This window comes from Miscanthus floridulus, chromosome 8, assembly GCF_019320115.1.
Source record: "Miscanthus floridulus cultivar M001 chromosome 8, ASM1932011v1, whole genome shotgun sequence".
NCBI classification, from domain to species: domain Eukaryota; kingdom Viridiplantae; phylum Streptophyta; class Magnoliopsida; order Poales; family Poaceae; genus Miscanthus; species Miscanthus floridulus.
Window position 1 is genome coordinate 225,637,656 of NC_089587.1, and position 72,089 is coordinate 225,709,744.

The 72,089-nt window shown below is 47.3% G+C and overlaps 3 protein-coding genes, 1 long non-coding RNA gene and 1 pseudogene across 4 annotated transcripts; 4 read left to right on the forward strand and 1 right to left on the reverse strand.

Moving 5' to 3' along the window:
• Positions 1-14,742: 14,742 nt before the first annotated feature.
• On the forward strand, positions 14,743-15,711 carry LOC136475196 (uncharacterized). Its single transcript, XM_066472747.1, has one exon. The coding sequence runs from the start codon at positions 14,882-14,884 to the stop codon at positions 15,446-15,448; it is 567 nt and encodes a 188-aa protein (XP_066328844.1). The 5' UTR covers positions 14,743-14,881; the 3' UTR covers positions 15,449-15,711.
• A 584-nt stretch (positions 15,712-16,295) lies between these two features.
• On the forward strand, positions 16,296-17,184 carry LOC136470735 (uncharacterized; the record flags this gene model as incomplete). Its single annotated transcript, XM_066468475.1, has 1 exon — positions 16,296-17,184. A coding segment is annotated over one exon (756 nt), but the record flags the coding sequence as incomplete, so codon positions are not given.
• Positions 17,185-21,887: 4,703 nt separating this feature from the next.
• LOC136475198 (heavy metal-associated isoprenylated plant protein 3-like) lies at positions 21,888-24,485 on the forward strand. The gene is made up of 5 exons (XM_066472750.1): positions 21,888-22,146; positions 22,272-22,602; positions 22,761-23,143; positions 23,552-23,648; positions 23,767-24,485. The coding sequence occupies exons 1-5, from the start codon at positions 22,138-22,140 to the stop codon at positions 24,102-24,104; spliced, it is 1,158 nt and encodes a 385-aa protein (XP_066328847.1). The 5' UTR covers positions 21,888-22,137; the 3' UTR covers positions 24,105-24,485.
• Positions 24,486-36,777: 12,292 nt separating this feature from the next.
• Positions 36,778-38,419, forward strand: LOC136470736 (zinc finger BED domain-containing protein RICESLEEPER 2-like; annotated as a pseudogene).
• An 18,575-nt stretch (positions 38,420-56,994) lies between these two features.
• LOC136475199 (uncharacterized) lies at positions 56,995-58,983 on the reverse strand. Its single transcript, XR_010763119.1, has 4 exons — positions 58,608-58,983; positions 58,197-58,244; positions 57,429-57,548; positions 56,995-57,131 (listed from the first exon to the last, which is right to left on the reverse strand). It is a non-coding gene; the product is annotated as an uncharacterized lncRNA (long non-coding RNA).
• Positions 58,984-72,089: the final 13,106 nt, after the last annotated feature.

A 72,089-nucleotide genomic window follows, 5' to 3' on the forward strand; every position in this document is an offset into this window, starting at 1 on the left:
GCCCATCGCCGTTCGAATCTGGCCGCGGATGTCGTGCGGCGCACGAGGGAGACGCCGCCGCACGCGGGGAAGGCGGAAGAGGCGCACGGGAAGCGGCGGCCGCCGCCGGTGCACTCGCCCTGGTGGGGAGGGGGCTGCGATGCAGGCAAAATAAGAGCGGCTGGCAACCTATCTAGGGTTTGCGCGGCGGCTAGCGGGGCAAGTCGAGTAATGTGGTGGCTTCGACTTGTTGTTTGGGAACGGTGGATGGGATAGCGGCGGAAAACAAAATCACAGCAACGGGCGATTGAACTACGACCACGAACACAATCCTAAACCAGCAACAAGACTCGACCACGGACACAAACTCAACAACACGAATCTGAAACGAAATTGCAAAGGCACAAAGGGCGATAGGACAGCGGAAATTGAAATATTTTTGGGCTTTTTGTGGACTCTAGGTAATGAACAAATATGAATCTAAGGCAAACGAGATTATACCTCGCGGTAAACCTGAAATATCTGATACCAATTGATGAGTACAGGCCCGATCTTCCGAGAGGTAGCCGGTAAGTTCGATTTGTGGAGATCTCGACGTTGGCGATCCGGCTTCAAATCAGACACGATTCGAACCCTGCAACCGTTACACCACTGCTCCGTTGGTTATCAACCAAGCACAACTTGATTGACCTCGCCAAGAAGGCTTTTCCTGCAAGCGAATCGAAGAGCACAAGCAAGAAGGTAAAACACGTAATCTGAAATTGCAAATATGAATGGCGCGAATATCAATAAAGGATTCAAGAACTCGGTTCCAAAGGACTAATCGACACAGTGGAGGAGATCAAGAACGGGGGCCCTGGATCACTGTAAAAGGATTTGTCACCACAGTTACAATGAACGATTCAGTTCCTCGATGGAAAACTAAACTCTAAACAAAACCCAATTGTGTAGCAGCGGCGGCGGCTGTGTTTATAGTCTAAGACTCGACCTAGGGTTGGGGACGGCCAGGGGTTGGGCGCCCACAACTTGGGCTTAAGGCCCGACACGATACATGGCCAAGTTGGCCCAAATAGGTGACGTAGCACCTTGTCGTGGTCACACAGAATGATCTACGGACCTTCTGGAGCTGGGACCAGATCCAAAACGACGGCGTCGTCGTCCCCTTTCCAACGCATCCAAGAACGGCCCGTTTCGATGTCGTATGAGGAAGTTATGATCGAAACAGTGACAACGTGTCTGCTGAATCCGAGGGTGACATGGCAGCTGAGTTGGGAACGAATTGGAACTTGGGGAAGACCATGGCGTCGGTGTGTCCAGCGTGGCGATGTCCTCATCATCCTCCCCTTCTCGAATTGGAGTCGTCCTCGACTCCATCTTGGCGATGTCCTCATCATCCCCTCCTTGTAGAATTGGAGTCGTCCTCGACTCCATCCCATCATCAGCGAACTTCTGCAAAAGGTTAGTGACAGCAGGCAATGCACCAGACATAAAAGGTTGACAAAACATAGTATAACATGGTGCATCAGGATTATCACATAACTCAGCAGTAGCAGGAGTTGTAGCAAGAAAAGCACCTCCTTTTAACTTAATCCCATTATTTGTAGCAATGTCTGTTGGAGGTTTATTTTTGATCTCATTAGCATGTTTAATAATATCCGTAGGAGACAAAGGCAGCAATGTAATTTTCTTGTCCTTATGTATGATAGTGTATGTATTAGTTCTACCATGGTGTAAAGCATCATTATCAAATTCCCATGGGCGACCTAACAAAATGGAACAAGCTTGCATAGGGACAACATCAAAATCAGCAGTATCATGATAAGAGCCTGTGAAAAAGCTAATGCGTGCTGATTTAGTTACCTTAGTCTTACCACTATTATTGAACCATTGAAGTTTATATGGATATGAATGTTGTCGTGTGGTCAAGCCAAGCTTGTCAACCAAATCTGAACTCACCAAGTTGTTGCAACTCCCGCTATCAATGATAGTGAGAACACGACAACCCTACACAATGAGATACATGTGGAACAAATTGTGGCGTTGGATCTTCATCTCTTCTTCATGACCCACACGTGTACTCAACACACGCTGCACAAGAAGGCTAGGGTAGTCCGCGGCAGCAGCCACGGAGTCAATGGTGATGGCCTCCTTGTCTTGATCGCCCTCGGTGGGATCTGCATCAATGTTAGCAGCAAGGGCTAAATCATCTTCAACATCACTAGCACTTACATATCCATCCTCGGTAGCAATGAAAGCGCGACGACTGGGGCATTCCTTCATGACATGTCCCATGCCTTTGCATCGGTGGCAAATGATTTTAGAGCTGGACGAGGAGGAGCTGATAGAAGCACCCGGAGTGCCACCTTTCTTCAGCTATGGAAACTGCACATTAGACAATTTACTTACCCCGGAAGAAAATGGAGGTGTAGATGGCAGTGGTGCAACAGGAAGCTTGGGCGTCTCCGGCTCGGAACGCTGCTGAAAATTCCTCCCATTGTTAGACCTGAAAGGCTGGTGTTGTTTGCGTCCCTGTACTTCTTGTTCGGCCTTAATAGCAAGATGATACAATTGGGAAAAATTGCGCCATTCTTTGTAATCAAGTATGTTCTGTATATCATGGTTTAAACCACCAAAAAATCTAGCACTAGCATCATGATCATCTTCATTTATACCACAACGTGCTAAACCAATAAGCAATTCTTGATAGTATGCTTCTACTCCTTTATCACCTTGTTTTAAAGTTTGTAGTTTCAAACGTAAATCACGTTGGTAATAAGGAGGAACAAAACGAGATGTCATACGTTGCTTTAAAACATTCCAAGTTTGAGGCACAGCAGCAGCATTATTGGCATTGCAAAGATTACTCCACTAGAACAAAGCAAAATTAGTAAACTCACTAGTAGCAAGTCTAACTCTATGCTCAGCAGGAACATTATGAGAATCAAATTTTTGTTGAACAGCAAGCTCCCAATCTAAATATGCCTCTGGATCAACATTACCAGCAAAAGGAGGTAGACTAAATTTAATTTTAGCAAAAGGATCATTATTACCATGGTTAATCAAGTGATTGCTATAGTATAGGTGCTTACCTAGATGGATAGGTCATAATAAAGATGATGCAAAGTACTTAAAATGGTTTCTTCATGATAGTTTATGCTTTTCACAAACAAGTCAGCTAGCGCAATAAAGAAAGCCATACATAATCCTTGGTGTCGCTTTATTTTGGTTTAAGACGGGTAAGTCTGGCTGAGTACATTCGAGTACTCAGGGTTTATCCCACCTTGTTGCAGGTGATGTTCTCAACCTGTTGAAGATGGTGGCTAACCGTCGGTGGGCTCAGTGATTCTATACTTACTTCTCATCTATATGCTTTTGTCGGATGATGTCACTTATGCTAGCAATATATTTGGAACTTATATTAATGTAATCATTTGAAAGCTACGTTGTTTTCACTAAGCGGTTTTGAAACCCAAACTGGTACTTTTATTTGTGAACCCATTTGTAATATTATTTCCGCTGCAACCCTGTGTATGTGATGTGTATTTGCTTAATCACGCGATCTTGGTTGTGATGTTGATTCACCGAGGTCTTTCGGGACACTCGGCGGACTACCGGGTTTATATGAGTGAAAGTATGGGTGTGTCAACGTGTTAGCGGGGACAATCGTACTTGATCTTGTATAAATTGGGCAGTTCTGTTATAGACTGAATCGAGCAGAGGCACCGGCCGCTTAACTTGGCAGCGGACACAAACTCAAGCGCCCTGCGAGTCTCCACCGTGGCACCAAAAAGCCAAAACCGCGTGCGCTCCAGTGCAAGCGCTCGCGCTGTAGAGGCGTTATTGGCAACTCGATGTCTAGAGCCGCCCAAAATATCAGATGCCTCCATCCTTCGCACGAAGGCCGCGTCGTACGTGAAAAGAAACTCGCATCGTCTATTTTTGTAGGTCGCACCGCGTGGACATTTCGCCTGACCACCGCGCCCACACGCAGGAACTCACGTGCCTAGTCACCCGACCCCACCTGTGGATGCTGCGCCACGGATGCGTCTACCGGCCTCAGGCGCCCGCACGGTGACCATGGTAGTGCCCCAGCAACTGCAGTAGGCGGCTACGATAGGTGGGTCCCATTGCAACATGTGCAATATCCGATCTACTTTTGTAACATCTAGATAAACACACTTGCAACATACGTCTGAAACACTTGCAAAAACACCAAATTTTCTTAAAAACACGTGTGTAGCCATTGCGAACATATGCAAACATTGAGATGAAACACTTCCAACATACCTGAAACATTTGTATATATATGCAACATCCAGATCTATTTTTGCAACATCCAAATGAAACACTTGCAACATACGTCAGAAACAGATAAAACATTTGGAACATACACTTGAAACATACGTGTATAGCCATTGAAACATATGCAACATCCCAATCCACTTCCGCGACATCGATATAAAACACTTGCAACATATCTCTGAAACATCTGAAACACTTGAAACATACGCTTACAACATGCGCTTTCAGCACAATATTACCTTGCTGCTTGGACAAATTGAGCGAGGCTAGTCGTCTCGCAAAGCTCGATACCGGTGCAGAGATCGATGCCGGTGCAGAGTGGGGGAGGGTGCAGCGGGTAGGGCGGGTGCAATGCCCGCGGCGAGCAACCCCCACTCTGGAGATGGCTGCGGCGAGGCGACCCTGCACTGGAGAAAGGCTGCAGAGGAAGGGGATTAGGCGTCGCCGGCGGGAGCAAGCATCGTGGGCGGGGCGTTGCGTCGTGGGCGTAGACGGGAGCAAGCGTCGTGGTTGGGGCGCGTGACGAGCAGGAGCGAGCGCGCGTGGACTGGGAAGCGTTTGGATCCTAGAACTAAAAGTCAGTCCTAGATTTTAAATGCCAAATAGGACATCTTATAACATGGACTAATTAGGAATGAATGAACTAATAAGACTAATTGGTAGCTAAAAATCTATAAGTATTGTATATTTAACCTATTATCACACAATGGAGTCTGGAGATCGATCCAAACGCGTCTAGCAGCCTGTTCGGTTGGCTGGTTCGTATCGTTGCTGGTTCGTGAAGAAGTACTGCTGGTTGGTTTGTGTGAGAGAAAAATACTGTTCCGGCTGGAAATTTACTGTCGTTTACGACAAGCCACAGCCAAAAAACAGGCTGTAGATTGGTTATGTTTTGCTTCTCTATCCGCGTGTAACTAACTAAACTAGTACTACTTGAGTGATATACTAGTGGCATTTGGTAATGTGAGAGGGTGGCTTAGGGGGTGTTTGGCATAGCTCCTCTCGAGGGGCTCCTCCACAGAGGCCAGAGCTGTTTTGGAGGACGTGGCTTCTCCAAAACAGGTTCGGCTCCAACTCCACTGGTTTTTATTAAAAACGGCTTCTCTAAAAAAATATTTAGCAGGACTCCTCTGCGGGAGCCAGAGCCTAAGCCGAACAAAAGGCATGCCAAACAACCTAACGATCGGGGCAACAACAACGCGCAGTCCATTGGACTGGCGCCAAGAAAAGAATGGTACTGATACTAGTGTACTATACTAGTGCAAAGTGGGGAGAAGCCGTTAAGGGTGAAGTGACACGAAAGCTGGGTGTAGCGCGTAACCATGCAACGCAAAGGGGAAAAACGCCAAGCAAAGAGGCCAGCTTGTGTAGTCTTGAGTCTTCGGCAGTTGCCTACTGCCTGGTCCCCGATCTGGTGTCGTCTTGGTCTTGCATTGCTGGCAGTTGCTGGTGGTTGGAGTTTCGACCTCAGTGTCTTCCAAAAAAAAGAGGGCTCACTTCTAAAAAGAATGTACTTTTAGATCGACCTATTTAAATTTTGACTAAGGGGTGTTTGGTTTCTCCTCCTAAAATTTAGTCGTTGTCTCATCGGATGTTTGGACACATGCATGGAGTATTAAATATAGACTAATTACGAAACTAATTGTACAGCTTACGACTAATTTACGAGACAAATCTTTTAAGCCTAGTTAGTCCATGATTTGACAATATAGTACTACAATAAATATGTGCTAATGATGGATTAATTAGGCTTAATAAATTCGTCTCGTGGAGTACTGACGGATTCTGTAATTTATTTTTTTTATTAGTATCCGAACACCCCATGTGACACCCTCACATGACACCTCCTAAATTTTAGTCACCGGATCCAAACACCCCATAAGTTTATAAAAAATAATGTCAACCACTACATAGGACTCTAAATACGTACACAATAAATAAGTATTCTAAGATGAACCTACTTAATGATAATTAGTCGATGATATCACACATATAGATAATTTTCTGTAAATATGCAATCAAATTGAAGAACTATTTGACTGCACTGGATGTGTCGGGCAAGCCCAGTGAGCCTGCCACAGCCCTGCGCCACCACACAAGCCATCTAAGGTCGTGTCCACGTGTTACCGCCCGAGATGGTCTTGGGTCCACACCTCTGCGTTGTTGGGCTATCGTCGATGTCTCTAATAGAGAGATTTTTTTAATTTAAACACTTTTTGATAACTAATTTTAAATCTAATACTGCAAATTTTTGTTAAACTAACACTTTTGGCCGCGCCTATTGTCCTAGCGCGGCCAAATGCCTGTGGCGCGCCATGCATGGTGACGCGGCAGAGGTCTAACGTGACGACGACTGGTTTCGGTGACAGGTGACGTGGCAGCTCTTGCCGCGCCACCACCCTTGGCGCGGCAGTGACGCGCCCTGATTCGTGGCGCGGCAGTGCCACGCCCTGACCCGTGGTGCGGCAGAGCCAAATAAATACCGCGTCCAATCCCGCCTGCCCGAGCAGCAATCCCGCCTGGCCGCCGCGCCCGCCGCCCGGCCGGTGGTACCTGAACAGTTAATCTGAACGTGTCGCGCCGATAGTGGGAGTTATTCTAAGTATTGCTTGACGTAAAATCAATAGTAGATTTGTTTATGTCTTTTGTTGAATTTTTTTCACGGCCGACGGGTGAATTTGATTAGCTAATGATTTGTTTTTCGTCTTTCATAATACGGTTAACCACCAATTTAACTAATCGATTATGAAAAATTGCCACCGGCGTCGAGATATGTAGGGACTACCGGTTCCCGAAGTAGTTGGTACATAATCTCGCCGGTAGTGCTGCCACGACGTAAAGAAACGAATATAAAACAGATAAATGAAGTCCGTGCGCAAGTTGACAAGCCGGCACATAACATTTTCATTGTTTTGACATAAGTTTGACATAACATAACCAAATAACCCTACAAGTTTCGGACGCCAATATTCGCTTGACCTAACAAACTAAGACCTAGGAGTGTAAGGATCCCTCGGACGCCTCTGTCTCTTCGGATTTGTTGGAAACACATTGGGAGTGTAGCCAACGTCGGTATGGTCGCGTCGACGGTGTGTATGGCTCGTACCCTGCAAGTATATGATACGTACGATTACTTATAATTTTTTATGATCGTTAGTTCATGGAGCCTACATATTTAAATAAACTATCTTTGATAGTACCTATGAGGCTCCTTGGGTACTAAGCGGGGCACCACCTAGCTGAGACATGCCGATCTCGTACTACGGCCAATCGTCCCACTGATCGTGCTGTCTGCGGAAGCCCGGGGGGTCGTCATCATCGTCGTCCCCGTCGTCCTCGGTTGCAGGGTCCTTCCCAGCGCTATGATGTGGTGGTGTATGCACCGCGGAAGTGGCACCTATCATCTGCTGAGAAGAGCCGGCTGGTGTCCTCAAAGAGGCTGAAGACGTGTCACCCGACCGCGTCGGGAGTGGCGGTTCCTCATAAGGAGTGTCCATGCAGCTCAGCTTCTGAGCTAGCTTCCTGCAGCTCTTTTTTACCTTCTGCATAAATAGACGTTAAAGTTAGTGCATTACCCAAATGCATATACACTAAAGAAATATTTTCAGAACGGACAAGTTTATGTTACCTCCACAAAAGCCATGAGAACGCCTGGCTGCTGACCTCTAGACTCGTGAAGCCGAAACGCTGCTTCGTTGGGCAGCCTTGATAATTGTGTCACCTAGGTACAGAAATGTGGTTGGACAATTTTGGTACACATACTTAATACTAAAAGGATAACAAATTGTACCATTTAAGTATATTACCATGTATCTTTGAAGTGGGACTCTCTCCAGCTATGTGTCCTCCCTAGTGATAACGTCGTACACATCTTCGATGATATCTTCCTTCGAGTCCTCGTCAATCACCACGTCAGTGTACAGGGGCTTGATATGTGTCCTCGTAGACATGTGAAGTCACCGCAGGTACTCATCGAAGGTGTGCTGGTCGTGTGGAGGACCCACATGGACCGGATATCGTACCCTGTTCTACCACAAATGTATGCGTGAGCTATGTGTCATGTGCCAATCCTTGGTCTTGTACCTCTTCCTGCGGTCATACCTGCAACAAAACGATGTTAGTTGTACCACACACCTCTAGATTGTAGCATTGTTATTAATTGATAACGCACCCGTGCAATTCTTGGTTGGTGGAGTAAAGCGGTGGTGGGTAGCCTGTCATTCTTCCAAACTGTCTGTAGACCCGGATGAGCAAGTGAATCTCGACCACATGGAAGAAAATAAGAGAGATGTCGCAGCGATACTCGTCTGACTCGTCTCTAGTGACAGAACTGAGATAGTACTGGAGCTCCGGAGCATCCCAAGGATACCAATGCACCTGAATTTTGTAATTGAGTTAGGTTGTGATATAGTGTACATCGAACAAGACACAAGTATGATAGTAAAGAAAGCGTAACCTGGTACTATGTCAGGACGTCGAGACCGTCCGTGTACTCCCTGTACTTGCGCCTCGCATTCCCTCTAACTAACTATGCTTCCGTCCAGATATACAGAGCTATAGGGAGTGTATCCTGCCCGTTCCATTGCTGCATTGAACACGATAATGAATTAGCCATTAATAATGAATTCATATGTAACTGCCTCTAAAAATATAGTGAACTGAAGTATTTACTGGTAAACCATTATTAAGGGGCCTCCCAACGGGCCATCGTTCCCAACACCACACCAGTAGTAGGTATGAGCAACCCCTAAGGTTCGCATATCCTGAGGTGCGACGACAGGCAACGCATAGCTGTCGATACGTCCATGCCAGGACTGCGCTGCCCCAGTTGTACGCCGCTATATTCTCCCACGGCTATCGTAGTATGTCAAGGAACATCTAGCTGATCGTGTTGCCCGAGGCGTCTAGGAAGAGGAAAGCATCAAGAAAGTGCCAGAGCCACACATGAGCGAACCTGTCGATCAGAGCCTCCTCAGCCTGTGGGTCCAAGTAATCAAAGGGCTTCATGATCCAGGACGACAAAACCCCAGAACTTTTCCTAAAATTGACCAAAGAAAATGAGACCCCATGGCTGCAGGAAAGCAATGCAAGTATTAAATAGGCTTGAATTACTCACTTATTTTTCTTGGAAGCATCGTCGTCCGGTGGAAGAAAGCCAGTAAACTAAGCCACCAGCTCCCTTCAGTGATCGTTGTCAACTATCCCTGTCACTGGAAGTCCCCCCAACCAAAGCCCTAAAATAGCCTTCACGTCCTGCAACGTCAAGGTCATCTCGCCACAAGATAGGTGGAACGTGTGGGTCTCAGGGCTCCACCTGTTATAAGAATAGAACGACTGTTAGTTGCCTCAAATTTGTTAGAAGAAAGTTTACGTACAAAGAATGCACTCGCACCTGTCTACAGCTGCAGTAAATAGTGCTAGGTCAAGGGTGGAAGACCGTGGTTGACAACACGGACAAGCTCGAGGAAGCCAGCACGCCGTATGTACGGCGCATAACGCTCGTCCCACTGGTGCACCCTGGTATGCGTGCGGGGCCTCAAAGGAGGCAACGACACCTCTACGTCATTGTCACTCAAGATGTGTGCTTGGTACTGGTTGTCGTACTCCACCTTAAGAATGGGATACAACGGGTGCTGCGTGGGAGGAGCCATCCTGTTACGAATTGATAAACAAAGCGTTAGAGTATTCAAATTAACAAAATTTAAAATAACATTAGTAAGTTCACAAACAAATCTCTAACCTAACTATCCGAAATCCCTAAACCCAAAATCCTAACTATACTAGATAATAAATACATAATCAATCCCTAAAATACCTAAACCCTTTTGGGTTTAGAGTAAACTAGTATCTATACCCAAAATCCCTAACTAAATAACTAACTATAAACTAAATAATAAATACATAAACAATCCCTAAACCCAAAATCCTAACTAAACTAGAACACACAACCTCAAACCTACGTAAATCACAAACAAATTCACTAACCTAACTATCCTAAATCACTAACTATCATAAATCAATACCAATCATAAAACACTAACTATCCCAAATCACTAATTATCCTAAATCAATAATAATAAAAAAATATGAAATCAACCCTAACTATCCTAAATTACTAACTATCCTAAATCACTAACTATCCTAAATCAATAATAATAATAATAAATATGAAATCAACCCTAACTATCCTAAATTACTAACTATCCTAAATTACTAATTATCCTAAATCAATAATAAGCAAAAAAAATATGAAATTGAGAGGAGGTACCTTATGAGCGTGCGGCCTTGACGTGCCGGCGTTCGTGGCGCGGCCGGCGCGGGCGCTGCGCGGCGGCTGGCGGCGTTGGCGGTGGGCGAGCAGGTGCGTGTGGGCGGGCGAGCGGGCGAGCGGTATTTATTTGGCTCTGCCGCGCCATGGATCAGGGCGCGGCACTGCCGTGTCAAGATTGGTGGCGCGACAAGAGCTGCCACGTCACCGGTCACCGAAACTGGTCGCCGCCACGTCAGACCTGTGACGCACCACCATGCATAGCGCGGCACAGGCATTTGGCCGCGCCAGGGCAATAGGCGCGGCCAAAAGTGTTAGTTAAAAAAAAACTTGCAGTATTAGATTTAAAATTAGTTATCAAAAAGTGTTAAAATTAAAAAAATAGGATGGGAAAAAAGGGCCGTGAAGAGGAAAGGAAGAAGAGGGAATTGAAGTTGAGGATGGAGGGGAGCAGGCGGTGGAACAGATAGTGGATGGAATCAATGGCTTTAGTGAAAATAAAGGCACTTTATATATGGGGTGGACATGGCATAGATGAGCTCTTAGTATACCTCCTAGTGATCGGTCTGGGCCAGGGGGGCTGACCCATACATGACCCGAGCAAAAGGTGGCCTAAACATGTAAGGTGTCGAGCCGACCAGTATGTACTGGACTGGACCAGAACACCGGGTCGTGGACTAACCCGTGGACCTTGGGATGTCTGACCATCTATACCTGACACTCGGACAGTACCAATAGGATAATGAGTCCCAGTTTGGTAGCTTCTCAAGCAATTTCAGGGCTTGTTTTGTACCAAATAGGTATTTTGTCAAACAACTTCACAAACATGCTCTCAAAAAGAGATTGGTGTGGTTTGAAGTCGAGAATAGTTGCTTCTCCTAGCTTCAACTTGGTTTGGTGGGCCCCTGCTGGATTTGCAAGAGCATGTTTCAAAAGAGATTCACATGTAGACCTATTTTTGCCAAATGGTTCACCAAAACAAATTCAGCTCCCCCGATAAAGCTGCTTGTGGAGCTAAAGTAAAAAAAAACTTCATTGGTCTCCTTTGGAACATAGGATATAGAAAACACATGAATTGAGGCGACATGTTTATCCTATCCAGCCCTGTAGTAATAGAAAACCCAGGGATTGAGATGAGATGGTCTTTGGTAGCACTATAGGAAAGGAAAAGAAGAAGAAGAGGATTATGATTATCTCGACTTTTGATTTTGGATGACTTGCTTGCATAATGGTCAGTTTTCCCACCAAACGCAACACACAAGGGCAGCACAGATGAGAGAGCCAACAACCCGTGCGCGAGGAGTCAGCTTTCCCGCAAGAAAAATTTCCAAGAGGTCTGACCTGTTGCTTGGCTTACTTTCCTATGAAATATTATATGTCTTGTGAACTAAAAAGAGGTGTGTAGCAAAAATTTCTTAGGAATCTGAATTCTTTATTATAACTCCTTTGCCAATAATCCTTGGTTTAAGGGGTATTTACTATTAGTACTCCATCTGTTCTAAATTATAAGTCGCTTTGATTTTTTTTATATATGTTTCGATATACATGTAGATATAGTTGATAATAGCAAAATGAATGAATAAAAAAAGTCAAAGCGGTTTATAATTTAGAACCGAGGGAGTAAATAAAAGGGAAGTCGTGTCAAACAAGTTGTGAATGTGTTCGCTGGATCTCGCAGTTGTCCCAAAGAAAACCGCGTAGGAGGGAGTAAATAAAGGGAGAATTCTGTATTTTGCACTGAAATAAATCACTCTTTCGTATTTGGCACTGAAAATTTTGAACTTTCTTATCTAGCATCAACTTCAAAATTCCTTCCGTATATGACACTTCCGTCCATTTGATGCACTAACGGTGTCAAGTGCCACCTAAAATAATATATATGCCCTTCTATGTACCAGCAACATGTAGTGCAAGATAGGAAAAAATAAATGGACATAATGTCAAATAAGAAAAGCACAAATATCACAAATATACTTGTGAATGAAACATAGCATTTTGATAATTGAAGAGTGGCAATAATAATCAATAAATTTGATGCACAAACTTTATAAATCTGACCATATTGTTAGCGTACTTAAAAAAAAAATGTAAACACCTGTGTCCCCACAAATCTTGACGGGAACATCTGCGGCTCGTTCCTGAACATCCCAGAAAACCTCACAATATGAGCAGAGCTTATAGGTTACCAAAGTCACTGCGGGTGACATTGACCCACTCCTTCAACATTGTGTCAGCAGAAAAGAGAATTCCATGCCTCCATCTGGATTGATTCAAGAGATCACCTAGCTTTCTGTAGGAAGGTCAACACCAGAGATTAATAGGTTAGTACTTTGTAACCAATAGCAGTGTCACCAAATGGTTCGTCAGTTCAGTTACGTAAATTGTACATGAACACATTATTGGTTTTTTTTAAAGGTAAACAATAGTGGATCTGGCTCTATACTTTTCTCTATAACAGTAGTTTTTGCAGCAGATAAAAAAGAATTGTAGCTCACCTCCGGGTATGCTACTACTTACAATTGTCCGACATATATAATGGAAAGAAATATCCGGCTTCGCCCTCTGGAACAAAGAATCAGACCACCTTATCATAAAAATCACACGACATTGACCCAATCGAGTTTACCAAAGAAATTGAAATTTTCAGAATTGCCTAAGCACATATTGAAGGAGTAGCTCAAATATGTTAGTGGTCAGTTAAACAACCAATCTGCTGAATTTCGCAAGCACCGTAATAGCAGCAGGAATTCGTGTGTTTACATTTTTTTTTGTTTTTTTAAGTATGCTGACAATGTGGTCAGATTTGTGAAGCTTGTGCATCAAATTTATTGATTATTATTGCCACTCTTCAATTATCAAAATGCTATGTTTCATTTACAAGTATATTTGTGATATTTGTGCTTTCCTTATTTGACATTATGTCTATTTTTTTATCTGATACTACATATTACTGGTACATAGAATGACATATATGTTATTTTAGGTGGCACTTGACACCGTTGGTACATCAAATAGATGAAAGTGCCATATTCAGAATGAATTTTTAAGTTGATGCTAGATAAGGAAGTTTAAAATTTTCAGTGCCAAATACAAAAAAATAATTTGTTTCAGTGTCAAATACAGAATTCTGTCGTAAATAAACGGGTCGTCGTCGTCCTTGCGCGCACAGTCCGTTTCATCTCCTCTCTTCTGAAAAAAAACCCCCCGCGTGATTCGCTCACATTCGGTGCGGACATGCATGCGGGTTTGGTTTGGTGGCCATTTTCGATCGTAGAAAACTACGACAGTAGAAAAGAAGAAATGGCATGTGCATGTGCATGTGCGTATACGGTAGTAAAGTATAGTACACCCGAGGTAGACGACGTGATACGGATCGGTTGAGGTCTTGTCTTGAGGACCAAAACGCATCGGATCGACGCCCTGCCTTGCTCTTTCTCTCGTCTACTCCAACAAGCCAAACCAAAGGAAGCTAGCAGTATTGGTGCTGCCTTCCTCCTCGAAAGAATGCAATTTCAGCATAGTATTACGTTTTAGTATATTAAGTTTGATCAATTATAGAAAAAAGTATCTATATTTATTATATTAAATAAATATAATTAGATTAATTACGAAATATATTTTTATAATAAATTAATTTAAAGATATAATTATGAATATTGTTTAAATCACAGTGTCAAACATGAATCACTTTGCAGCTCGTAACCCATGGTTGCATTATTTTTCGGACAGGTAGTACTAGAGTATCACTGCAACAGCAGACAGCAGCGATAGTAAGGAGGAGTAGATGACAGCAGACAGCAGCTCGTAACCCATGGTTACGTACTGTACGTGGCTTCCTCCTCTTTCTCTTTCTTCCTTGTTTGGCAAACTAGCCGTCTGCTCCTCTCCTACTACCCCCGAATGGTCAGGTCAAGTCGTCGCCATTGCAACGGAGCGGACCCATCACGCTCTCATGCACATCAATCACCTCGCCGGCCCGGCATCCGTAGTCCATGTCCGTCCAGTGTCCAGCCCGGCCCGTAGGCGCCGTTGACTGACCAAGCACACACGGTCAAGGTCTCTCCGTTCCCACGACGCGGCCGCTTGCGCGCGAGAACGCCGAATCTTCCTCGGGTCGCCATCCAGCTCGCCTCCCGTCGCCGTCCGGCCGCCCTCCCCTGATGAGTCCCCTCCCTCTCTATAAAACAGACCACACGGCCTTCGCTGTCCCGCACCGCCGCACCACTACACTCTCTTACTCTCTCTCTCTCACACACACACACTCGTTCACAGCACGCGCACGCTAGCCACAGCCAGAGCCCGCGACCCAGGCCGACGCCGATCCCGACCGCGATGGGCAAGAAGAGCGGCCGCAGCAACAACGGCGGGGACGCCGCTGACGCGCCCAAGGCGACGGCGTTCGTGCTGAAGGTGCCGATGCACTGCCGCTGCGACGGGTGCGGCGACAAGATCCGCGCCGCGGTCAAGGACCTGACGCTCCGGTGCCACGGCATCGTGTCGCTGGACCAGTCGGCGCTGGGCACCAAGGGCGAGCTGTCGGTCATCGCCACGGCGGACCCGGAGAGGCTCCGCCGCCGCCTGCGCAAGGCCACCGGCAAGGACGTCGGCCTCGTCTTCCCCAAGCCCGCCGCCGCGGCCGCCGACGGCAAGGACGCCGCCGCCGTGCAGGCGCTGCTCGCCGGCCTGCAGCAGCAGCAGCCGGTGCACGCCCACCACGGGCACCCGCTGCCCGCCGGCACCTGGAACGCGCTCCAACACGGCGGGTACGGGCAGGCGGCGTACCCGTGGGTGCTGCAGGCGCCGCCTGAGCCGTACTTCGGCTCCTACCCCGGCACCGCCTACCCGCACGACGGCCTTGGTGGCGCCTACGGCGGCGGCGGTGGTTGGTTCGGGTACTGACTGACCGACCGGCGCGGGCGGAGGACCCACTGCCGGATCAGAGCCGGACGGCGGGGAGCAGGTGATAGAGCTTTGACGTTGCAGGGAAGTAGTAGTGCTCGGTAAGTACGTTGTGTGAATAATGTGTCAGCGGTGGTGTCTGCGTAGTACTTATACTAGGATTAGTAGTAAGTACTTGTTAGCAAGAAGCTGATCTTTATCAGTAGATCACTGATTTCCTGCTGTTGCTACTTTCAGTTTCGGTAATAGTTGTGGTTGCATTTTGTGTGTTTTGTTGGAAGATGTCACGATGATGAGTTCATTTTGTTAGCTCAGCTCAGCTCAGCTCAGCTGGGCTGGGCTCTCATCTCATCTCATGCATGCTGCTCTGTAACCGTAACTGCAATATAAGCTCTGTCATATCTTTGACCATCCATTTTCACCAGATCCTTAAAGTTTCATAAAATGTACTGTAGATTAGATAAAACACGGATGTATCTAACTCTCTCTCTTTATTTTGAAACCGATGATCGAAGATACTATACCGTAGGTTTGGTAAAACCAAAACGGACATCCTAGGAGTTCATTTTGTGCTGTATAAGATATAGGCGCGACAAGAGGAAATGAAAAATGAAACGGTGGTTTGTTGTGTTCTGTCCGCCTCGCCTCTCCCTCCACTCTGCTCCTATGCAGCTGCAGCTCGGCTGTGCTCCTCTGCCTCTGAACTCGTAGGGTGTGTTTGGTTGAGTGGCCAGGCTTTCTGGAGCTAATTTTGATCTGTTTAGTTGCCTGGAAGTGGGCTAGAGCATGACTAGGGCTGGCCATCCGTGCCCCTCGAGCCTGGCCAGGTTGAACGCCCAAATCGGCCGTTCTTGTGGAGCCTGGCCCGAGCCAGCTCTCAGTACTCATTCGGGTCACCTCCCGATGCCGTGCGCTCGAGCGGGTAGGACGATGCGGTCCCGCCGGCCACCACGCGTGCGGTGAAGATCGACGCCGCCGCGCTCGCCTCGAGGCGCGCCTCACGGACGCGTACAAGCCGCCGCCGGAGTCGCCGCAATGCGGCGCGGGCAGCGAGGAGCGCGGCCGGTGGTTCCGGCTGTGGAGGAACGCCACGGCCATAGACGACCCCGCCGTCGCGCCGTGCATCACCAACCAGATCCGCGTCCTCTACGAGCAGCTTCAGGCGGAGGAGCGGCGGGTGCTGCAGGAGGTGCGCGCGCTCGAGGCCGCCGAGAAGCGCTGCTGCGAGTACGAGTACGACAAGAGCGCGCTCCTGCAGGCGGAGCGGGGGAGGAAGAAGATGAAGCCCGTGCCTTCCTCCTCCGTGTCCGTCCCGGCGGCGCCCGTGGAGGTCCTGGAGCTGCGCGTGTCAGAGGTGGGCGACCGCGTGCTGGTGGTGAACGTGACGGCGCGGCGGCGGCATCAGCTTCTTGGACGTCTGCATTTGGTGCGGCAGGATTGTTCGCAATCGAAGGGCAGGCGAGGGAGCACCGGTTTCGACAGCCTTTGCAGAGGTTGCTCGATGAACTCATGTCCTTCTTGTTGCTGGGATTCGGCCGGTTGTAGTAGCTTCAGTATCTTCAGATGCTGGATGCTGCCTGTGTTATTTTTTCAGCATGTATGACTTAGGCTTGTGTACTACCTCTCCTTAGAGTTTAAAGTCAGTCCCTGTCAAATCGGAGGGATGGACTCGTGCATAGAGTATTAAATATAGACTAAAAAATAATTAATTATACAGATTGCGACTAAGACCTTGTTTAGTTTCTCCTCCTAAAATTTACTCCCCGTCCCATCGAATGTTTAGAAATATATGCATGGAGTATTAAATATAAACTAAAAAATAGCTAATTATACAGTTTATGACTAATTTGTGAGACGAATCTTTTAAGTCTAAATTGTCCATGATTTGATAATGTGGTATTACAGTAACACATGCGCTAATGATGGATTAATTGGGCTTAATAAATTCGTCTCGCCGATTATTAACGGATTTTGTAATTTGTTTTTTTTATCAGTATCCGAACACCTCATGCGATACCTTCATATAAAACTCGATGTGACACCCCAAAAATTTACACCCTGGATTTAAAGAAGGCATAATTTGCGAGACGAATTTTTTAAGCCTAATTAACCCATGGTTTGACAATGCCGTGATACAGTAAAGCTACAGTAATATATGCGTTAACGTCGGATTAATTAGACTTAATAAATTCATCTCACGGAGTGCCAAAGACTTCTATAATTTATTTTATTATTACTATCCGAATACTCTCATGTGACACCCGAGGTGACATCTCTAAATTTTAGCCCCTGAATTTAAACACCACCTTGAACTTTTCAATATGTAATGCCAGCATTAAAAGTAGTTGCTTGACTGCGTTGTAGTGTTCAGTAAAACTATCTTGCCGCATTATGTATGCCAGTAATTATCTTGTTTGTTTCATGCCAAGCTTTTTTTGCTCCATGTTATTACCCGCATAGCAACTTTTTCAACAAAATACCTCAAAGGGATAACCTTATCAATTTAGGCCCCGTTCGGTTTGCTGAATCTTGGTTGAAACTGGCTAAAAATACTGTTCTGGCTGAATTGTTGTGAGAGAAAAACACTGTTTCGACTGAAAAAACAAGCCGACCAAACTGAATATGGAGTAAGCCGAACGATGCCTTAGAGAAGAGGTGATTGTATCAAAACAAACCAAGCAACCAAATAAATCATAGGTCTAACCAGACTTACAAAGTACAGACCACCAAACAATTAGGGGCATGTTCGGCTGGTATTAAAGCCGGCTGATAAATTAGCTGAAATTGTTTCGTTGTGAAAGAAAAATACTGACTGATAAGCCGACTGATAAGTTCAAGGGGAACAAGACCTAGAAATTGGCTTGCCCAGGAGCAGTTTAAAGCTGCACATATTAGGATTCTGGATGGGCTAGAAATTGGCCAGGTCAAACACACCCGTAGCACGCGTCTCCGATCGTCCTCTGTCCTTTTCCAGGGTCAGGCCAGGCAGTCTCCTTCGAACGGTCGTTCCAGTACCTCCCTCCTCAGTCCTACTAGGCTCCAAACCCAGCTCGGCTGTGCTCCTCTGATTCTCTGAACTTTTTTTTCGCCTTTCATATTTGTACAATTGTAGTATCTGTTCGTGAACAAACACACACCATACTTATTCACACCATAAGTACACAGACAGATCCTACAACTACACCTAGATTCTAAGATCGTGTCCTTTATGAGATCACCGGGTCCATGGATCCGTAGATGATGAGGTACGTCGCATTCCCTTTGCGGTTCCACGCGCGAGAGGCAACAGAATTATTTGGGGGCGAACCTGGTGACACACCAGAAAATTGCAGCCACCGAGGTCGATCCCTGGCCGGCAAGGTTCCAGCCACTAAGGGCGTGTTTGCTCACCTGTCTCTGCCCGGCTGGCCTGGTCGTGGCCAGCCTAGGCCCGGCTGACATGGTGCAAGCACTCTTGTTTGCTCCATTGAATCAAATGAGCCAGGCCAAATAGGGATTGTGTTTGTTTCCCTGTACCACGTGTTATGCTCACCTTGCATCCAAGAAGTGGTAGCATTACCACACAATCCTTCCCTTCTCTATCCTTGTAGTCATTTCATCGAACACACTGCGGGTCTGCTTGACGAGGCAGAGCGGCGGCCACGAGCTCCGACACCCAGGTCCTCCTTGCTGGCCGCGCACTCAGGTCCTCCTTACCGGCCTCGCGGTTGAGGACGACGAGCAGCACCGCGTCGTGGAGCCGCTCGAATTGGTTCGCGTCCTTGGCCCCATCGCATGGCATCCCACCACCTCCTCCAGCTGCTGCTGCTGCCGCGGCGCCGCCAAGGAGTCTGCGTCGAGGTACTCCGGGGAGGCCGTGAGGACGGCGGCACAGAAGAGGTGTGTGGTGGGGCGGTGGGCACGTCACCGGCAGGCGAAAGGAGGAAGCCGCGCGACGGTGAAGGAGAAGCGAACGGAGAAGAGAGGAGGTGAGGCCGGAAGGTGACGAGCTCGCGCACCGTGTGCTCCGTCTCGCTCCGCCGAGCCGGGCCGCCAAGAAACGAACCCCCTGGTCGTTTCCTGGGAGCCAGGCTGCAGGCTGCTTTGAGCAGCGTGCGAGCCAGGCCAGGGAGCGGGCCACGGACGGCAAACACGGGCCGCTGCAGCTGGGGAGCGCGAGCCACCGTCCGGGCCAGGGTCGCAAACGCGCCCTGAGCCTTGCCACCCGAGCTATCGCTCGGTTCTCCTGATTCTCTGAACTTGTATGCGTCTCCGATCGTCCTCTCTTTGCCATTGCCCATTGATCGGTCCGGTCGTCGAAACGAAGCGATGCTGGTCTGGTGTTGCCGTGCAGGTAACCTGTACCTGTACTAGTACATCCTCCAGCTCCAGTGCAGTGCCTGCTATTGCTGCTAGCTGATAAAGCTGGTGGCCCCTGTGAAGAGGCAGAGCAAAAGTTTTGTTTGCATCCGTATCCGTCCGCGGGCACGGAGTGGAGTACTCTACTCGTAGTGAGAGTGCGAGCGAAGCCAAGGAGCTGACAAGTGCGGTGCGGCTGCCGGCGGGCGTCTGCAAAGCGCTCTGCCTGCCTGCCATTGACCGGCCTTGGACTCGGTCGTGGTGTGGTGAACTGGTGGTCGTTGGGAACGGACTCAGAGAGCAAGCACACACGCTGCCATGCCGCCGTGCACCAGGCCACTTCTCTGGCCTCCCTGCATGCACTCCGGGCTCTGCAAAAGGCTCAACTCAACCGAAACAAATAAAGGCAGGCTCTCCTCGCTTTTCTTCTTCGTCTCCGTCGTTCTGGCTGGCGCACACGCCGTGCCATGGCCATGGCCATGCAACGCAAATACAGTGCCGGCGGTGGTGGGCGACCGTTCGAAGGAGACACTCGACTGCGGCGCCCCTCCCCTCCCGATCGAGCGCGGCGCGCCTCTCCCTCCCCTCCCGATGGAGCACAGCGCCCATCCCTCTCCTCAACTCCCTCCGGCGGTGGTGGGCGCGCGGCCCCGGCGGCGCGGACGGAGGCGGCGAGGACGTGCGAGCGCCCCTCCCCCTCCTCTCTTCCCTCCGTCGGTGGTGGGTGCGCGGCCCCGTCGGCGAGGACGCGCGTCTCGGTGGTGGCGCGGAGAGGAGCAGGCGGCGCATCTCCAACGAGCTCGCAATCGCGACGAGATCCGGATCCGACGGCTTGGTGAGATCCGGCACGAGGAGGTGGAGGCCGACGAGATCCACGCGCGAGGAGGCTTCTGGTGCTCCCCGACGGCGTATCCAGGGGCGGGCGCGCTCACCGGTGGAGGATCCAAGGCGTGGCCGTACTTCGGCGGCGGATTGAGGTGGTGGCATCCCCCGGCGGCGGATCTAGGGCGTGCCCTGTCCTCCGGCGACGGATCGAGGGCGGGCGCGACCGGATACAGGGACGACGACGGCGACGACGCGCAGATCGAGCTAGCGGCGGCGGCAGCGCGTGGATGGGCTCGGCGGGCCTGTCTGCGGGTTTTTCTTTTTCTTTTTCGTGTTTGATTTGCGGAGGCGAACAAAGCAACCGCCTCCGTATGTCACGGGTTAACTGTGACCTTTATTGGAGGTGGTTATAATGCCTGCCTCTAGAAATAAAAACGCTCTCCTCCGTATTTCTGAAGGGGTGCCAGCCACTCTCCTCCATTCCATTCCGCTCTAATCTAGCGGCCGTCCGGTCCTTGAACTCTGCTCTCGTTGCTTTTGTGTAATTTCTTCGTTGCTTTGGTACCCAATTTCGGACTTCTCGGGCGTGTGGGAAAAAAATACTGGTAGTTACAAGCAAGAGACGATAAATAACTAGTTTAAGCCGTAAAACAAGACGACAAAGCTTCATGGATTGAAGTGAAAATTGCTTCTCGTTGCATAACGAGAGCTCACACTATAATCCGACGAAGCCATGGCCTCCTCGCCTGCACCAGGGAATTCTAACTGCCAACAACGACCTACTACTACTAGTACAAAGCAAGGGACGGCGGCACCGTGTCTGCACCAAGTTTTAAAGAACGAGTGGACGGAGGTGAATTTCACGACGTTTTTCTGTTACCGATCCATCGAGTTGCACGGTGAGAGAATCGCGGCCAAGCCTGCCTGTGCTCACACAGTCACACATGCATGCACTACTAGTGGACGGCTAACTAATTAGATGCATGTTGGGCTCCTTAATTAGCTGCATCATATCCAACCATCGCAAAAGGAAAACGGAACATTATCAACGAACAAATTTGAATGAAATCTGAAAAATAAAAGAAGAAAGAAGGGAAAACGGCGGACCCCACAGCACAGGAGTACGTCTGTACGTGCGAGCCACGGCCGAGTCCCTGCCGGTGGGCCCAGCAGCGCCAGGCGAGGTCCGCGAGGACGAGGCGGGGCGGGTGCGCAGACGTCCAACTCCTGCAGTCCAGACTCCAGAGCGCGAGTGAGCCAGGCAAAGCTTCTTTTTGCCAGGGCCAGGCGACGTCGCCCACCCCGGGCGCCGCCTTCCGGCTCCGGTGCTCTCTCTTCGCCCCACTCGCCTAAAACCCCACGCGCTCGCTCGCAATCGCTCGCGTCGCGCCGTCCCTTCCCTTACCTTCCCTCGCGCAGCAACACAAGGCAGCCAGGGAAAGCAAGGCGGCGCCTTGCTCCTTGGACGAGGTGACGCGAGCACTTCGGCCAGGGAGGACCACGCGACCAGCCAGCCACGCGCCGCCATGGGCAAGGTCAGCCGCGCCGCCTACCGTGCCCTCAGTTGCCTGTCTTTTAATCTCTGTTTTTGTTCTTGACCCCATGGCGCCCGCCCGGCCTGTGTATGGTGTAATGGACTAACGGTGTTGATTGATCGCAGAAGAAGCGCGGCGGCAGCAGCGGCGGTGGAGGGGGTGGTGGCGGCGGCAACGGCGGCGGAGGGCAGCAGCAGAAGCCGGCGGATGATGGCGAGGAGCAGGCCCCCGCCGCGCCCAACGCCGGCGACGCGTCCCCGGCGGAGGGCAACAAGGACAAGGAGCACGAGAAGGGGAAGGACAGTGACAAGGAGAAGGACCAGCAGGAGAAGGGGGCGAAGGGGAAGGACAAGGACGGGAAGAAGCAGCCGCCCATGGTGACCGCGGTGCTCAAGGTGGACATGCACTGCGACGGCTGCGCCAAGCGCATCCACGGCTCCGTCCACCGCTACCCAGGTAAGAAACGCAACGCCATTACGCAAGCCGCGACCTTTCCTGTCTGTCTTGTCGCCGGCGCCACGCCATCTTGTGATGTGATGTCCGCCACCAGGCAGGAGGCTCTGGTACGTGGTGGAACGGAACGTACGCTAACTGATCGCCGATTGGCATTGCAGGCGTGGAGGGCGTGGCGATGGAGGTGGAGAAGGGGAGCATGACGGTGGTGGGCCGGTTCGACGCCAAGAAGCTGCGCGACCGCGTCGCCGACAAGACCCGGAAGCACGTCGACCTCGTCGGCGGCGGCAGCGGCAACAACAAGGGAGGAGGAGGCGCCGGCGGCGGCGGGAACGGCAAGCAGGGAGGAGAAAGCGGCGGCGGCAACCAGCACAAGGGCGCCACCGAAGTGGACGGCAAGCAGGCGGACAAGGGCGGCGAGCAGGAAGGCAAGGAGAATACCAAGGCCGATCGCCAGCAGGAGGTGAAGGGGAAGGATGACAAGCAGGGCGGCGGTGGAGGGAAGGGGAAGGGCGGCGGCAAAGACAACAAGAAACCCGTCGTGGTGCGTTCTACTTATACACTCCCCATCTTAATCGTTCCACTCCCTGCACGAATTCTGTTCTTTTCCTCGTTGATCGTTCGCATGATTCGGTCGGCATGCCAAATTTGCGCCTAAACGAAATTTGCGCCTAGCTGCCACATGTTTTTTTCCCCGTTGCTGTTCTTTGATTCCTCCAGCTGCTGTTACTGTTAGTAGTACCTGTACTGTACCATATGCATGAGAAAGTTGAGAACGGCGCAGATGCTGTGCTGCTCGTTATTCCTTCATATTGTTTGTCTCGTTCTTGGTTCAGTATTACTAGTAGCAGCACCAGCATTGTTGTTGCTGAGGCGGGCCAATCGAGGGAGGGAAAAGGATTTGCTCTGAAATCTGAATCTGATGGAATTTGGTTGTGCCATGACAATGCAGCCGGTGGTTGCGACGGTGGTGCTCAAGATCGGCTCCACGGGGCTTCACTGCGACGGCTGCATGAACCGCATCCGCAGCAAACTCTTCAAGATCAAAGGTACACACTTGCACTTGTGATGGAGGGGACTGAAGGAATTTGGCTCCGCTCACTACGCATGCATGATTTAATTTGCCAACCGTGTCTGCACTTGATGTATGGATCATGGACGGTGCAGGGGTGGAGCAGGTGCGCATGGACATGGGCAAGAATCAGGTGACGGTGACGGGGACCATGGACGCCAAGGCGCTGCCGGAGAAGCTGCGCAAGAAGCTGCGGCGCCCCGTGGACGTGGTGGCGCCTGGCAAGGACAAGGACGGCAAGGAGAAGGACGGGAAGGAGGGCGCCGGCAAGGACGGGAAGGACGGCGGCGGCAAGGACGGGAAGGACGCGGCGACCAAGGCCCTGAAGGCGGAGCTGGAGGCGTGGAAGGCCGCCTTCTACGACCAGCAGTCGCTGATCAACGCTGAGTTCATGCTCAGCGACGAGAACCCCAACGCCTGCGCCGTCATGTGATCGTGATCGTGATGTGATGCCAGCCAACGTTCGTTCGTGTGTGTTGCCGGTGGGCGTGTGTTCGATGGAACTTCCATGGATTTGCTTAGCTGTGTGGGTTACAGTAGCTAGGATCTGAGAAGAGACAGTGCCGGGGTGTTCAGTGTTCGCTCACTGTCATTGACAGCCACAGTGATCGAGCCACAAGATGGGGAACACGCGACCAGAGATAGAAGTAGAACTGGGAGTAGTAGTTACACTACACAGTCAAGACAGATATGCAGAGTGCAAGTTTCTGGGAACTGCCGCTGCAATGCAGTAGTAGCAGTGCACAACAGCATAGTAACAAATTTGAGATTTTGGTAATGTTTATCACACTGAATGGTAATGTTTATCAGATTGCAATTACTGATGCTTCCCAGCTTCACCCTCAGGCAAAGGTGATTGATTGGGTGCCTGAAGATGCCCAAGGCATTTGTTTTTTTTTCTTCAGGATGCGTTGGGAGAAGACTGCTTGGAACATCGAGAGACTGCTCTAGCATTTCCCTTGATAAACTCTGTTCCTGAAACCCCAACAGAAGTTGTCACGAACCATTGTATATGTCAATATGTGTTACTTGCCATTCATCAATCTGAGTATTTGCTGAAAATATAAAGTAGGGGTGTTAGGCCAAGTTTTGAAAGGAAACAAAGGATTAATCTCTGTTTTCCTGGAGCAGCTGCTAACCTAGTTTTGTCTTCAATTCGCTGCAAGGATTACGATTAATCAGGCACTTGTGCCAACTGATCTTATAACTTGTGGGAATGAGATGCAGAACAGAGAAAGGCTGGTGAAAGAGCTATAAGCTCTGGGATGTGGACGTTTTGAGATGCTCTTTTAGAAGAACAGGAACAGTAGATGAGTCTATGCGGCAGACGACCCGAAAGCCTCCTACGCGAGACTCGTTTTGAGTCTATGCATCTTGCATCTGTACTGTTTGTTTCAGCATCTCCTCTTAATGAAACACACGTCAACGGACGTGTTCTCGAAAAAGTCTATGCGGCCGATGTGGATGGAAATAGTTCAGCTAGCCTCAACCATTAAATTTTCAGCTGAAGAGGACACTATGATTTGGCAATTTACTTCTAATGGAATGTACTCGTCTCAATCTTTATATAGGAGTATTAACTTCAGGGGTATAATTCCAGTTTACAGGTTAGATTTATGGCCGTTGAGATCCCTCCTATAGTTCATTTCTTTCTTTGGTTTGCTTTCAAAATAAAGTTTTGACTAGAGATAACTTCGCTAAAAGAAGAAAGATAGATGATGTTTCTTGTCTCTTTTGTTCTTGGAGAAACCACCCATCACCTGTTTTGCGAGTGTAGTAGCCAAACAGATGTGGGTTTGTATTTCTCAGGCGGTGGCTACTGTTTGTGGTTCTGATTATGTTTCTGTTGGTAAATTTATGGCTTAGTAGTTTCGCAAAAAAAAAAAAAAAATTATGGCTTAGTAAAAATAAGTTGTTTAGTAACAAATATGCTTATTTGTGCTGCCCTTTGGGGTATTTGGAAACTAATGAATATATTATGCTTCCAGAATGTGGCTTGGAGGGATATGGCGAGGTGCTTTCAGAATGTACAGTAGCTTAGAGAAACCACCCATCACCTGTGTCTGTGTGGGCCGGTTGTCACAGAGCTGCTGAGTTGCAGTAGTGTGTGTGCAGATGCAGCATTGCAAAAAAACTTGCAACTTTCTCTGGTGCACGTGAGTTTGCACAGTGAGGACTAGGACTGAGGAGGCGTTGGGATTGGGCCATCCATTGGAAAGAAAGAAGGCAAAGGAAAGGAGCCGCTCTTTTGGTTTTGGGCAGGCACAGGGGGCAGGAGCAGGAGCAGGCCAGAGCCGCTGCTGGGCTGAAGGCTGAAGGCTGGGGGGAAGCAAACAAAACTACAAAAGAGAGAGGCGCAGCGCAGGCAGAGATGCTGCTGCTGCGTTGCATCGCATGCTGCTCCAGGGATCCGATCCGTATCGTCATCAGCAGCAGCAGGCCAGTGGAACTGTCACTGTGGTCTGTGGAAGAAGGCTGGCATTGGCATGCCAAGACGACTAGAGACGAGAGACTGCTTTCTCGCCGCAGCGCAGCGAAACCCCATACGGCCGTGTCCCTTTGTTTGGATGGATGGAGTGGCTATTATTTTGGTTGGTTCTTCTCCACCAAAAGGCCAGTCAAGACTTTGAGAATCTTTCATACCAACTCTTGCATGTCAAGAACGAGTCGTAGAATGGCACGCTCCCCCGCTCCTCCGCCCCTGCCTCCGCCCCTGCCCCCGCCCCCCCACCCCCATACGCCGCTCCCCAGCCCAGATCCGCCGCCGCCGGCCACGGCCCTCGGTCCCCGCGCGCGTCTGCGGGCTCCCCATCCCGCGCTCGTCCTCCCCATCCCTCTCGCAAGGCGTGCGGTGGCCCCCAGCCCCAGATCTGCCCACCCCATGCGTCGCCTCTCCGCCGCCCACCCCCCAAATCGGCCGACGTGGAGCTCCGCGCGCCCGCTGCTGCGCCTTCGGGCTCCCCACCCCGCACCCGTCCTCCCCAGCCCGCACGCATGGCGTGCGATTGCACCCCGCCGCAGATCGAGATCGTCCCCCACCGCTCGCCACCCCATGCCTCGCCCACCCGCCGCACAGCCCCCAGTTTGGCCGCCGTGGATCTCCGCGCGCCCGCTGTTATTCCCGCCGCCGCTCACGGCTCGGCCCCTGTTCCCGGACTCCGCCTCGATGCAATCAATGCTGCTTCCGCTACTGCCGCCGGGGGATTTGACATGGCACGGAGCACGTCGGGCAAGCGCGTCAAGTTCACCTCCCCCCTCTGCATCTCCCCGGTGAGAGGCTACTACTCCAACGCCGCTACGCCAACCAAATCCTGCCTCAGATCCGCTGCAGTGAGGAGTACCGCTGGCGCCCATGCCACCGGGCATTCAACTCCCCACCTTCAGTCCGCGGCATCCGGCTTTGATGGAGGTTTTCCTTCCCGGGGGGGAGGGCTCGGGGCTGTCACCGGCACATGGCGGTTGGCCGGGGAGGCGCATTCACGCGCACGTCTGGTGTCAGAAGAGGAAGATGGCTGGTCAATGGTACGCCCGAGACGCTGGTGGCGTCTCCCGGAGTTCAAAAGCACGGTGCATTCAACTCCCTCAACCACCCAGGTCAAATCGACGCACCACCGCCACAGCGTTGATCTGCAGCGGCGTATGCGAGGTAAATGCTTCCGTTGTCTCTCCCCTGGGCACGCTGCGGCGGACTGCAGGGACCCGGTACGGTGTTTCACTTGTGGCCGCTGGGGACATAAAAGCTATCTGTGCAGAGGCGGTCCATCGTCCTCCAGGAAGCAGGTTTCGTCCTCCAGGAAGCAAGCTCCCACGCCGAACACTGCTCCTCCACCACTCGACACCACCAACTTCCCTCCTCTGGTTGCGGCTGCGATGGCCAGGCCCGGGGACCCCGCCGTCCGTTTGCTGGACACCTGCGCCGTGGCTTTCTCCGTCGACAACATGGACCAGGAGCTCGACTGCCTTTCCATGCATGGCATGGTGGCCTGGCTGGGGGGGAACCGGCCGGTAGTGGAGCCGGAGGTCATCAAGAGGGCCATCTGCAACCAGTTCCCTGTTCGTCCGGAGGATGTCACCGTCGTCAGGCACGCCCCAGAAGACTTCTTCGTCGATTTCAAGCACCGGCACCACCACGACGAGGCTGTGGCGCAGGGGTCCTTCCCCTATCGCAACCTCGACATCCACACAAGGCCGTGGCAGCTGGTCATGCACGGCGACATCTGCGAGCTCAAGTACCGTGTTCGCCTGTGCCTGGAGGGCATCCCCCTTCACGCCTGGAATGAGAGCATCGCAAAGAGGGCTGTCGCCAGGGCCTGTGACCTCGACTACGTCGAGAAGGCGTCACTGGACCGCGCCGACACCAGGGTGCTCTGTGTCTGGGCCTGGACACACAATCCGTTCGACATTCCGAAGGTAACCTGGCTAACATTGTCCTGCAGGAAGGTAGAGCTCCACAGCTCGCAGCCCGCATGTGGCCGCCGGGGGCTCACCTTCAGGGTGCTAGTGCACCTTGATCTAGTGGAGGACCCTCCGGGTAGAGATGGACGGGCTGCCGCTCCCCGCGTTTACACGTGGGACTACGGGGTCGTCGATGGAGAAAGGATGCCGCGCGACCGACACGACCCTCCACCAGCTGACATCCACGGCAGCCGTCACGACGATGACGACCGTCATGGACGTCGAGAGCGCCAGGGCGACAACTGGTACTCGTGACTCACCCGCAGCCTGTCGCGGGCGCCCAAGGATCGCTAGCGGGAGTGGTCGGCGTCGAGGCACGGCGGCCATCGGCACCGGAGCCCCGAACACGGGGGTCGTCGTCGCCCTCTACACGGCGTCGACGTCGCTGCTCGCCATTTGGCTCCAAGCGACACTGCTGGCCATGGCGCACGCCTTTTTGCCCCAAGCGACGCTGCTGGTCATGATGCAAGCACAGGGGCTCCGCAGCTGCTCACCAAGCCCGCTGAACCCCGCCGCCCGGGGGAGGTTCAGCGTAGAACCAGGGGGCGCAGCAGGGAATGGACAACACACTGGAGGCCGCACAGGCACGCGCGCTCGGAGCCAAGGAACGCTACGCCGCGCTCCAAATCACCGTCACCGCGCCTTCGCTACAAGCCGCCGGACTTCAACGATGCAAACGGCGGCAACAATCATCCATCACCAAGCCCCCCCAAGGTTCGTGCTAGTCAGAGTCCATACAATGATCAGCCTCTTACTCCTCCGCTCCCTGCTTCCCCTTCCTAGAAGCCGAACTCCGTACCTGAGGAAGCAACGCGGTGCAAGACCGTTCCACTGAGCGTCTCATCTTCGGAGCCGCTGATGCCTACTGTGATTCTTTCTTGCCGGAATGAACTATAGGCCCCCCGTCAGCGACCACGACAACGCGAAAAAGCAGCGATCTCACAACCTCGCTGCTGAACGTCGCTTCTGTGCGGGATGAGTCTACTACAGGCGGCCTGCTGTCCCCACCCCACAGCGCAAACAGGTGCAACCTACGCAACCAGCGGGACGCACCCAGGTGCTGCGGTTCCGCCCCGGGCTCGTCTACTCCAGACGCTGCGCCCACGAAACGGTCACCAACTGCCCGCGCCGTCGTCGCGCGGCAGATGGACTCCAGCAGCATCAACCAGGCCACACCAGCGTCTGTCACACCGGCACTCTGGAGGTACAGGAGGTCGCTGGCCAGAACACAACGACCGCCGCAGCGGGGGTGTCGCAGTTCCTAGAGGGGATCTCACTACCTTTGCCTCAACCCATCTTGTAGGGTCCAGTGCGCCAGCCCAGCCCTCCACAGCGACGCAAGAGGGGAATGGTCCCGGCACGCAGGAGCGTGCGCATTGCGGCCAAGAACTGGTCGAGGGGGGACACTTAGGCGAAGGCCAGGCAGGTCCTAACGAAAAAGCTTGGCATCCTCAACGTCCAAGGTCTCAGCCATGACAAGGCGTTGCTGCGCTACTTCAACCTGTTCAAGGGGCTGCTCACCGATGACGCCACCAAGGCGCTAATGGCCTTGTGTGGCCTCAACACGGCGACACCGCTCACCGCCATGATCACCTAAATAGCTGCTGAAGCTCAGGGGTAGATCTTTTGGATTATGTTAGTAATCTTTCAATGCTACGGATGCTCGTGGAGCTCCACATCTTTTGTGACTGTCCAGCAATGGTGCTTGGACGGGGCGACAGCCAGAGGCCTACAGTCGTCTCCCCAACACAATGCTTGCACCCTTCACCTCGTAGTTAGCTGTAGCATCAACTCTGAGACCAGCAATCTTTTGCTTTCTAGCGCTCTACCGATAGCCAATGGCTTTCAGATGTACCGACAACGCCAAGTTGCAGCTCTAAAGAACGCATGCCTCAGTGTCATTATCTTGCTGATTATTGCCTGTATCACACCCAAAGAGGGCGTCCTGCTTGCCTCCCTCCTCAGTTCATTATTAAAAAGGGCCCATTTGGTTTTTTATGGCATAGTTGAATTGCCAGATACTGAACTGGAACGTCAGGGGCTTGAATGACGGAGCGCGACAAGACTCCGTATATGAGTTAGTGAGAACCACAACTACCACCATCGTATGTCTACAAGAAACAAAGATGCAAGTGATGGATCATAGTGTGGTGCGCCGAACAGTCAGAACGAAATTTGTAAACTCCTATACTGTGCTACCAGCGGACCATACGCGAGGAGGCGTCTTCCTTGCGGTGAATGAAGACTACTTCGACCTCTCCGACATTCTACTTCCCTCGAACACCATAACCGCGCAGATCATTATGAGGGCCGATGGAACAAGATGGTAGATTACGGTGGTATACGGCCCACAGGGAGAGGCAACCAAACTTTAGTTCCTCCAAGAATTGAAGAACATTCCCCCACCGGACCACAATAGATGGCTCATCCTAGGAGATTTCAATCTCATCTACCAGGCGGAAGACAAGAACAACTCCAACCTGAACCAGCGCCTCATGGGGGCATTTAGAGCGGCGATCAATCATTTGAGGCTCAAAGAAATAAAGCTAAATGGACACCGCTTCACTTGGAGCAATCAACAAGAAAACCCAACACTCACTAGAATTGACAGACTACTATGCACCCCCGAATGGGACCTGCTCTTCCCCACGTGTTTCTTACACTCCCTCCCATCGCTCATGTCAGACCATACCCCGCTGCTACTTCAGGGAGAGCTTAACCACCATCAGAGCATGTCCTTCCGCTTCGAGAATTACTGGACAAAGATGGAAGGCTTTCATGATCTTGTCCATAATTCTTGGAATAGGACGGTCACCTCGGCTATTCCTATGAAGCGATTGCACATCAAAATGGCGCATGTGGCAAAAGCGCTCAAGCGCTGGAAGAAAGACAAGATAGGGGATACAAGGATACAGCTCGCCATAGTAAAAGAAGTATTGTTACAATTAGAAGCAGCCCAAGAGCATAGGTTGCTCACTGCCATGGAGCTTCACCTATGTCGCCGCCTCAAATCCCGTAGCATTGGCCTCGCTACTATTGAAAAATCAAGAATCAGACAGAGATCGAGGCTAACTTACATCCGATGTGGAGATGCTAACACTAAATTTTTCCACAGTAGAGCCAATGCACGACGGAGAAAGAACTACATACATTGTCTACATACGGATGGGGGAATCGTGGTGGCGCAGCAAGATAAAGAAAAGGTGATACAAGATTATTTTACAAACCACATCGGCTCCGCGGTCCCGAGAGTTGCCACCATAAACTGGCAATCCCTTGGCTACAATCAACATGATCTCTCTGACCTGGAGGTGCCTTTCTCCCAGGAAGAGATAAAAAACACTATATATTCAATGCCTTCTGACAAAGCGTCAGGACCAGATGGCTTCACGGGTGCCTTCTTCAAAGCTTGCTGGGAAACCATTAAAGAAGATGTGATGGCGGCAATGAACAGTTTATTCAATTTGAATGCCCAGGGCTTCGAATGGCTAAACTCGGCATCCATTATCCTTCTACCCAAAAAACCCGATGCAACAAGAGTTACTGATTTTAGACCCATCAGCTTAGTCCATGGCATTGCAAAGATCTTCTCCAAAGTGTTAGCTAACAGGCTTGCCCCTCGACTCAACTCCCTTGTTTCCAACTGCCAGAGCGCTTTTATAAAAAACAGAAGCATCCATGATAATTTTCTGTACGTCCAGGGCGCGGTAAAAAGACTACACAAGCATAAGCTTCCGGCTTTGTTCATGAAACTAGACATCCACAAAGCCTTTGATATGGTGCATTGGGGGTACTTGATCGAGACTCTTCAGGCTCTGGGCTTTGGACAGCGATGGCGTGAGTGGATCTCCATCCTCCTACGTACATCCACTTCGACACCCATCCTGAACGGGCGACTGGGGGCCACTTTTAGCCATGCCAGAGGCGTCCGCCAAGGGGATCCGCTTTCCCCATGCTATTCATCCTAGCCATGGACCCGCTTCAACGGTTGCTTGACCTGGCAACCCAACAAGGGATACTCACCCCATTACCAATCACGGCGGCAAAATGGAGAACCTCAATGTATGCAGACGATGCGGCCATTTTCGTCAACCCCACAAAAGACGATGTGGACGCCGTCAAAATCATCCTGCAGGCTTTTGGCACATTCTCGGGACTTCATATTAACCTACAAAAGAGCTCAGTACATCCAATCGGTTGTGCAAACGTTGACCTAGACCAAGTCCTGGCACCTTTCACCGGTACTAGAGGGGGCTTCCCATGCAAATACTTGGGCCTTCAACTACACATTAGAACACTACAAAGGATCCACGTGCAACCTCATAGACCGTATTGGGCACAGGTTACCCAAATGGAAAGGAAGATTGCTAAACAGAGCGGGACGCCTCACTCTTGTAACCTCTGTCCTCTCCTCCATGCCAACATACCACCTAATAGTGTTTCCTCTAGCCGCTTGGGCTAAGAAAAAGATAGACAAAATCAGGAGATCTTTCTTGTGAAAGGAGGACGAGAATGCAAATGGCGGCCACTGTCTAGTTAACTGGCAAATGGTTACCAGGTCGAAAGACATGGGTGGGTTAGGCGTCCCTGACCTCGAAAGATTTGAGCGAGCCCTCCGGTTGCGATGGCTATGGCAAGAATAGGTGGACGAGTCCAAATATTGGAGCGGCTCGGAGCTTCCATGTTCTGATGATGACCGTCTCCTCTTCAACTCCTCAATCATTATATCTTTGGGGGATGGTGCAAAGACAAAGTTTTGGCACCACGGTTGGCTCGATGGTCAAGCTCCTAAGTACCTAGCCCCCAACTTGTTCCGCCTGCTCCCAAGGACAAAACGAACGGTGTAGCAAGAGCTCCGGAACAACAATTGGATGCATAAACTTGGAAGGAAAATCACCTCGGCCATCCACATAGAGGAGTTTGTGTCCCTCTGGATACGTATACAGGATGTGCACCTGCAACAGGGCGTCCAGGACACCATCACCTGGCATTGGACCAACGATGGGAATTACTCCACCCGATCGGCCTACAGAATACAATTCAGAGGTTCGCTCCTCCCCTTCGGTACGGACTTGATTTGGAAAGCGCATGTGGAGAACAGATGCAAGATCTTCGCATGGATCTTAGTACAAGACAAAATTCTAACGGCACAAAACCTACAAAAGAGAGGATGGCCACACCAACAACAGTGCGTGATGTGCAATGGACCCTTAGAGACAAGCCTCCACCTATGCCTTTGTTGCCTTTTTGCAAAGGCGGTTTGGGATCAAATCCTCACGTGGAAAAACTTCACTCAAATCCAACAACAGCAACATGCAAACCCCACCCATATCAAGTCATGGTGGGAAGACGCGGCAGCAAAAGTGCCAAGATCTGAGCGTGGGAGGCTTAACGGGGTAGCTATCTACACCTTCTAGAATATATGGAAAGAGAGAAATAGGAGAATTTTCGACAATATGAGTGAAACGGTGTCGCAGGTAGCCGCAAGGATAAAGGAAGACATCGAGCAAAGAAAGAGAGCATTCGATTACGTTTAGCTCACATGTTTAGGGGGGGAACCATAACCTCGTTTGCCTTTGCTTGTACATAAACTTTCTTACCCTATCTTAATTGAAAGGCAGAGCTCCTGCCAGTACGTTCAAAAAAAAAGTTACACTGCACTGCAACAGCGTAGTGCTGTGCTACACTGCTACTACGGTGTACGTACGGTGCATTATGCTCTGAACTCTGACAGGACAAATACAGTGATCACTTCATCAGCTGCACTTGTTTTCTTGGGCTGCTGCCTACTGTCAGAATACTACTACTAATACATGGAAATGCAGCAAGCTTCTTCTTTTTGCTGCTATGGAATCAATCAAAGTTTACATTGCAGTACTACTATACTTAGAGTCGAGAGCTTTTGTTTTGTGCACCAGCCAAAACATGCCGGCCGGCCCACTGAAAGCGAGACATCAAACTCATCTATAAAATGGGCACACCTCTGCTGATGCCTGCCTGAGGTGCTGCTGGCCCTGAAAGGCTGAAACATGCATGCAGCTTCCCTTTCGCTCTTTGGGAGTTGGGGCTCGTCACAAGTTCAGAACGGTTGCAGCATAAGAGCACTTGGTTGATGCTGTTGTTCTCAATATAATACAAACATTCTGCACTGCATAATAATCTAACCCTGTTCTCAGCAAAACATATATAGCTATGTTTCAAAGTAGTTCAGATATATATGATATGTGATGGTTTATTTGTTGTAAATTTCTAGCAACTAGAGATGATATACAATAGGGTTGTTGGCTTGTGCTTGACGATTAAGTTGTAAAACCAAGGGCAATCTGTTATATGTATATTAGACAACACGTAACAATGGCAGCCAAGGGCTATATGTCCAGGTTACCATCCGAGTCAACCGTCTAACTTTCACTGAACTTACAGAAAATAATACCATAATTTATGACTTCAAATAGTTTGACCATGAAAATATAATACACATGATCAATATAATTTAATATGACAAATATGAATGTTTTTAGACAAAATTTGGTCAAACTCATAAGAGATTGACTGAAAACTATTCTGGAATTGTATTTTTTTTTCTACGACGGAGGCGGTACTAGCGTACGTGCTTCAGTGCATCTTGTCTGCTGAGCACATAATTAATAACCAAATTTATGTTGTTGAAAAATAAAATGAAGGGGGGAATTGGGCCCTTGCGGCTTGTTTTTAGCTGTGCATGTGCTGGGTTGGTTGGACTTGGACAGGCCGCTTTTGTTCCTCGGTTGTTTGTACATTTTGGCCTGTTGGGGTTTCGTGTATAGTTTTATTTTTCCAAAGCACTAGGATTTCATCAACAAGCTAATTTACAAAAACAGACCCCACTTGATAATGTTAACATGGCGGTCTGAAATATTTTATTCAGTCAGAACTAGATTCAGTTAATGCAACATGGAAGCATTGTCCATATTCTGAATGCATGGATGTTGCACTAAGTTTCCTTGCATGCTAATTTGTGATCTAGTGTTGTATCCTGATGACTTAAGGCAGCGAGACGAATCTTACTTGACCAATGGGTCTATGTCCAAGGAAGATATTGAGTTCCTGCTGTTTGTCATTAATATATTCCATTGAAGGGATTACTCAAATCTGTTAAACATTCATGGACCATGCCACTCCATAAATAACTCCAAGCTAAGTTTCAGCAGTGCATACATAAATATTCATGGGCCAACCACCAGTCAAGACTGAATTTTACAACCTAATATGAATACAGTCACATTGCACTAAAATCAGGATAACCACCCTCAAAGCCAGAGATGGGATGCAATATTTCAGGTGCACAAAAAAGCAATAAGTAGATCTCTTCCTCTTCTTTGCCCCCTTGCTTCGGCGCTCATCAGCATCTTCGCCATATAGGCCACCTACAAAAATGCAAAAAAAAAGGATGAAATAAGCACTGAGTATTAGTTAGTACTAATAAACTAATCAAAACATAATTTTCCCAACCTCGTATCTAATAGCATGTTCATAAATAACTACTAACCATTAATTTTTCATGTGCTAACATTGTCCTATGGAAGTCACCCAATGTCTTTTCAAACTAGCAAATCTTCTAAATCCATCTGTTATTAACAAAGTTGGAATTATTTCATGTACTCACAAAAAAAAGACATAGGTACAATGGAGACATGAATAAATCACAGTACTTTACAAACTATATTAACATCAACAAGTTCATGTAATTAAGAATTCGTAGTAGTTGAGTAACTAACAAGGTAGTAGTTGAGTAACTAACAAGATAACTGATGCATCTTGCATAAAAGGGATTCCATGAAGGTTACAGATGAGTCAGAGCTAACGGATAGAATGTCAAATTGGAAATATGAAATGTTGAGTAGGAGATATAGTACGGTACAATTGACGGACTCATTTCTTAGTTCATTGGAGGATCAGACAATGCATGCATGCTCTGCTACCTCTACAACTAAAGCTAGATGGAAAACTCGAAGCTCGTTAGCTCGCTTGACTCGCGGCTGGCTCGGCTCGGCTCGTTAGGATAACGAGCGGAGCCGAGCCTAGATTTTAGCTCGTTAGTATAACGAACAGAGCCGAGCTAGCTCGCAAGCTGCTCGCGAGCTCAACGAGCTGCGTTTCAAGGAAAGGAAGTCTGCAGACCGCAGCCACCTGTCAGGCCGTCACCCGTATTGCTGCAGTCCACAGCCCACAGGCCCCCAGCCCATGCGCACATCGGCAGCGGCACATAGCAGAACAAAACCCTAAGCCTCCTCAGGGGCTCACACACAGCCTCCTGGCCGCCGCAAGCTCGCGACTGCAGCAGGGCTAGCATGCGACCGCGGCGACGACGGGGCGAGCGAGACGCCCGATGCCGCGACCGCGAGTTAGGCAGCCGCGACCAGCGCCTCTCCGTCCACGAGCAGGTCTGGTTCTGGCCCTTACTCGGTCACTCCTCTCTCCTTTTTCCTCTAGATCTTCCTCTGCCGATTGCCGAACTGCTACTGACCTGCTGACTGCTGTGCTCCAGGCCCTCAGCCGCGGCTATGGAGGGCGAGAATAGTGCATCGCCACGTCCTCTAAGTTTGGAGTCGAGGAGTAAGCTTTGTGGACGAGGAACTAGCACTCGGTCTTCATCGAATCCCACTCTGTCCATGGACGTGGTGGTATGTTATCTAATTTCCAAATACTAATTCGTACAGTACAGACTTGAATGTTGAATTTGCTTCTTTCATTGATTGGTCCGTAGTTATAGGAATCATTGCTATCCAGATTATTTAATTATTGCTATCTAGATAATGAATTTATCCCCAAAAATAAAGAATATCATACTTTATTTTTAATGCAATAGCAATGATTTAGCTACACATTAATACATGCATGTTTCTTTGTGCAGCCATTAGAGAAAGTTTCAGAAGATGAGGAGGACGATGATAACAACTTCAACCATAGGGATGATATGTCTGAAAGCCTACCTACAGTTGATGGTGGAAGTGGAAGCCAGAGGGGTGATGAGGTTGATGATGGCACATCAAAGGCTAAGAAGGCAAAGCTAGGAGGGAAAAAAGCTGGTGTTACATTGTCTCCCAAGTGCAAGATAGCAAGAGGCAAAAGGGCTAATTGCTGGAAATATTTTAAGGTTGTCAATGTCCCATCCAAGAAGGAGAGGGGTGTCATGGAGACAAAGGCAAAGTGTAAGTTCTGCCATAGGAGTTATGTGTACCATCCAGGTGGTGCTACAACAACTTTGAACCGGCACCTGGCTAATTGCACACAATATCAGAACAAGTTGGCAAAGGCTAAAGCTCAAGGTACACTAAACTTTGGTCTAGATGATGGCAATTCTCTTGTTGTTAATCCTACTGAATATGATCATGAGCACACTAGAGAATTGATTGCCAAGATGATAATTGCTCATGAGTATTCATTTAGGATGGTAGAGCATAAATGGTTTAATATCTTGATGAAATGGATGAATGGTAACTATGAATTTATTGGTAGGAAGTCTATAAAAAATGAATGCTTGAGGGTTTATGAATTTGAAAAAACCAACTCAAGAGGAGTCTAAAAGAGGCAAAATCAATAAGTTTAACCACTGATTTATCGGTGTCTAATCAAAACCTTCAGTACATGTGTTTGGTGGCACATTATATAGATGAGAATTGGGTTTTGCAATGCCATGTCTTAAACTTTATCGAGGTGGATCCTCCCCACACTGGTATTGTCATAGCTCAGGTTATTTTTGAGTGTATGGTAGAATGGAAAATAGAAGACAAGGTCACAACAATAACTCTTGATAATGCTACAAACAATGATACGGCTGTTACAAATTTGAAGGCAAAGCTTCTTGCTAGAAAGAATTCAATATTTGATCCTAATTACTTTCATATTCGTTGTGCTGCTCACATAGTTAATTTGGTTGTTAATGATGGCCTCCAACCAATAGATAATTTGATAACTTGCTTGAGGAACACAGTGAAATACTTTAAGAGGTCTCCATCTCGCATGTATAAGTTTGTGGAAGTATGCAACAATTATTCTGTCAAAGTGGGAAGAGGTTTAGCTTTGGATGTTAAAACAAGGTGGAATTCAACTTATAAAATGCTAGATACATGCCTTGACTATAAGGATGCATTTGGTTATTACAAAGAAGTAGACACCACCTATGTTTGGAAACCTTCAGATTCAGATTGGGTATTGTTTGGAAAAATTAGGCCAATATTAGGAACAATGGCAGAGGCCACTACTACATTTTCTGGGTCACTCTATCCAACTGCCAATTGTTTCTATCCTTAGTGAAAGTTAAGAGAGCATTGATAGGGGCGCAGCAATCTAGAGATAATTTGCATGGATGATAGTTGATGGATGAATATGTGATGGAGACATGGACGATGGACCTAATTTGTACTCTATTGCATGTGTATGCATATGATGCTTGCTGCTAGCATGTATGATGGATAAATATGTGGTGTATCATGTATGACTCATTGAAATATATGGTAGTCTTCATTTTACATTTTTTGTCCCTGGCTCACGAGCCAAACGAGCTAGCTCGAGCTTTTTCCCGAGCCGAGCCGAGCCGAGCTAGCTTTTTAGCTCGTTAGGTATAACGAGCTGAGCCAAGCCAGCTCGTTATCCTACCAAGCCAGATCAAGCTGAGCCGAGCCAGTTTGATATCCAGCTCTATCTACAACCCAAGAAATTAGCATAGTATACACCAAATACAAATACACCTGCATGAGCTTTAGCAATGCGCTAATTTCAAAATTGACTAGAGTTCTTATGAACCAGGGGACTAAGGTGCTAATTTCTATACAAATCGACCTCATGATTGCCATGGGAATTCTGTGGAGGTTTCCTGTGGAAAGGGACAAGAGAAGACCAATGGAGGTGTCGCAGGGTCCATACCACAGCAAGCATGTTGTTCGAGTCGGTGTCAGAGCACGAGGTCTCTGGTGGCTTGGGTGGACTCAGGAACACAAGAATCACGCAGAGAAGATGCAATGATTTATCCTGGTTTGAGCCAATTCGGTCCCTACGTCTAGCAGCTGATGATCCTTATACTCAAGAGCACCCAAAATCTAGGGGGTTACAACAGAGTGTAAAGGAAGCAGATTTGGTAGGGGGTTAGCTCGGTGCTAATCCTAAGGTTGCCTCGCCGCCGGTGGAGTCTCCCCCTCATCGGAGAGGAAGGAGACAATGGGATGCGGTGGAGGAGGGGCTCTCGGTGCCCCTCTCTGTAGGGTCGAGATGGCAAACTAGAGGGGGCAGGGGTTGAATAGTCCTTTCTAAAAAATTAAACACACCAGCTAACCGATATAAGTGCGTAATTAAAACTATCGGTCCAGTCAAGACTACACCCCTCTATCTATTTTCTCTAGCACCTTACAAAGATCCTAATTATGCAACTAAGGTGCCACCTAACCAATTCTAAAAGCAAGGTCACACAAACCTATGCAACTAGTACTTTGCCAACCGGGGGGAGCTCCTACACAATCTAGTAAGCAAAAGCACAAAGCCACGTAAGCTCACTAGCAATGCTCAATAACAAGGCTACGTAAGCCAAATTATAGAGCGCAAATTACTTAGCTACACAAACTAAGCAATGTGACTAACAAGGTTACTAAAACCAAATTAGCCACGTAAGGGAGCTACTTCTATGCTACACAAGCAAGAAGGTAACTAGCAAGCTACACAAGCAAACTAATTACAAGAGCAACTACACAAGCACAATGTATATGAAAGTAAATACAAGCTTGTGTTGCGCGGAATGCAAACCATTGAGAAGATGAAGAAGACAATGTTGACAGGGTGATATTCTCTCGAGGTTCACATGGTTGCCACCAAGCTACGTCCCGCTGTGTCGATCGCTCACTTGATGGTTCAGTAGCTAATTGGCATCACCCACCAAGCCCGCACGTTGGGCACTGCAAGAACCTACCCCGAAAGTGAGGGTAGCTCAATGACACACTCAATTAGAGTTGCTCTTCACAATTCCCACGGGGTGAGCACAATCCCCCTCACAAATCCTCCTCCGGAGCACCGCACAATCTTCTCACATGCTTCAATAGAGTCACAAGCCACTAAGCCATCTAGGAGGTGGCAACCTCCAAGAGTAACAAGCACCACTGGCTTGCAACTCGATCACCTAGTGCCACATGATGCAACCTCACAATGCAATCGCACTAGAATCGCTCACTCACTCGATTGGATGACCACGATCAAGCACAAGTGAGTTAGAGGGCTCCCAAGCACTCCCCAAGCATGGACACTCAGTCCCAAGGGTGCTCAACTAGTCAAATGCCCAAGCTCCACCTCTATTTATAGCCCTAAGCCAAATAGAGCCATTGGAACAAAGCTGCATTTTCTGCGAGGGCACCGGACACAACGGTGGTGGCACCGCCCTAGGGGTGGCGGTGCCCCCCAACGGTCACCCCAATGGCTAGTTTGACTAGCGTAGGGGCACCGAACATGGTGGTGGTGGCACCGCCCTAGGGGGGCGATGACCACCCAGTCAGCCACCCAAAACACCCTCTCTGGATTTTTAGGGTGGTGCACCGCCATCACCATGGCGGTGACTAGCCCTGCCTTCCCTTGCTTTCTACCAAAAAGAGAAGGTGGCACCGGACCATACTTGGTGGTGCACCTCCCTCACCATGGTGGTGTGCACCGCCATTTCTGGTGACCACCCTAGCTCCTGCTATGCTCGGCCATGTCTAGGTGGGCACCGCCCTAGGGTGGCGGTGCCACCGTATAAGGCACGGTGGTGCCACCCCCAACACGCTACTCTCGGCCTCGACCTACCAGTCACCGCCACTGGGGTGGTGGTGCACCGGACAACTAGGGGCGGTGCCCCTAGGGCAGCACTCCGAGCCCAGCTTCGCCTCCTTTCTTCACCTTTCAACTTCTCCTTTGCAAATGTGCCAACACCATCAAGTGAACAACACCTTGTGCACATGTGTTAGCATTTCACAAACATTTTTCCAAAGGATTAGCACTCTTTTCTCAACGCCAGTCGATCCTAACACGTATGCAAAGTTAGATTGCTCAAGTGGCACTAGATGACTGATATGCAAACAAGTTTGCCCCTCTTGATAGTATAGCCATCTATTCTAAACCTGGTCATAAACTTCTCTACACATCTATGACCGTTGAAATGAAATGCCCTACAAATATACCTTTGCCTTGCGCATTCCATTTCATTTCCTCCATCGTTGATGCAACACATGCACCAACCAATCACAAATGATATGATCCACTTCATATCATCATGTGACCATATTGGTTCATCGATCTTGACCTCACTTGCTTTTCACCATTGCCTTCGTCCATCGGCGCCAAGTCTTGCTCAAGCTTTACCGCCACATGGTCCATCGCTTCAAAGCCTCCAACTTGCCCTTCACGCTTGCAACCGGTCCATCAAGCCAAGCCTTGTCTTGATCTTCTCCACCTTGGTCACATGACTCCATGTCATGTCTCATATGCAATGCACTCCTTCATCACATGTATGAGCCTTGCAACATATCCAAGCCATTTCACCTCCATGGCATAGGTTGCTCACATATGATGTACTTGTGGACTAATCACTTGTGTATCTCACTCAAACACATATTAGTCCACCTAAGGTTGTCACTCAATTACCAAAACCAAACAAGGACCTTTCACTCTCTGGGTTGCCTTGCTCTCGGTGTAGAGCGGAGGCAGATGAAATGGAATGGAGTGTCTGGTGATCGAATTGGTATCCTCCCCACTCTAGGTCTAACCTTATCCCTTATATAATGAGATAGGTTGGGTACAAGGTGGTTTGGGGGTTTAGTCTATGGTGTATGTGCGCCGGAATCTAGGAGGGCCTTGCAGCGGTGCACCGTGGACCGTCGAGGTGTCTTAGAGCCAAAGAAGCCTGGGCGTTGTTGGGCTGCTCTGTTCTGACACTCTATGTGTCAGAGGGTGTCAGCTTGGACTGGCCTCCCCTAGGTGACACCTTCTAGAGTCTTCCTGGTGGGAAGGAGGTCGGCTCTAGGGGCTGACGCGTGGGCCTGGAAGCCCTCGAGCCCCCAGAGGCCACAGGAAGCTTTGTCTTCTTGTGTCATGCCCTGGACGTGACCCTGTTAGAGGAGCAGTTGGCACTGGCATGCCTAGGGAATGATGCCAAGGAGCCCCTGGGCATCGGTAGCCTAAGGCTTGTCTTCTTATGCCCAGGCCTTGGCTGGCATCGTTAGCCGAGTAGGAGCCAAGGACCGGGCTTGGTCATGCTGTAGATCGAGAGCCTAGGGCTCAGGAAAGCCCCCGAGCCCTAGGCGGAAGCTAAGGTTGAGTCAGGCTTGGCCGAGCCTCTTTGCTAGAGGGTGCACACAAGCATGCTCAATGGGCATAGCCCCCGAGCCCCCGGGCGATCTTGAAGGGGTCAATCGGGGGGTCTTCTTTGTTTGGGAACCATTGGACCTAAGGCTTAACATACCTATATATTAGGATCTCGTTAGGAGCCCCCAAGCCCTTTGTGGCCTCACCTGGCATGATGGCGACGAAGGGCTGAATTCGATCTTCTGGTGACCGAACCCTCCTTGGTGGGGACGGTTTTCGCTGGCGATAGTAATATGCCCTGCTTGGGGCCTTCTTCTCTAGTGCGATGGATGGTGCTTGGTTGTTGAGGCTGAGCAGAGATGATGCTGATCCCTTCACAAGTCTATGTTGCAATGGTCTTTGACTTGAGCGAGGGCTCGACGGACTCATCTAGGAGTCATCAACTATAGGCCTAGGGGCGCCCTCCTTTCTGATCGAAACCTACTGTGGGTCAGGTGATCAAGAGTGTTGGGCTTTGGCTCAGGGCCATCTAATCATCCAGAGCTCCACGCCCTTCTGAGGGCCACAATAATAGGTCCCGATACTCTCTAGCCGGCCTTCTAGGCCTGACCCTCTGTAGCCATAGATCGGGGAAGTGGGGGCACACCGAGGCTTGATTTTTGGGGGATGCACCACCCGAGCACCAGTCGATTGGGGGTCGGGATGCTCCGTCTGGGGAGCCAACACAGCCCCCGAGGCCATTGTGGGGCCTCCTTGCCAGTGAAGGGGGTGGCTTCTAGGCGTGTCCCGTCCGCTGATGCCTTGCATAGGTGGTTGATGGTGTCTAGGCCGTTGTGCCTGGTGAAGGAGTTATGATGCGCGTGCATGCCCCCGCACCAACCTGTCTCGTCTAGGAGACAGGATGTCGGGGCCATGTGGAGCAGATCTGGTGGAGAAGGAGCCATGGCACTTGGTGTACGTGGATCTGAGCCATCGATGATAGCTGGTGGGCTCGAGGGGAGGCGGATCCCCCCAAGTCCCGTGAGGAGGCGTGCGTGGAGTGGGCAACATGCCTAGGCCAGCTTGTCTCCACACCTACATGCTCGGGTCATAGAAAGGGCTGGACTGAGAAGAGAGTGGGCATACCTTCCTCCCCTGCTTCCTCATAGCTTCTTCATCCAAGCACCACCGCACCTGCTTGTGCCTCCCTGTAGGGTCGAGATGGCAACTAGAGGGGGGCTGAATAGTCGTTACTAAAACTAATCACGTCAGCTAATCAAAACAAGTGCAGAATTAAAACTATCGGTATAGTCAAGACTACACCCCTCTATCTATGTTCTCTAGCACCTCGCTAAGATCCTAATTAAGCAACAAAGGTGCCGGGCTAGCTAGAGCTCACCTAACTAATTCTAGGAGCAAGGTTACACAAACCTATGCCACTAGTACTTCAAGCAATAAGGGAGCTCCTATACATGCTAGTAAGCAAAAGCACAAAGCCAACTAAGCTCACTAGCAATGCTCAATAACAAGGCAACCAATGCCAAATTAGAGAGCGCAAATACTTAGCTACACAAACTAAGCAATGTGACTAACAAGGTTACACAAACCAAATTAGCCACGCAAGGGAGCTACTTCTATGCTACACAAGCAAGAAGGTAACTAGTGAGCTACACAAGCTAACTAATTACAAGAGCAACTACACAAGCACAATGTATATAAAAGTAATCACAAGCTTGTGTAAAGGGATTGCAAACCAACGGGAAGAACAAGGTTGACACGGTGATTTTCTCCTGAGATTCACGTGCTTGCCAACACACTATGTCCCTGTTGTGTCGACCGCTCACTTCGTGGTTCGGTAGCTAATTGGCATTACCCACCAAGCCCGCATGTTGGGTACCGCAAGAACCTACCCCGAAAGTGAGGGTAGCTCAATGACATGCTCAACTAGAGTTGCTCTTCGTGGCTCCCATGGGGCGAGCACAATGCCCCTCACAAAGCTCTTCTTTGGAGCACCGCACAAGCTTCTTATGGGCTTCAATGGAGATCACCACCAAGCAATCTAGGAGGTGGCAACCTCCAAGAGTAACAAGCACCACCGGCTTACAACTAGATCACCTAGTGCCACTTGATGCAATCTCACAATGCAACGCACTAGAATCACATTCACTCATAATCGATTCGCACTCTTGCAAGCACAAGTGAGTTAGAGGGCATCTAAGCACTCCTACACAAGCCACATAGGCATGAGGGTGCTCAGCTACCAGCCCAAGGCCGGCCACACACCCCTTTTATAGCCCCAAGGGCTAAAATAGCTATCGCCCCTTCACTGGGCGTTTTTCGGGTTGACCGGACACGCCGGTCATACCGACCGGACGCAGGACCTCAGCGTCCGGTCAACGGATGCTCACCACATGTCACCTCCTTTCAAACACAGTCGCTCGATCTCAACGGTCAAGTGATGACTGGACACAGCTACTCAAAGTGACCGGACATAGGACCCCAGCGTCCGGTCGTTTCCAGTAAGGTTCCAGTCACGACCGGATGCGTCCAGTTGGTCACGATCGGACGCAGCATCAGCGTCTGGTCCTTCTCCAACTTCTCTGCATTGCCTACGTCACCATACGTCAGCCTGACCGGATGCACCCTGCCAGCATCCGATCACTTTCAGTGCCAGCATCCGGTCAAAGACCGATGCCTTCGTGCTCTCTACTGCCACTGACCGGACGCAGGACCCCAGCGTCCGGTCACTGTGTAACTAGCATTCGGTGCACTCTGTGAAATCCTATCTTTTCTGTATAGGGCGCCGGTGGCACCATCGGACTATCCGCACTCTACGGGCGGACACTCCGCCGGTGGAGTTTTGAACCTTCATCGGACTATCCGCACTCTATGCCCTTCACGCTTGCAACCGGTCTATCGAGCCAATTCATGTCTTGATCTTTCTCCACCTTGATCACATGACTCAATGTCATATCTCATGTGCAATAAGCTCCTTCATCATCACATGTATGAGCTTTGCAATATCTGCAAACTATTTTCACCTTCACGGCATATGTTGCTCACACACATGTACTTGTGGACTAATCACCTGTGTATCTCACATAAACACAATTAGTCCACCTAGGGTTGCCACTCAATTACCAAAACCACACAAGGACCTTTCAATCTTCCCCTTTTTAGTAATTGATGACAACTCTACAAAGATATGGAAATTAAGCTCTTTTGGATTCATGTTGCTTGCCCAAGCAATTTTTTACCATGTGTAAATGATTTTGGACAAGTACCACAAACCCAAAATGGTAGTATTAGCTCCCCCTACATATGTGCTAGAGTGTTTGGTTTGAAGCTCGCACATATGCATAGATTGGAATTATGGAAGAGTAATTACTATCAAATGATGCTAAGGTGTATAGAGTAAACCTTTGAAGTGTGATACCAATCGTAGTTGCACCTTTAAGTTCATCCTTAGCACCATGGTTAGCTAGATAACACTTAGAAATAAAAAGCACTAGATACCTTGTGAGATCAGCATTAAAAGCAAGGTACTAGCATTACTTGAAAAGCATACCAAGTGTCTAGCTATCATCCTATGCATGCTAGTTTTCATTTCATCAAACAAATTCTACAACTAGCATACACCACATAGGCATGCATATTGAATTTAAAAACTTATGCAATGCAAGCAAGCACATGAATATGCACATATCAAATGTAATCAATCAAAGTTCATGAGCTTGCTCCCCCCTACTTGTGTGCTTCTCTTGTCCAAGAATTTTGATCCATCTCTTTTCTTCAATGTTGCTCCCTCTTTGTCCATGTCCATATCCAACCTCTACTTCTTTGTCTCAATCTCTCCCAAAGCTTTCATATCTTATCTCTCCCTCTTATACAATCTCAATCTCAAAGCTTTCATATCTTTGTACAGTCTCTCCCCCTTTATCATTAATTTCCATAAAAGGTGTGCTTCTCATTGATGCAAAGGTATGCATTTGGGGTAGATGGTTGAGGCTTGAATCTTGTATTTTTTATGGACATCACTTAATTGTTGGAATGACACCACTTGTAGATACCACTTGTAACTTGTACCACTTGTATCTTGTGTAGGGCTTTTTGAGATACCACACATAGGATCTTTGATCTTGATATCAATTTGTGGGACACCTCCCCTTATGTGATAGCATAGGACATCCATTTGATACACTTGAGCTCTTGTAGGTGAGGGATGCATTCTTCATTTGATGATCACTTAAAGTTGAGGATCACTTGTGGAACCATCGTCTTGCATGATTGATACCATGTGTAGATGTGATACCACTTGAAAGAATCTTCTAGTATAGAACCACTTGTTAGATTTATCAATAAAAACCATTTCTTGAACATTTGCTATCTTCATGAGTACCACTTATAGGATATCACTTGTGAGTTGATCTAGACATCACTTGTAGATACTTGATGAAATACTTGAGTCTAGATACTACTTGTAACAAACAAACTAGATATCCATTTGCATTGTTGTCTTGTGCTTGTACTCTTATCACTATCATGAGCTTCTATGGTTGACTTGAACTAAATTGATTTGCCAAAGCTTCTAAGTCCGGTTTGAACCAATGACAAGCTTCTTCACACCTCTTGCAAGGGTTATCTTGCCAATGTTGTACTTGTCTCTTGTTAGCAATCCAAATTAAATCAAGTACTTGGGTTCATTAGCTCATGAACAAATTCATATACTAACCACTAGATCAAGTAATCATTCAAGCAATAGTGGTTGGCTATGAATTTAAATATTTCATTTGTTATGCATGATCCTATAAAGCATGTACTATATGCACTAACCGTATACTAGTAAGGGATGAAATGATCATGCACATTACAATGATACATTTGCTATGTTGGACTAGAGGATAGTCACATAGATTCTAATTTATTACTCCAATAGCAATGTGAAGTCCAATTATAAGCTTGGTGAAGACCAATAGATACCATTTTGAATTCCATTCTTCACCCATATAAAATGAATACCACTTATGATTAAGTGCACTTTCTTGTTGTGGTTGGCTTGCTTCTTCTTTTCATCTTTACTTGCATGAGAGCATCAATTTGAGAATACCACTTGAAATATCATGACTAGCTCTCTTTTGGGTGTTGCTTGCTTTTCTTGATCAACCCCTTTTGATTGTTTAAACTAAGCATCTCAAATATTTCTTGGATCACCACTTTCATGTTAGCCTTCTAAGTACCACACTTGGTTTACCTACTCATAGGCGGTAAACCCCTATACTAGGGAGAAGTGATCTCTTTCCAAGAACCATTCTTGATACTCACTTAAAATAACTTGATTGATTGATCCAAATGATGGACTTAACTTGATGAGTAATCTTGATTCCTTCTTTAAGTCCTTTTCTTTCTACTTATTAAAGTTCTTTTCTTTCTACCAAATGATTTTCAATAGTCACTAGAACTTAAACTTCATCTTCATCTTAAGTTTGATCTTGATCTTTCAATTTGAGTACCAAATATGTGCAAAGTACACTCCACAATCAAATGGCCTTGTACTCTTTGCTTGTCATACTTAAATATCATCTCAAAACCAAACTTAGGTACCTCAAATACTTGTAAACATGTTTCCATCTTGAGGACCTTTCAATCAAAGTGACTCTAGATCAATCCAATATTTGTCACTTTTCTGGCAGATTCTGTACCCTTCAAAAAATAAGCATATCTCCCAAAGTATAAATCCAAATATCACGAAATTTGGTGGATATGTGCTTCACTAAGTTATATAGGAGTTGTAAAAATTTGAGCTTCATTTGACTTCTAGATTGCTACCAGATTTTATTTATTCTACCACTGCTACATGATAAAAACTGATGCACTGTAGCTAACAAGATCCACTCTAAAACCGAAGCATTTCTTATCCAATTCTCATAAAATTTGTACATCAACTTATACCATAAGTCTAGAGTATGTGTACCAATTTTTATACCAATCCAATAAGTTTTGATCACTCAACCATGGCTAAGATCACAGCTAGCTCAGATTTTGCAATATACGACAAATTTCTACAATTGAGCTATACTTCATCAAATATGAATCAAACTTGAAACTAACTTGTTTGAATACTTTTACAAGACATATATCCATTCAATCACTCACTAAAAGTCATCTCATGAATTTATCCAACAAATCAATCCAAACTTGACTACTAATCAATTTATCTATTCAAACATCTTATAGCAAGCAACATTGCATATTTATCCAATTCAATCAACTCATATGCACCCAAATGGAATGATCAACAAGAGATATACCTTAGCTAGCTTATGATCATCCAAGTAGCAAGCTTCAACTTAATTATTTGCAAGTCATCAAATATATCCAATGAATCATCAACAACTTGAATATGACACTTGTATGTTGATAGCACTTGGACTTCACTCAATTTTCACTTGGCATTGGGTTTGGATGTGCACTAGGCTTTATATCTTGACTCAACATAAGATGATCAATATGAAATCAATTGAATCAAGTCTCCAATGCTGATGGTACCTACAATCAATCATCCACTTTTTGATGGTACCCAAACTAGTTTGGGTCCTCTCAAGTTAGGAGCAACATACTTAGGTATAGCCTTAGTATGAATAGCGGGATGCTTTGCAATAACAATCATAGAGGTACCATTACCATCCTTCCTAAGCATAGAATCAATATCAATTGAAATAGGCTTAGAAGAGTTACCTAGGGGACATGAATATACCATATGTCCCCTTTCCCAGCATGAGTAGCACTTCCTCTTTATTTGAGCCTTCTCTTCCTTGCTCATGTGGTGCTTCTCATTGTCTTGCCTCTCATGGATTGCTTGAGCCTTCTTTTCAAGTTTGGTAGGACACTTAGAGTTAAAGTGTCCCGTATTTTCACACTTGAAGCACTTGATGTGAGCATAGACTTTCTTCTCATCTTGTGTCTTGCTCATCATCTTGGCATCTTAAGTTTGCATTGGATGCCTTGCCTTTTCACCCTTTCTTGTTTTCTTCTTCTTCATCATCAAGTCACTACCATCTTCATGGTTGATCTTAATTTGCTCTTAGGGTGTCTTCTCTTGCTCAACTTGTGGCTTTGGTTGAGACTCTTCTAGTTGCTTCACCAATTGCTTGGTTGGGCACATTGAGGTAAGATGACCCCATGTGCGGCACTTGAAGCACTTCGCATGCTTGAGCCTCTCTTCTTCTTTTATCTTCTTAAGCTTCTCAATGTTAGGGCAACCATTTGTAAGGTGTCCCGCTTCATGACACCGGTAGCACATGGTATGAGAGAGCTTTCTTTGTTGTAGCTTCTTCATCTTTTTTTCTCTCTTTCTTTCACCCTTCGTCATCTTCTTCTTGAAGTCAAGGCCACACTTGTCACCATAGTTTCTTTGAGTCTTCAACATGTGCTCAAAGGTGACTTTTGAGTTGTAGCACCTCTCTAACTTGTTGCTCAAATTCTTCACTTCATTTTTAAGCTCATTGTTCTCCTTCAAAAGGTTAGTCTCACAAGACATAGAAGTAGAACAAGCATCTATATGTGAAGAGCATGGCATTTCTAATAAATCATCACAAGAGGTAGATACATGCTTCTTGCCTACATCACAAGGGTTAGCAACAATATGTGATTGATCAATTGACCCATGTGATGAGCTCTCATTATTTTTAAGTTTCTTTGTAAACACTTTAATGAGAGAAGCATGTTGTTCTAATAATTCATCATGAGATGTAAGTAGTGTCTCATGATTCCATTTTAGCTCATCATGTAAAGATTTAAAAGCATCAAGTAATTTTTTATGTTCTTCACAAGAGTTCTTTAGAAATGAGTTTTTGATTTTCCAATTTTAATGTTTTAGCTTTCTCATTTTCTAAAGACATGGTCATGCTAGCAAGTCTACTAACAAGCTCATCATATGAATCAACATGATCAAGTACATTAGCATTTGATACCTTGGTGTCACCTTGTGACATGAAACAATGTGGTGTAGTTGGAGAGCTTGTAGTAGCATCATCATCATGGATTGAGCATGAGCCAACATTGTCAAAATCACCACCAAGTGTGCTTGAGGTAGAATCTTCATGTGCAACACTTGTGGCATCATCATCAACCTTGTCAAGTGAACTTGTAGTGGATCGATCATCATCATCATCACTTGACCATGAGGTAGAGCAATCTTTCACAATCATCAAATTGTGATCATGCTCGACACACTCATGCGCCTCCTTCTTGGGCTCATCCTCCTTTTTGAATTTGCCATCATCCCATGTGGAGGAATCACCGAAGGTGCCCTTGATGGACTCCCATATCTCACGAGCGGTTCCCGTGATGTTTACTCATTTCATCAAATCAAAACTCAAAGCATCCATTAGAAAACAACAAGCATGTGCATCAAGTTCATAGAGAACTCTTTGAGCTTTGGTAAGATTTCTATAATCCAATACATGGGTGAGACCACTAGTGATAATCGACCAAAATTTAGGTCCCTTTGCACGAAAATGATCAAGCATGCGATTTTTCCAAAGTGCAAAGTTTGTGCCATAAAAATGTGCGTCTCACAAACATCTAGCCCAATAGACGCCATCCTCTCGGGTCGGTGAAGACCACAAATGAGAGACCTAGCTCTGATACCACTTGTAGGGTCGAGATGGCGACTAGAGGAGGATGAATAGTCATTACAAAAACTAATCGTGCCGGCTAACCGAAACAAGTGCGGAATTAAAACTATCGGTATAGCCAAGACTACACCCCTCTATCTATGTTCTCTAGCACCTCGCTAAGATCCTAATTAAGCAACAAAGATGCCGGGCTAGCTAAAGCTCACCTAACCAATTCTAAGAGCAAGGTCACACAAACCTATGCCACTAGTACTTTAAGCAATAAGAGAGCTCCTACACATGCTAGTAAGCAAAAGCACAAAGCCAACTAAGCTCACTAGCAATGCTCAATAATAAGGCAACCAATGCCAAATTAGAGAGTGCAAATACTTAGCTACACAAACTAAGCAATGTGACTAACGAGGTTACACAAACCAAATTAGCAATGCAAGGGAGCTACTTCTATGCTACACAAGCAAGAAGGTAACTAGTGAGCTACACAAGCTAACTAATTACAAAAGCAACTACACAAGCACAATGTATATAAAAGTAATCATAAGCTTGTGTAAATGGATTGCGAACCAATGGGAAGAACAAGGTTGACACGGTGATTTTCTCCTGAGGTTCACGTGCTTGCCAACACGCTACGTCCCCGTTGTGTCGACCGCTCACTTGGTGGTTCGGCGGCTAATTGGCATCACCCACCAAGCCCACACGTTGGGCACCACAAGAACCTACCCTGAAAGTGAGGGTAGCTCAATGACATGCTCAACTAGAGTTGCTCTTCGCGGCTCCCGCGGGGCGAGCACAATGCCCCTCACAAAGCTCTTCTCTGAAGCACCGCACAAGCTTCTTGCGGGCTTCGATGGAGATCACCACCGAGCTGTCTAGGAGGTGGCAACCTCTAAGAGTAACAAGCTCCACCAGCTTGCAACTCGATCACCTAGTGCCACTCGATGCAATCTCATAATGCAACGCACAAGAATCACACTCACTCGCAATCGATTCGCACTGTTGCAAGCACAAGTGAGTTAGAGGGCATCTAAACACTCCTACACAAGCCACATGGGCGTGAGGGTGCTCAACTATCAGTCCAAGGCTGGCCACACACTCCTTTTATAGCCCCAAGGGCTAAAATAGTTGTTGCCCCTTCACTGGGCATTTTTTAGGTTGACCGGACGCGCCGGTCATACCGACTAGACGTAGGACCTCATCGTCCAGTCAATGGATGCTCACCACATGTCGCCTCCTTTCAAACACAGTCGCTCGATCTCAATGGTCAAGTGATGATAGGACGTAGCTTCTCAAAGTGACCGGACGCAGGACCCTAGCATCCGGTCGTTTCCAGTAAGGTTCCAGTCACGACCGGACACATCTGGTCGGTCATGATCGGACACAACATCAGCGTCCGGTCCTTCTCCAACTTCTCTGCATCGCCTACGTCATCATACGTCAGCCTAACCGAACGCACCCTGCCAGTGTTCGGTCACTTTTAGCGCCAGCGTCCGGTCAAAGACCGATGCCTTCTTGCTCTCTTCTGCCACTGACCGGACACAGGACCCCAGCGTCCGGTCACTGTGTAACCAGCGTCCGGTGCACTCAGTGAAATCCTATCTTTTCTGTATAGGGCATCGGTGGCACCATCGGACTATCCGCACTCTACGGGCGGACACTCTACCAGTGGAGTTTCGAACCTTTCTCGCCTCTGTTCCATCACCGAGTTAATCCGCATCAACTCCAACTTTTTCTTCTTTATGAATGTACCAACACCACCAAGTGTGCACCACCATGTGTGTGTGTTAGCATTTTCACAATCATTTTCCAAAGGATTAGCCACTCAACTTGCCCCGCCACTTAATCCTAGCGACAGTGCAAAGTTAGATCGCTCGAGTGGCACTAGATGACCGATATGCAAACAAGTTTGCCCCTCTTGATAGTACGGCCATCTATCCTAAACCCGATCATCAATTTCTCTACACACCTATGACTGGTGAAATGAATTGCCCTAGGTTATACCTTTGCCTTGCGCATTCTATTCCATCTCCTCTAATGTCGATGCAACACATGCACCAACACGATCAACAATGATATGATCCACTTCATATCATCACGTGATCATATTGGTTCATCGATCTTGACTTCACTTGCTTTTTACCGTTGCCTTCGTCCATCTGCGCCAAGTCTTGCTTAAGCTTCACTACCACACGGTCCATCGCTCCAAAGCCTCCAACTTGCCCTTCACGCTTGCAACTGGTCCATCAAGCCAAGTCTTGTCTTGATCTTCTCCACCTTGATCACATGACTCAATGTCATGTCTCATGTGCAATAAGCTCCTTTATCATCACATGTGTGAGCTTTGCAACATCTCCAAACCATTTTCACCTTCACGGCATATGTTGCTCACACACATGTACTTGTGGACTAATCACCTGTGTATCTCACATAAACACAATTAGTCCACCTAGGGTTGTCACTCAATTACCAAAACCACACAAGGACCTTTCACTCCCCTAAGGTTAGGCTTCAATGGTAGAGTGGGACATGTCGAAGGCCGTGGGCAAGATGTTGGAGGTGGCCCGGGCATGGTTGATTCTTCCCTCCTCTGGAGGTGTCAAAGCTCGCACCAGGGGAGTCATAAGTCATCTCCTTCATCCCCTTCCACCTCGTCGGGTTTAGGGTCCCCACGCATCCGTTCGTGGGGAGGTTCCTTCATCACTTTGGGCTGTGGCTTCATGACCTGATGCCTCATGGGGTGGCACACCTTGCAATGTTCGTCACTCTATGTGAGTGCTACTTGGGCATCGAGCCCCACTTTGACTTGTCGAGGCGGATCTTTCGCCTAAACCTTAACAAGGGCGGTGATGAATCCGCGCAATGGATCGGTGCCACCGCCATCCAGCTATGCAACAATCTAAAGTCACGGTACCTAGAGCTTTCCTTCCCCACCTCGGAGGAGGGGTGGCACTAGAAATCGTTCTATCTCTCCAACCCCTCTGGGTCCCTTCCGGCCTACTCCTCGGACCGCCTAGGGCCAACAATGCCTTCGTCTTGGAAGAGCTTGCCGGAGGGGCCTACCCTTGAGGTCACCAAGGCGCTGCTGGGCCAAATCACCGCCCTGAAGGATGCTAGACTAACAGGTTAGACCGTGCTCTAGGAGTTCTTGTTTCGCTGGATCCTCCCATTGATGGCGAGGCCAACCCTGATGTGGGAGCACATCAGGGTAGGCGACCCGTCCGCGGTTGCAGAGGGCAATCTTCTGGAGGAGTCTATGGCCAGAGTGGCATCGATGGTGCTAGGATCTACGTTGGGGGAGCCGGCGGTTGGTGAAGGCCCGTGTGGGGATATGACCCCCGGTATCCACAAGATAAGACATGGGTCGTACCATCAAAGGTGGCCCAGCCCACAAGATCAAGGCGTGCACGGCACTGGTAGACGTGCATCATAAGATATTGTATAGTACCAAATAGGATACTTTCCTTATAACCCTACCCCTCCAGAGTATATAAGGAGAGGCAGGGGTCCCCTAATCAACATACATCTCATATTCAATACAATACACCAAAGACACAGGACGTAGGGTATTACGTCGATCAGATGACCCGAACCTGTCTAAATCGCTGTCTCTACGCCTTGTGTCACCATCTAGTTCCTGATTACGCGCACCTTCACCGATCAATTTATCTTCGTGGGATACCCCTCGGAGGACTGCCGAGCATCTTTTGTCAATAGTCGGCACCCACCATAGGGCTCGTGTACGCTGATCCCTGGTGAACCAGATGGCATAACTCAAGATCAACATCCTTCGATAACCACGGCGCACATCTTCATATGCGGATTAACACTGCCAAGCTCTGACTACGTCCGTCCTACTCCAACACGAGATCAACTTCGTTCTAGCCATCAAGCGAGCCGCTAAGCGAGCTACCCGCGTCACCTACCAAATAACACCATACGCCACCGACTAGACATTCTGTCTAAAGCTAAGTCATGCTTTAATATTCTTCTAAATATTCTTCAATCTTCGTATATCGCCATAATGTTTCTCTGAGCTATTTTCTCCATGTTTGCTCTCCAAATGATTTTCTTTCATGTATACCATCTTAAAGATGACATACAGCTAAGTCTAAGACGAACCCCTCAACAGTTATGTTAATGCTCGGATGTCCCTAGATACGGCCCTGTCTCTGGCTCCTCCCTATAGATGCACAAGCGTCTGCCCTCTGTATTATGGGTGGTCGGCAGTGGCTCCTTAGCGATGCTTTGTTCTTCCTACACGCACACGTGCTCCATGCTCCGCGTTATGGTTAACAGGCTAGCTAGGGCTAGAGACTCAGCTACACACTAATTGGTCGGGCGGTTTGTATAAAATATAAATACATCTTCAGAATAACACTAAGTGCTCACACCAGCTGATCGCTGAGCTGCATATGCTATTTCATCACCATTGCTGATTCTTCTCTGGAGTTTATATATTTTACATCATGTACTACCCGTTCTACATATTTGTATTGCAGGATCATCGTCTAGGTGATCGGACCACCTGCTGCTCGGACTTCTCCACCGAACAACTGGTTGAACTGCTAGGTTCATGGGCTTCGTCGCCGACCAGTTGATCAGACTATTCGCCGATCGCTTCTACTCAATGCTCATTTCGCCAGCTACATCGGGGACTCCTCGGTGCTTGGACATCGCTAGCTACACCAGGGACTCCTTGGTGTTCGGACATCACTAGCTACGCCGGGGACTCCTCGGTGCTCGAACATCGCTAGCTACGCCGTGGACTCCTCGGTGTTCGGACATCGCCAGCTATGCGGGGGACTCCTCGATGCTCGAACATCGCCAGCTACGCCGGGGACTCCTCGGTGCTCGGACATCGCCAGCTACACCGAGGACTCCTCAGTGCTCGGACATCGCCAGCTACGCCGGGGACTCCTCGGTGCTCGAACATCGCCAGCTACGCCAAGGACTCATCGGTGCTCGGACATCGCTAGCTATGTCGGGGACTCCTTGATGCTTGGACATCGCCAGCTACATCGGGAATCCTCGGTGCTCGGACATCGCTAGCTACGTCGGGGAATCCTCGATGCTCAGACATCACCATCTACGCTGAGGACTCCTCGGTGCTCGGACTTTGCCAGCTACTCCGGGACTTCTCGGTGCTTGGACATCGCCAGCTACACCGGGGACTCCTTGGTGCTCAGACATCGCCAGCTATGCTGGGGACTCCTTGGTGCTCAGACATTGCCAGCTGCGCTGGGGACTCCTCGGTGTTCAGATTCTTCGTGCAAGCGTCGCCAGCTAAGCTAGGGACTCCCTTAGTGGTCGGATCTTGCTATGTCTCATCGGTGTGCTATCAAGCTGCTCCATGCTGTTTAGATCAGGGTGCTGATCTTGGACAACATGTCTGGGGTCTTGATACATGCATGTCAGATGACGTCGGCAAGCTCTTAGACTTCTTTTCTTTGACCCTGCTACAAGATTCATTCTTCATCTTCCAGCAGGCTCAGGGACTAAGTGGCTACACTTCACCTGGCGATGAATGTAGTGCTTATTTCTTTATTTACCCTCCTTATTGATCACTACAAGAAATGTGTGGTTTTTTGACAATCTATTTATGTCATAATATATGGAATTAATGTCACAATTTAAGATTTGTGACATCCAGTTGACAAAAATCCGAACGTCAAAAAACCACCGTCACAAATTCATTGTGTGACGTCTGTATATTTCATGTCACAAATCTATGACATTGGATTTTAGTGTCATTGAGGTTTATGACATTGGTTTATTGTCACAAAATCCTAGGCCTTGCCACATGGGCAAATGCCACGTAGGATCAAAAACTGACGTTTAGCGAAAAAACATCACAAAAGAATGGCCCATACAGGTCCATATTCTAATACCAGATCAACAAATTCATAGGCCATGCATAAACATTTCATTTATTATCACCGAATTCATGTTTCAGTACCAATATCAAAGTCAAAGTTATAAAGATAAAAATAAACAGATCAAAGTTTCACAACATTTTGTGAGTCACTATTCAAAAGATGACCAAAATCACATTTAGCAATGTGAAGAAGAGTAAAATCCGAGCCACTTGAGAAGAACACCTACATGTGAACAAGAGTTGATTAGCAATGTGAAAACTGATTCATCGTTACAAAATTCACCATGCTCCTATGTTCCAGATATATATATTCTTAGCCAAACACTTGCACTTAGCCAAACAGTTACCTTAATTTCACATTCATATATCTGCATATGTTTCAAAATTCACCATGCTGATTCAACATTACAAAAGCTTGTGACCCACTCCTATGTTCCAGATTCATATATTCTCAGCCAAACAGCAAACTAGCACTCAGCAAAACAGTGGTGAGAAAAAAAGAAGAGATGGCTGCACTTACATGAGCACTGAAGAAATGATGATAACTGAAATCCAACCTATCAACTTTGAGTGGACCAATCTCCATTAAGCCTCAAATCATCTGCTCTAATCATCTTACGAAGGCACATCTCCAATGTTCCTGCTAGCAAATATAATGCATATCAACTAACAAAAAATAGCTTGCAAAGCATACTTATCAATTATTGCACTGACTACAGGCACACAAATCTCACAGTATCATATTCTACTCTCTGCTACAGTGATTCCATCTTTGTTCTGGAATGAAAGAAAGGACAACTCTGACTCAGTTAATTTGTTAAAGAAAAACTGTGCAGAGCTCTCTCTCTCTCTCTCTCTCTTAGGTTGCACAATGACATTCAGACAAGTAAAATGACAGGTTGCATCCATTTTCAGACAATGCACAGTGACATTCAGTTTTTAGAAGAAAAAACATGCAGTACTCTCTCAGGTTGCATCCATTTCTGTACTTAACAGGAAGAGATGATGAGGCTAATTTTAACAAATATAACACAGGCATAATTTTTCAATATAAATTAGACGATTAATGTTAACTTGCAATGTCCATCATATATCAATTATGGAACCCACACAATATTAGGATTGTAAGCATAGGCCAAGATGCCTGAATCAGTCATCTAGTAAAAAGTTAGCATGGGCTAGCCTAATTTCATTGAGCAAACTTTCCCATTCACAAATCATTTTCTCAGTGGCCTAGTGACAAGTAGATAGCTTTTAATTAACTGAGAACAGCGCAAAAAGAACTTACTGGTTCTAAAATGTCCAAGATATGCACATTATATGATGACGACACCATCTGTTGCAAGATATGCACATTTGAGATAAGTCAGTTCAAGAAAAGCCGAAAATAAAGGAATAAGGAGCTAGCGTAATCAACAGCCAAATACTATCATCAACTAATATTCTCATCACTGCAATTTCTAAGATGATTCAAACATTTCAAATAGATGTACAAGATTGATATAATGCAAGGGAGGACTTGCTGGTTCCCAGTTCAACAGGCAGAGGAGTGAACATGTAAGAAGACGGAGGACCTCTCGCACTCGTAGATGACCATAATTTATTACCTCTTGCACTAGCAGATGATGAACATCTAAGAAGACGGAGTCGTGCTGTCTTTCTAGTTGAATTACGAATCCGAAGGGGATGAGAGAAGTACCTGCAACTCTCGGCGAGCAGCACTGAGATCCGGCGAGGGGAACGCCGCACGGCCTGGGGTGGGGCAGCGAGCGCGGCTCCACGTGGCGTCACGAGCGCTGCCGCCGCGTGGCCGGGGCTGGGGCGGCGAGCGTGACACCGGGCAGCCAGGCGAGGTCCGGCTCCGCGTGGCCTGGGGCAGCGTGTCGAGCGCGGATCCGAGCAGCCTGGCGATGGACGGTGAGAGGCCTGGGGTGGGGCGGTGCGAGGCCTAACGACCGACAAGCGGCGCGCCGGCCGGCCCTAACCCTAGCTCTTGATCTATTCTTTCGTGGCGGCCGGAGGAAAGGGAGGAGACGGAAAGCAGCGATGGAGTTCTGGAGGAGTGGTTTGCTGGGTCGTGTACTCGTGTGCGGACTCGTGGGATGGGCCGTGCGTGGTGAGTCGTGGGTGTGTGTGTGTTTTTCTTTTCCTTTTCTTTTTTTGTTTTCTTTTGGAAATTCTTCTCTTTCTCTCTCCTTTTTTAGAGAAAAGCTCAAAAACAAAATACAAAAATACACGAGCCCACACACACATTATATACTCCCTCCGTTCCAAATTATAAGTCGCTTTGACTTTTTTGGTTCATTTATTTTGATATGTATCTAGACATATTATTATATCTAGATGCATTGCAAAATGGATGTACTAAAAAAGTCAAAGCGACTTATAATTTGGAACAGACGGAGTATACATATATAGCTAGATTGTCAAGATTAAATGTGCATACATTTAAACCAGGGCTCATTGTAAACTAGGCCCAAATATATATACACACATATAAGTTATATAAAAAATTTCACATGTATACATTTTAATTATTTTTCAAAGTTGTTTTGGTGAACCTGGTTAAAGTTTGTTCTTCAAAATAAAAACATTTATAAAGTAGGGTTCATTGTCTCATGCAATAGATGCCCTTGACAAAAGCAGATAAATTATGAATGTATTGTCAATTTTTAAATACCACATTCAACACGAGCATAACACCCGTTGTGTTACAATAGGTTCACACCCATGGCCACGTGGCTGTGGAACATGCCAATATGGGCATCAATGTTTAAAAAAAATTAATAAATTAATTTGTGACACACAAAGTCTGTCATAGATTGATGGCATTTGTAAATTAGACTTTATGACACAGAAAATGCCTCTGTGACATAGCAAATATCGTCATTGAATAAAATTGGACTAGATGTATGACGTTTTTTGTGACATACAACTTTTTATTATCACTAAGTCGAAGTGCCTAAAACATAATGTCATAAACCGAGTGATATAATGATATTATGACCTGTTGTCATGCTAAATACGTCAAAAAACCACACATTTCTTGTAGTGGATGAAGTCTAAGTGGCTACACTTCTCCTAAGTGGAAGAATTTTCAAATTTTATCTTGAGCCCCTTACATCCTTCTAGCAAGCATTACTTGGTTAAGTCCGAGGTCTCCTAACCAGTTAAACTGGTCGGCATTGACTTTCACCTCCCAAGTCATCACTTAAACTAGTCGGCATTGACTTTCACCACCTAGGTCACTAGTTAAACTGGTCAACATTAACTTTCACCGCCTAGGTCCCAGTTAAACTGGTCAGCTTCGACTTCCACTGCTCGGATCACCAGTTAAACTGATCGGCTTCATGTCAAACTGCTCAGACTTGTTCAAGACAGCGTTGCTCAAAGGATACAAGATGCTTAGGGACTAGCTATGGGGATATGATCCCTGGTATCCACAAGATAAGACATGGGTTGTACCATCAGAGGTAACCTAGCCCATAAGATCAAGGCATGCACGGCACTAGTCGACGTGCACCGGAAGATATTGTATAGTACCAATAGGATACTTTCCTTGTAATCCTACCCCTCCAGAGTATATAAGGAGAGGCAGGGGTCTCCTAATCGACATACGTCTCATATTCAATACAATACACCAAAGATACAGGACGTAGGGTTTTACGTCGATCAGACGGCCCGAACCTGTCTAAATCGCTGTCTCTACGCCTTATGTCACCATCCGGTTCCTAATTATGTGCACCTCCACTAATCAATCTACCTTCATGAGATACCCCTCGGAGGACTGCCGAGCATATTTTGTCGACAACCTGGCTCCCTTCTTGGTGTACGAGTCGAGACCCGATGACCACCTGTATCTAGGGGAGGTCTTCATTCCCCTAGCCCCGAGGGATAGGGGGCCAAGGCCACCTTCGGAGGTTCTTGTTCTTAATGGTTACCACATTGAGAGGGCGGTAATCTACACACATTCACAGTGTACTGTGCTTCTTCTTCACAAAAATAGCTGGACAACCCTATGGTGAAGAACTTCTCCAATAATTCCTCTAACGGCTTCTTCATTTCTGCTAGTTCTTTAGGAGCCATGCTGTAGGGACTCCGGGAAATAGGAGCCATGCTAGGTTCTAACTCAATAGAAAACTCCACATCTCTATCTAGTGGCAACCTAGGTAGATCTTCAGAGAAGACATCCAAAAACTCATAGACCACAGGAATAGAGGCAAGATCAGGAGAAGCTTTAACATGAGCAGCAACAGGCAAGGCTGGATCTAAGGGCATAAGAAGAGACATCCTATCCTTGGAAGAAGGAAGCCATAACTCAACAACTCTCTACTTAAGGTCCAAGACTACCCCATATACTCGCAACCAGTTCATGCCCAGAATTGCATCTATGCCTTGCCCAGGCAGCACCGTGAACTAGAGGCGGTAAGTGTGAGTGGCTAGCACTAATCCGCCTGTGTCCGTCCGAGTATTAACGCACAACTACGCCCCTAGAGTACTAATTCTATAGTCAATAGGTATAGCCATAAGAGATATATTATGCCTCTGTGCAAACCCCGTGCTCATGAATGAATGTGATGCACCAGAATCAAACAACACATATGCTGGGTGGGAATCAATGGTAAACATACCAGCCATCACTGGTTCATTTTGTAAGATTTCCTCAGCCTCAGTGAAGTTGACTTGCCTAGAGCGGCTTATGGGCACCTTTTTCTTGATGATCGTCCGCTTGATCAGATGGGAGTTAGCTGAGGGCTGAGCAGACTGTGCAGGCTGGTTCTACGGACACTCTCGAGCATAGTGGCCTTTCTAGCCACACTTGAAACAAGCACCAGGCTTGTTCCCCTACCCCTAACGAGGTGGAACCTGCTATCCTTGGGGCTACTGCTATTGCACTTGCTGAGCGGGTGCACGGTACTGAGTGGGAGGTGCCTGGTGGGTCTACTGAGGCTGACGGAACAACTACCCACCCGAAGATTGGTAGGGCACCCGCCTGACAACCTGCACCTTTTGAGCCTGGGGGTGACTGGAAGACCCAGTAATCACCCGCTTGCGCATCCACTTAGCCTAGGAGTCATGCTAAAGTCCCTCCATAGTAATAGCATCATTCATCATAGCACCAAAATTAAGGTAGTTCCCTATGTACAGCTCCTTCTGCAGACTACAAGAGAGACCGCGATAGAAACAGTCCCGCTTCTTCTTATTAGTATCGATGTGAGTCCCAGTATACTATGATAGATGGTTGAACTTGTTTACATAGTCCATCACAAACATGCTCCCCTGCCTCAAGTCTAGGAACTCCATCAACTTTCTATTCAGAACACCAGCAGGAATGTAGTACTCTCTGAAAGCGGCAGTAAACTTCTGCCAAGACACATGGTGATCCACCAGTTGCATGGCATTGAACGTGTACCACCATGTACTGGCAGAACCCAACACCTGCTATGCTACAAAGCGCACCTTCTGCTCCTCAGTTACAGTGAGTAGCTGAAACTTTTGCTCCAGAATACGAAGCTAATGCTCTGCATCCAGAGGCTCCACAGTCGGCGTGAACATGGGTGGGTGCATCTTCAAGAAATACTAGTAAGAATAGGGTCCCTCGGGACCGTGGGCACCACCCCCATTTCTACCATTGCCTTCGTGGCCCCCACGGGCGAAGCCACCAATCGCCTGGGCTAGCATCTCCAAGGCATGGGCTGACTCGTGCTGAGCAGCTAGCATCTCCGCCATCATCTCTGTGTGGGTCATCGGAGGTGGTGGTGGTAGAGGAGGAGCCAGAAGCGGGGCCTCGTGGATCTCCCCATTGGTGTTGCCAATGCCCTCACCATGACCGTTATCACCTGGGTCTACCCCTGCACTGGTACTCCTGTGAACAGACCTTAGGTTCATCTATAAACAGATAGGAACCAACAATTAGGGACAACCCTCCAGATTAGGAACAAGAGATTAGAGAAATGATAAGACTTTTATTAAAGCATTCTTTTAGGTTATCCTATCCATTTACTAATCTAAATTATACATGTAGGGGGAGTTTAGTTTAAGCAAGATTCTCTTTTCATGATACATGCATCGGCCTACACGTTCACTCAAGCTTGAATATAGCAGCATTTGCAAAAAAATTTGGCACATCACACACTCACTTTCTGCTTACTAAACGATTCTTACGCAACGTAAGTTAGTGTACCTAGTAGAAAATTGATTAGATAAAACCTAGTGCCGCTATCCTAGATAGACCATATTGCTATGGCTTATACTTTATTTACATAATTTTATCGCATCCTATTTTTCATAAAACTTTTGTTGGTCAAATTTTAGGTTTTGAAAAGAGTTATGAAACTCGTAGACTCATTATTGGCTCTGATACCACCTATGCCAGAACCACCCGAAATAACACACCTTCAAAGGCGCTTGTCTTCACCAGACACTAAGCACCCCAAAAGCAAGCTACATCAGGGCAGATTCCAGTCGAGCACACCCAAGGGAGAGCTCGAATAATCTACAGTTTTCCCTCTAGGATCCAATAATGAGAAAGAGTTTACAATACTTAGTCCATTTATACAACCAAAGTTCTTAAAAATACCTTATTATAGTACCAAGTTTAGAGTACGAAATTTAAACAGCAGGAATTATAATAAACATCTAATGGTAGAATACAAGGATCCAGTCTATGCCCACCTAGAACAATCCTCCACACAACAGCTACTCTTCAAATTGCATCTACAACAGGGGTAAATAAACCCTGAGTATACGATGGACTCGCAAGACTTACCCGACTAGTGGGAATAATTTCCCGACTCCAAAGGATATGATAAGCTTTATGGGTTGCTGGATTTACTTTTTCGCAAAAAGCATTACTAGTAGTGGATCCTTATGTATGTTTCTTATTAGCAGTCATGATTAGTTCATTATCTAGCCATTCTATGTAAGCACCTATTCTACTTTCAAGCAAGAGTTGAGCAAACAGATCCATTTCACTATTTTTCATCTTCCTAGTTCTTACTACAGAAGCTGGACTATAGACAAGTCCGTACCGGATTACCCGGTGATTTGTGAATTAATGTGCCTAGCTAGGTACCCCGAAACACATGCCCCCCTTGTACCCCAGGCACAAGCAGGACCAACCTATCGCTCTCCTATCAAGGGGTCTAGGTCCCCGTTCAAACTTGGACTCCAAGCCCCCACACATGAGTCCTAGACTTAGTGCGGTGCTTAGACCTCCACCATCCCTGCCTCTAATCAATCGGTCTAGAAAGAGCCGGAACCCATGACAAGAGAGCAATGAGCCTTCCCTGCTCCCATAAATAAGTATGTGCTCAGGATAATAAGTCTATGACCTGACTAGAATCCAATGCAATGGCTGGTCCTTAACCAACACGAACAGAGAAAATAATGTAACCAAGCTATGCCCCATTGGTCATGGGACACAACCCCTTACACCCACCAATACCCATACCATATCTCTACCCGGTCTCCATTTCTTTTCACCATTGTATCATTAGAGTGATAATAATAATCACCTATTGTGAGTAATGGCAGGTTACTCAAGCAAGCAAAAAACCTAAGCATAGTAGCTACTCGACCTAAGCTAGTAGAAGCTTATAGGTAGGTATATCTATAGCATGTAGTTTTAATATAAATCTTGTAATGTAAATGCACATCATATATATATTTCCAGTGATTATTCAAAATAAGGGTTATGCACCGGGGATTGCCTTGGGCAGGCGTGGTGTCAGCTCAGTCAGTCCGTGGTGGCTCTAGGACCTCCTCCTGCACTGAAGACCTCCTCCTCAGTACTCTTCAATCACCTCTTCGTACTCCTGCTCACCCTCGGTCATGAACTCCACCAACTCAATTCTCTACATGCATGCAATGACTGATGCAACACTCAATATTAAGGCAATAGCAGTTCTTAAAATAAGAATACATCTACTAAGCCACTAAGCTAGCCTCTAATGACTAAGATACCAAGCTAATCATCATTCCCATCAAACCAGCAGGGTTTCACCTACAAGTGTTGTAACACCCTAGGTGTTAGGCTTGCATAATTTGACTTGCATTGCATGAGCATCATCATCAAGCATTCACATGTAAGCTTTAACATATGAAACTTATGATTGAAACATATGAAACATGCATGTTATTTCATGTTCCCTTGTATGTATGCATATGATCATGTGTGAATGAGTGTAAGTGGGTAATGTTAGTCACTAAAACACCTTAGCTACACTTAGGATGACTAATGGAACATTGTTCATGTGGACCACTTTGTCTAATTAAGCTCCTAAGTGATGATATGCATGTTGACCTAGGAAGTAAAATATGTAACCAATGTATGAAATGCTTGTGTGACCTTAGGAATACATTAAACATGTTTAGAATGTCATTATGAACAACTTTGGTATTCATGACTAGGGCTAGTTTGGTCACTAAGACATAGATATAGTGTAAGTCATCATTTGAAAGTGGCACATTTGACCTAGTTTGAACTCTATCATAGAGACTTTGCATGGATGTGTTCACTAAAGCAAAGTTGTGGTATTTGTTGAGAGGAATAACTTTTATTTTTGGGTCATAGGCTAGTTTCAGATCCTAACATGCTTGAAATTGGCTCACTAAAAATCAAGCATTTCCCTAGTTTTTAGCACTTAGGAAAATTTGCTAAGTGTTTGACACTGACAGTGCTGACGTACCCAACTTTGGGATGATTTTACTCTTTGCTCATTGAGAATTAGATTATGGTCTTTTAAGAGAAATTGTACCTGGTATGTAGATCTCCAACTCTTGTTAAGGACTTGATCATTGGACTCGCCTTCGTTTAGGAGTTAGAAACGATTGAAATCAGCGTTGTCAGGCACTTGATCAGGGCGCTGAAGAACACTGGGGCGCGCCGGGTCATGGCCGACCACTGGATAGGAGCTGGCCAGTAGCTGGCCGAATGCCGGGCCCTCGACGCCATGCACTGGCGCTCTATATCTGAGAGCCGCGCACCTTATTCCCACTCACTCGCACTCCCTCACTCAGTCTCCATCAGCCTCCTCTCAGCGTCCGCCGTGGAACCAGCCGAGCACCGCCGAGCACTGTGCACCTCCACCATCGCCTAGCAGCCCGCTCGACCACGGCCATTGCCGCCTCCATCTCATCCACAGCTGTGCCATATTCCCCTCTACCTCCTCGACGTGATTGCAGCGCTAGGCGAGCCACGGTGAGGGCGTATTCGCTGTTCTTGTCCTCGCCGGACTCACGGCTTCCATGGCCGCCTCCACGGTGAGCTCACTGCCGCTTGGCTCGCATGTGCATTTCCCCTCCTTCCTCGCATTAGGGCTTGTCTAGGATGTGTTCTTGCTTGTGGCATGACGTTACTGTGAGTCATTGCTTCACCGGTGCGGAACACGATGACCTGCGCCACCATGCTCTCACCGCTGCGCTACCGCGCACGCGAGCACACCTCATCGAAGCACCTCGTGTCACCTAGGTAGCTTCGTTAGATCCGCTTCGTCGCCACGGAGCTCGTGCTCTCCTCGACTGGCTTCGCCATGGCCTATAATGGTCGGTGTATCGCAGCGCCGCGCCGCCAGTGCCGCCATGGCCTGGGCAACGAGGTGGCTCCTGTGCATCCGCGTCTCCACCACCTAGGTCAATCGATGCAGTCTCAGTGTGTAGATCACAGTTGGTGCAAGTTCGTTTCGCCGGAGAAGCTCACCGTCGGCGAACTCTGGCCAGTCCCAGCGCCGTTCCTCTATTTTGCCAGTCGCTGACACGCGGGCCTGTTGATGCGTGGGTCCCGGCTGTCAGTGGCTCTAGTGTTGAAAGATAGTTCATTTATTTTTAGATTTGCATGCAACTTTGAAAAATCATAAATGGAGTTCTAGAGGTCCAATTCTTGTGAACCAAATTTTGTTGTGATCCTCATGAAGTGTAGGTGTTTTGTAAAAATATGAAATGTACAGTTTCTGAATGTTTTTCTAGGGTGATAAAAATGTGTTTAAATAAGTGCTTTTTAAATGTTAGTAAACTTGTAAATTAGATATCTTGAGCTCGAAAAATGATAAAATTGTGATTACAATTTTTTTGGTCTTATGTTGACATGCTCTAGCCAGGAAAAATATTAAACTTGCAGTAAACTTGATTGAAATATGATCTTTCTATTTATCTATTAATAAATGGCATTTTCTGAGGAAAATTATAGGAATAAAATATCTAACATATTGCTATGAAAATTTTTGTATAGTATTATGGCACTTGTATGAAAGTAGAAAAAATATATAATCTGCTGTTTGACACTTTTCTATAGGGTTTACTATTTTCACTAAAATAGGCCTTGCTAGCTTGTCATTTTTGCATAGGATGTTATAATTGTGAAATGATATGAAATTTTCACAGTAGTCTAGTGTGAGCACTAGGAAGCTATTGTAATTTTATGAGAATTTATTGTGTATATTTGGTGTATGTTTGTTATTTTCCCTAATTATCTAATTAAATTAATAAAGGTATTTAGTAATTAAATTGTGATTGACCATGATGCTTTCTATGGTACTTGTGATGCATATGAACTGTCGGTGTTAATGATGAGGCTTACAAGCCATTGATTGTATGCAACTAATTAATTATTGCTTTATACTTCAAATAGATGGTTACATGTATAGTTTCAGTTGCGTGTATGATTTCATGTTGATAATGGTCTTTGCGGTAGAACTTCTTAATAACAAAGTTGTAGATAACTTACTAATATACCTTGTGTTAAATTTTCATAATCATAGGCCTTAGGGTTTAAGAGTTTTAGCTGTTACAATTTTGCCTGTCCGAGATGTTTACTTTCCAAACAGATTTGATTGACTGATTTGTTTGACCTATATAACTGTTGAATCACCTTGAGAGTATTAAAATAAAGTTGTAGACAATTTCATAAGCTTTCTAGAATGTCCATAACCATAGGATTTCAATGTATATAACTCTAGTTTTGGTTAAAACAAGTAGCTATTGTTTTGTAGTTCGGTAAATGAATTGCAGAAGTGTTTGATTAAGTAATCGAGAAGAGATTTGCACCTACTTAGTAAAATAGGTTGCACTTGTTATTACTTTGACACCATGCTTGAAATTACTTATAAGGATGCATTCATCCCATTTCATCATATCATATGTGTCATCATATATGCATTCGTGATATCTTATGCCATATTCATGCATATAGGATCGACCGAGGAGATAACGTTGCTAGAATTCAACGAAGAAGAGGAAGGGGATCAACGGGAGAATCCTCAAGCCACAGCTCTAGAAGAAGAGGAGCAGACTCCAGAAGAGCTCCCGGAGTGCCCTGATCACCGCCCCACCTCTTTTCTGAAAGGCAAGCCCCAGAGCATTTTAAGTCTCCTAGTGTTTTACAAAATACTACTTGAGTCCTTTATGTTTGATACATTAGGTTATAAGAGTTGATTGAAAACACTTGATGCATGGAACTACCTTGTCCAGATATGTATACACATTTAACCCTGTGTAGGTCTAGGATCGAATATCTGCTTAGCCATGCTTAGACCGCTAGAAGTCGGGTGATTTCCTGTCACCTGCGAGATATAGGTGCATATCGAAGCACGGTTGGCTATATTTGCTATCATGGAAAAGAACCATAGGGTAATATAAATGGAGATCGGATGGAATATCAATAGAGAAGCAACAAGACATGGAGGTCTTGGGTGTGGATCTATCCCCGTCTGTGTCGATCAAGGACCGTACTATTATTAGAACTTTTGACAAAATTGAACGCATGCCTATCACTTAGCTGGTTGGGTAACTCATTCCGATCACAAAGCTGAGTAGCTCAACTCAGGCCAGGCCCCACTCTGTCAAAGTGCGCACTCTGGATGGAAGTAAGAGTGTGCGAGGAGCGGATCAATAGACCGTGGGCAAGCATGACCTGAGCGACCTGGTCCGGGACCATGGGCAGGCATGGCTTGAGCGACCTGGCTACCGTCAGTCCCTAATTGTGCGGCGCTGGGTGAACCCGCAAAATATGGACCTAAGTTGTACCAAAGGTGACCTAAGGCGACTAATGATCTGGTCTGCCTAGGTTTGTGTTAGGAATAAATTCCCAACTGGTTGAAATCAATTCGAATCGCCGTCTCTCCCGGATAGTAAGAAACTTGGCTAGCTCCAACATCAGTAGTAATTAGTATTATGGAATATGAATGGTTCGGATAAATATGGAATTACTACACCGGCTATGGTTACTATTGTATGCTCTTAAAATGATATACCATATGTTTGGCACAGGATAGCTGCTAATCTAGAGATAAATAGCTATAATTAACTTGATGACCAAAGTATAATTGTATAATTGAGTTAATCGCTTTTTGTGTAAAATGTTGTCAAGCTACCTCCACTTACAAAGTCCTTACATAATCCTTGGAGTCAATTTATTTTGGTTTATGATGGGTAAGTCTAGCTTGAGTACCTTCTCGTACTCAGGGTTTTATTCCCTTATTGCTAAGATGGTACCGTCTATCACTGGATATTGCAAGAATTGCTTCTATCCCTGCTATGGATGAGAAGTGAGCCTTGGGCAGGCATCTTTAATAATCCTTCTATATGCTTTTGTGGATTGCGATCATGTGTTGGCACTGTAATTGAACTATGTTGGCAAATACTGCTTTTGAACTTAATTTCCTTCCGCTACTATCTATCAAACTGGGTTTGTAATAACTTTATTTTGTACTCTGATGATGAAACTGTATCTGTGAACTTTATGTAATATGTGACATGTATGTTAAATTATATACGATCTTGGTTGTATATGGATTATTTATCGAGACCCGTCGTGGTACTCGACAGACTACCGGGTTTATATGGGCTCAAGTATGACAGTGCGACCGTTTGCAGGCTGCCATTGTACTTGTGCTCTTATAAATTAGACGGTTCTGCGACAAGTGCTGCTTAGCAACTAAAATATATTCTTACTCTTATTAATGATTTCCTATATACTACAACAAGGAGTACTTAGCTATCATAATTCTCAACTTATTCTAAGGCTATAAAATTATAGTAAGCACATAATAATACAATGAATCTAGTGTAAAAATTTCATGGTCAAATCTATTACCAATTTGCCATAAAAATTCTTACAAATACTAACCTAAATAATACTAAACACTCGCAAATGATTTAATAGCCGCTGGTATCAACAAATATATATATGAACTAAATACACTAACAGATAGAGCATAATTTTAGGAACCTAACAAAATTGGTTTCACAATTTTTGGATATCTATATGATTTTATATGATTTACTAAAGTTCAGCTCAGAATTACAATTGAAAAGCTATTTCTATTTTCTATGAAAAATCTAAACTGATTTCGGCCCACAGCGGCGCAACACGCGCGCGCGTGCGCATGGCGGCCTACACGCGGAGGCGGCCCACGGTGAGGAGGCCTACACACACTGGCACATATGCAAAAACACCCCTAGACTATGAGCAAAACAACCCGCAATCCACGTTATTATTCCTAGAGACAACACTTATGCAAAAGAACCCTTGGACCTTTCTCCTCTTTACAACGGTGAGGCCCTCGGCCATCCTCAGCGTGCTCCGACGCGGCGAGCAGTGGCACAGGAGCCTACACCGGCCATGCAGGACCCCCGCTGACCTAGCTACAAGGCCGATGCTCACCTAGGGCTCAACGCGAGACGATGGCGGACCGCTAAGGCACAGCCGTGTCAGCGAGGAGGAGGTGGCACAAAAGCTACAACTAGTGTGCGCACGACGAAGAAGAACCAAGACAAGCTAACAGTGCAAATGAATTGGCGCGGGTAAAGTGGTGGAGACAGGCCACAACACAGGCGGCGACAAGCCTTAACGGCACGGCGACGGCAAGATTCCAAAATTGGAGCTTGGCGTGACGCAAGTCAAGGCAGGGTGGGGTCGGATGGAGAGGGGGGCATGAAAGCGGAGACGCGAGCATGAGGAATTGATGAGAGGTGCTCGCTCTCTGGCTTCACCGCGACGCGACACGACGACGGCGAAAAGCAGAGGGAGGGAGGGACGGGCGCCGCAGTGGGTTCGGCTCGTCCACGCCTTTGCGGGACCGGGAGGCCCACACGCCGGCGCTAGCCAACGGGCGTGCACGCCCGACCGGTGTGGCTCGCGTGGCTGTAGTGCCATAAATGGCAAAGCGACGGCGACACGCACGGCCACGTGCGGATGGCACCCAACCGGGCCTAGGAGGGGCAGCGCGATGCAGCAAGCGTATAGGGGCAACACGACGGCAGAGGCAGTGGCGCGACACAAGGTAGCAGTGGCGGATGCGACGGCATCATAGCATGGGACGGGGCAGGGCAATGACTACGTGACGGCACATGGCTGGGAGCTAGCGTCGGGGTAGTAGCGTGGCCATGAGGTGGGGCAGCCACGCGCCAGGGCTGTCAGCCACAGCGGCCAGTCGAGAGCGGCCAGGCACGCGCGCGGGTGGCCGGCGCGTCGACACCGTGGCTCAGGGGCGTGGTGACCGTGCCTACAAGAGGAAACCGACCGAGGACGTGCCATGCACGCTTTTTAAAGCGTCCAAAATGACTAATCGGTTGGCTAAACACCCAAACCATCTTCACCATACTTTAGAGGGTACATTAGGCTACTAAAATAGGCCATGACACTACTCTGCTTCTTAACTAAATTTTTCTACAAAAATTGATGAACAAAGCAATGTCTACCCTTTCCAAAGTTAAAGAAATTTCGTAAGTTCTGAGTTGAACTCTATTTCAAATTGCATTTCTAAGCTATTGGAAATCTTAGCTAGTAATATCATTTTTCGACCGCAGGCATTTCATTGTCATCCACAAAGTTTGTACTTCAAACTTTATTCAAGTATCACATACATGTTCTATAGCATTTTTGCTTAATAAAAATTAGTTTTAAACCCTAAGTGATATAGCATGACTATTGAATTAACTTTCATTTTGCATTTCCGCTGATCATTTTGAGTTACGAAAATTGATCTACACTCTTTATTACATGCATTAACATATAAACATGATGCTCGTGACATGTTTTAGTAAATGATTTACAGTGTAACACCGAGGGTGTTACATAGAGTCCAATGTAAGACGCATGGTTTTTTTAGCAAAGTGTCACCCCTCTTTATTCAGCAGGATAACTAGTACAAACTCCATCAGGAGGAGCAACAAACCAAATATG

What these genes read in the sequence shown, in the direction of transcription:
- LOC136475196 (XM_066472747.1), top strand. Translation starts at nt 14,882, where the DNA reads ATGGGCAAGAAGAGCGGCCGCAGCAACAACGGCGGGGACGCCGCTGAC.
- LOC136475198 (XM_066472750.1), top strand. An exon ending in CTCCGTCCACCGCTACCCAG is followed by an intron (nt 22,603 to 22,760) that starts GTAAGAAACGCA and finishes TTGGCATTGCAG; the next exon opens with GCGTGGAGGGCGTGGCGATG. An exon ending in ACAACAAGAAACCCGTCGTG is followed by an intron (nt 23,144 to 23,551) that starts GTGCGTTCTACT and finishes ATGACAATGCAG; the next exon opens with CCGGTGGTTGCGACGGTGGT.